The following is a 69,913-nucleotide window of genomic DNA, read 5'->3' on the forward strand; positions in this document are numbered from 1 at the left end:
TAAAATTTGTTCCGATTTAGAGTGGCCCATTTTATCAAATGTGCAGGAACAGGGGGTAAATAAATGTTGTCAGTATGCACTGGAATAGCGAATGGAGGCCGCGTGCTTTCCCGCCGGTCCGTTTTGTTGGGCTACTTTGGTTTTATAGCGGAGCATGTGCTTAATATGAGCAGCTGAGAAATAAATACAACAACCCTTATTTCACTCCACGACCCAACCCCTTTTTGAGGAGGATGCTCTCGCTGGCGCGACATGCTCAACAGTTTTATTTCACTAAACTGTTGACAGCCCGTCTGCCTGCTCTAGAAAGGAATGAATGAGAGAGAGAGGAGGAGATTGAAACGAATGGTGGTGAGGTATTCTGTAGCTAAAGGTAATGTGTCACCCAATTTAATTATAAAAACAATTCATTTTACTAGGCTATACAGCATCGCTTTGGCCTATATGTTCTACAGTTTGTTTAATTTTGGAGTATAGGCTAAACCAATTAAGTACCAAAGACATCTTGAATCAGTTTTGTTTAATATGCGCTAGGCTATTTATTGTATAACGGCACAATCATAATATTTGTGCTCAGGCTCATAAGCCTATGCATCAGCTCTAATATGGTTGAGGGTGTTTTGAATGAATCATCACCTTTAGAAAGCACTGTCCATTTCGTTGTGTTAGGCTTTGAAACAACATCCACAACAATCATGTTTTACACTGTTTCAAACTGCTGTTGAACTTCTTTCTTCAAATTGATCATCACAGTGAGGTGAGGTTTTTTTCCAAGTATGATAGGTCTACTGTTTTAATGATACATTTTACGTGTGATTTTCGATTGATGTCAGAGTGGTTAGAGGGACAGTAGAGCCCTGAGTACCAGGCCATTAGGACCTGATGGAGGGACAGTAGAGCCCTGAGTACCAGGCCATTAGGACCTGATGGAGGGACAGTAGAGCCCTGAGTACCAGGCCATAAGGACCTGATGGAGGGACAATAGAGCCCTGAGTACCAGACCATTAGGACCTGATGGAGGGACAGTAGAGCCCTGAGTACCAGGCCATTAGGACCTGATGGAGGGACAGTAGAGCCCTGAGTACCAAGCCATTAGGACCTGATGGAGGGACAGTAGAGCCCTGAGTACCAGGCCATTAGGACCTGATGGAGGGACAGTAGAGCCCTGAGTACCAGGCCATTAGGACCTGATGGTAGTTAGCAAGTTGGGTATTACCAAAGCATGTCCAGAGTGCATAAGAGGAGATTACAATGACTCGGCAGGTCATGTGTAATTTTACTGCGGTCATGATTCATGACTGCCGGTTTGGTGGTAATAGTCACCGCAACAGCCCTAGACTCAGTGTATAATGAGAACAGTATTGGTCCAAGAACAGAGCCTTGAGGAACATCGACATTTACCGTAGATTGTCAGAGGAATTTAAACAAGACTGATGACATGTTCTTTGATATAATCTTGTAGAAGACCCAGGTTAGTATCCCGATGTTATTTCAGCTCTCCCACTCTGAAATTGGACGGGGTGAAGAGGGTGTGGGGGAAGGACGGGTACCTGGCCCAGCAGCAGAGTGCAGGAGAGACCCCAACCCCCCTAGTGGAGCTGCCCAGTCCCCTGCTCTCCCCTCAGAGCCCACCCTCCCAGACACAGAAACCCTCCTCTGGACCTGAGCCTGACCAGGAGAAACGGCAGCTGGCCTCGTCGCTCTTCGTTGGCCTGGGATCCCACAACTCAGTGTGTCTGGTGAGATTACCTTCTACTGTTTGATTGTTCATTAAGCATTGCCAATCAATCAAATGTATTTAAGGCTTTATTTAAACCCTTTAAAAATGTTTAACCTTTATTTAACTAGGTAAGTCAGTTGAGAACAAATTATTATTTGTTGCCTGAGTACTTTAAGATATTAGCCGAGTGCGGTCGGATAATAGCCGAGTGCGGTCGGATATTAGCCGAGTGCGGTCGGATAATAGCCGAGTGCGGTCGGATATTAGCCGAGTGCGGTCGGATATTAGCCGAGTGCGGTCGGATATTAGCCGAGTGCGGTCGGATATTAGCCGAGTGCGGTCGGATATTAGCCGAGTGCGGTCGGATATTAGCCGAGTGCGGTCGGATAATAGCCGAGTGCGGTCGGATAATAGCCGAGTGCGGTCGGATATCAGCTTGTACTCTCCCCAACAGATGGGCCGAGCCGAGCCGGTGCCCCGACACTTCAGAAGGAAACCCAGAGGGGAGTCCTCATCAGGCGCCAGCGAAGGCTCCTCTGACTCCTCCCACTCGTCTCGCAGCGCTGCCGTTGACAACCTTCTGCTTAGCAACCTACTGGACTCGACCACTGTGGCCTCAGAGGGGGGTGCTGCTACCACCACCACACCTCAACAGACCTCCCAGAGAACACTGGACCATACCACTAGCAACGGTAGCCCCCATGTAGAGGGGATGGAGCAGAGAGTAGAGGCAGGAGGACCTCTCTCTCTGATCAGGGGAAATGGCATGGTGGCTGTTCTACCGCCCACATACGCACAGACAGACCCACAAACACAACAAGATCTACACCAAGCTCCAGCCCTAGAGAGACCCAGGGACCTCCCTCTCACCTCCCACCTGCCAGCAGAGCTCTCTGGGCTGGCCCGCTCTGAGTTCACCCCCCTGTGCTCGGACCAGGACTCCAGCCTGGTTCTGTCAGCCTGTAGAGTGTATAAAGAGGATGCCTTAGTGTTGCTGATTTTCATTTCCAACAACACTGACTCCGCACTCCACCAGATGGCACTGCAGCTCACCTGCAAAGAACTGGAGGTATATTTGTTTCAGACTGGCCTTTTAACAACAAAGTTCCCTTGTTTTTTTTTCAGAAATCCTGGTTGGAAGATCCCAGAATCAAGACAGAAATACCAGGGGATCCTCCAACTGGGATTTAGAAAAACCAGGGATCTTTGTGAAAGTTTCAGGAATTTTGCAGCCCGTAATTCATGTCAAACTGATGATTCTATCATGCTGTTTTCCCCCTCAGATCTCCTGTATCTCAGGTAGTCCGTTAAATGAGGTTAAGGGTCACAGTGTGACGGTTTGTCTGCACACTGTTGTCATGAAGAGAGCCTCAGTCCAGGTGGAGCTGGCTGGGTTACTGTCCTACCAGAGACCCCTGGGCCAGCCCCAGGCAGCACAGTTCTCACTGAGCCTCTCTCTGAAACACTTCCTCAGGTAAAACACTTCCTCAGGTAAAACTACTGCTATCTGTAACTGTCAGTACTGTCTTCCAGGTTACCCTGAATCCTAACCTCTCGTGGACAGACTGTGTGAACAGGAATGGTACTGTAGAGCTGTCATAATGCAACGACAAAGTGGGAAAACATTTTTGCACTCAGTCACTGCTCTAAGTCGTTCTGGATAAGAGCGTCTGCTAAATGACTCAAATGTAACGAAAGGATGCGTGAGGACTGGCAGCATTAGTTCCGGTGCTTTGGACAAATCACGATTTCTCAGGTGTTGGCATCTTTTGAATTTCTGAAGCGGAGGAGACAGTTAGGCCCGTAGACTTGTCCGTAACTTCCCCTACTTCACAGGCCAACTCCTTCCCCTACTTCACAGGCCAACTCCTGACCCTATTTCACAGGCCAACTCCTGACCCTACTTCACAGGCCAACTCCTGACCCTACTTCACAGGCCAACTCCTGACCCTACTTCACAGGCCAACTCCTTCCCCTACTTCACAGGCCAACTCCTTCCCCTACTTCACAGGCCAACTCCTTCCCCTACTTCACAGGCCAACTCCTTCCCCTACTTCACAGGCCAACTCCTGCTCCTGCTTCACAGGCCAACTCCCGCCCCTACTTCACAGGCACTATGGCAACAATTCCATCTGGCCTATCATAGGGCAAAATGGAGCTACCACCCTATTTCTTACATCCAATTCTCTCAGATCTACACCTAGTGCCTAGGGGGCCTCTGTTAGCCACTACTACTTCCTGTGTGTGCACACTGTTGACATTCTACTTCCTGTTTGTGTTTATGCAGGCCGTTGACTGTGTCCACAGGGGATTATGGGAAAATGTGGTTGTCTTTCTCTCATGACTTGAAGCAGAACCTTCGACTGGTAACAACAGAACACCAAGAACCTCTGACGGCCACACTGGACGCGCTGAAGGGCAAACTACACCTCCACATTGTCGACATCATAGGTCAGCATGTTGCGCGCTCTCATCTTAATGCTTTAACCCAGCCCTGACCACTTAGAAAATCTCATGCCTACCATAATACTGTGATTGTACATCTTACTGTCATACACTGTTGTTAATACCACTTCATCATGAAGTGGGTAATGGAAGTTTTATTACTTTTGACCTTTTTATCCTTTTCCTTTTAGGGTCGGAGGGCATCGTGGCGTGCCGGCTGCTCCAAGGTCAAGGTCAGGGTCAGCCATGTCTGCTGCACTGTCGTGTCCACGCTGACTCTCTGGCCGTGTGGCTGCGCTCCCCTGTCCCTGATCTGCCTGACTCCCTCCTCTACCACTGTCAGAAAGCCCTGACGGAGACCTGAGCCGGGCCGTGTCTCATTCCAGGAAGTTGTTCCCTTCCTTCTGCTTTCGTTCACCTCACTGATCATTTTTTTAAAGTTATATGGCAGCGACTAAGGATGCGTTTAGACAGGCAGCCCAATTCTGATACATTTTTTTCACTAATTGGTCTAATCCAATCAGCTCTGAAGATCTGATGCGATTGGTCAAAAGACCAATTCGTGGAGAGAAAAAAAAAAGAAGAGAATTGGCCTGCCTGTCTATTTGGTTTCCACCTGCCCAGTTGTTTGTCTCATCGGTGAAGGAGAGTCAACAAGGACGAAGGGGAGGAAACCACTTTATGGAATGAAGTGCAGCCCTGCGCTCACAGGCCCCGAGCACCACCACTGAGGGGCCAACTGAAGTACATAGAATCTCCTCATTGAAGCAGTCACACAGAGACATACAGTGGGAAGCAGCTGACGTTATGTGTCCTTGTCTTTGCAGTTCAGTGTTTACTATATATTTTTCTCAACAGTGATTTCACGTTTTTTTTTATGCTCATGTATTTATTGCGTTTTTAACGGAACAACTAATTGTTCTTATCGCTTCACATAGCTCTTTGTGAAAACGTGAGCTGTGAGCCTCAGAAGGAACTAGTGGAAAGCGTGCTCTGTATTAGACACCCTCTGGAAATAAACACTTATTAAATGAGGAGTTCAGTTGTCTTTCAGTTCTACAAGCTTTGACTTGACTTAATAAGCTTCCCTATCTGTGTGAGAAGGAAGCCCAGGAAGTCTAGAAGTCATGGGATTCTTGGCCATGTTTCCCATTTGATCTTTTACCTGATTATTGGTATTATTGGTCTCCTTGACTGTTTCCTCCTCTCTCTTCCTCCTCTCTCCCTCTCTCTTCTTCCTCCTCTCCCTCTCTTCCTCCTCTCTCCCTCTCTCTTGTAGCTATCCTCCTCTCTCCCTCTCTCTTGTAGCTATCCTCCTCTCTCCCTCTCTCTCGTAGCTTCCTCCTCTCTCCCTCTCTCTTGTAGCTTCCTCCTCTCTCCCTCTCTCTTGTAGCTTCCTCCTCTCTCCCTCTCTCTTGTAGCTTCCTCCTCTCTCTCTTGTAGCTATCCTCCTCTCTCCCTCTCTCTTGTAGCTGCTGTCGAATGGCTCACAAAAGCTTCAGTAGTTAAGTTAATTACATGATCAATATTCAGAAAGGTATTATCAAGGCAGAAATGTTTCAGTTTAACAGTACATGTTATACTGAACTGTCATTGTCATGCATGTTATGTTCTCCAGACGCTGCATCTAATAATGATCTACTAACAGTATGCGTTTGATTTCCAATTCACAGGCAAGAGCTGAAACCCAAGAGTCATTGGTGATTATATTTTTTATAACAATGCAGCATTTCAAACTTATTTATTGGATATTCTTATAGAATATATTTGGTTATCTTGTAAAATACAAGATAAAAGAGCTTTAAGTAAAAAAAATGTTTTGCTTCATGTGTTCCCCTCAGATATCAGTTAGTCTACCATTAATCTATTCCACTACACACGTCCTCCTCATGCTTGCTGTGCGCCATAGCCAGGGGACGAAGTTCATCTGTTACTTTTCAATGTGTGTTCAGATGCAAATCATTTTTTTGCCTTTTTCGTTTTGTAAAAGCTTGAGTGCTAAAAGTGGATATTTTTTTAATGGAACTGAAGAATTGTATGTAATTTGAACGCTAACACAAAGATAACCAACCAAACACCTTATGATCTGATGCCAAGGAGACATGTTCATTTGTGCCTGTAGTACAAAGAGACCAGTGTACTTTAGTGCCTGTCTGCAGTTCTGCTTACTTTAGTTAATAAACCGGACATTTAACCTTTTACTCGTCTGTTTAGGTAATCATTCATTACCTTGAACATGCAACACCAGTAACCATGTGAAAAGAAGTTTTAAGATTCAAGACTTGAGGATAACACTTGTATTAAGAATTGTTTGTATCATGTGCATAACTACTGTAAACATTTAATCAATAAAATAAGAATTGTGTATATTTTAAAACATTTTATGACATTGTTTTAAAAACTAGGAATTGTAAATGTACAATAAAATAACCGTGCATGCTTCAGCTGTGAAAGTATTTTTATTGTAGTGGAAGGACTTCAAACGTAAACACACAGACTAGTGTTAAAATGTAGTCTAGTGTTGTAGTAATGTATTACAGTTGTGGGATAGTAGCCTTTAAACAGGAGAAGTAGGGACTTTATCTCGGTCTTACCTGGTTCCATGTTTTTGTTGTTTGTGTAAAATACTACAGGTAGACCTAGTTAAGTGAGAAGTGGATCACTTAATTTCACTGTTACTATCATTACAACAGGTTTGTGATTGCTGTCATATGCTAAAAAAAATCACATTTCATGATTCCCTCAAATAGCTGGTGAATTGCTTTTAGGAGTTCTAAATGGACAGCATAGAAGCTTCTCAACAATATTTCCATGACTTGTTAAACTCGGATTTCTTAACTTCTGGATTTAGACTGAAGTCCTGTGCCTATTCTAAAACGACAACGTTCCATGTAACTTTCACGAGAAAGAGCACTAAATACATAAGGCCTCACTTTACTCTGCTTCGTCATCTTTACTTTCATAATTGTTCATACCAGTAAATGTATTTAACCTAGAAATAAACGCTACAAACCCAGGTGTTCCGACCACGCTCCCGACACATCCAACAGACTTCACACCTTAAGAAACTCAACGGATATCTGGTGCCCCCAGGTGGCCATTACAGGGAACTCCAGTTACCTTGTGGCAGCAGTGCCACCACATATATTTTATGTAAAGTAACATTTCTGACAATACAGTTATCTCCATATTTCACAGAATGTGTACTTATTTGATTAGTTATTCTTCCAATTTAGCTCTTAATCTGATTTTATTTATAATTTCCAATTGGCGGCAGGATGACCATGTGAATTTGGTCGTTTGTCACCGTCAAAAGTGGTTATTTCCACCAATGTTTTTAAAACATGAGCTTTGCTATTTGGTGGAAAGCAAACAGCATATTTTGGTGTAGGGGGCGGGAGAGGATTTTAAGGGAGATAGGTCAAGTGTTTTATTGCAAGGGTTGTGCAGGGATTTTAAACTGACTGACTGACTGACTGACTGTTTTGAAACACTGCACTCATGCGCTGCATGAGACAATGGTGGTCACACCAGATACTGACTGGTTTTCTGATCCACACCCCTACCTTTTTTTAAAGGTATCTGTGACCAACATATACATATCTGTATTCCCTGTCATGTGAAATCCATAGATTAGGGCCTAATGAATTTATTTAAACTGACTGCTTTTCTTAAATGAACTGTAAATCAGTTAAATCTTTGAAAGTTATATCTTTTTTTAAATATTTTTGTTCAGTATATATGATCCTGTTGCATTTTAGTTTTCTAATGTTGTAAACTTAATGTCCCAATTTTAAACTATATTAGCTAGCTGGAAATTGTGCATGTCCTAAAATAAAGCTCAGCCAGTTTACACACTCAGAAGACCAGCTGTCTCTCATAGCCTCTAACTGAAATCTGGACACTGACTGTAAATCCATAATCTCTCACATACTGTAGCCCAACATAATATTAACTCCTGCAAAATTAAGCATTTTTTGTAGTAAAATTATACACAAATATGAGTGGAGAAATACGATTGATTTATTTCTGCATATTGAGAGAAATTAGCGGTTATGGATCGTCTGTAATCAGCATCAAATAGTAGTATTTAAACCACATAGAATATGCATCCAAGCCCAACTGAAATCTTATCAGAAACATGTCGGGTCGTGTTCACTGATTTTAATTTCCATAAAACCGGTCAAACTGATGTCATTTGGAAATTCTGCCCGGAAAATCCTTCCAGATTTTTTTAGTTATTGCATTTTCTCCCTGGTCTTTGCTTCGTGAGAGAAGCAGAGATGAAAGCGAGAACTTTACCGATGTCAATAGATTGACTAATTAATTCTATCGATTTATGACATTCTGGTAAACAAGGCTTTATTTATTCTCCCGGGGCAACAAGTAATGACGGAAGAGAATCTGCATGTATTTAAGTATAGACAAATTGACTACCAAAATGTCAGAAATAAGCAGAAACATACAGTATGTAAATAAAACATCTTTAAACCGCTGTCAAACAAATCGTTCCGCTATCTCTGCCTCAGGCCCAGAGAGATGCATTTTTAAACGAAGACATATCATAACATTGCTTCTCATGTAATGTGTTCATCATTGCGTGACTTAACAGTTTATTGCAACTTATGCAATACAGTTACAATGCAATACCTATGCAATACAGTGAAGCTGCCACAGCATGAGGAGCACTGTGAAGACGGGAACCTGTGGGAGGATATATCAAGGGATGACGAGGAGAACATCGCCCTTCTGAGATCCAGACAGCGACTCTCCTGTTTTGCTCACTCCCTACAGCTAGTGATACCTGATGGAATTAAATAAGTAATGGATATTTCATTAGTCATCGCTAATAAATCAAGGTTCCGGCAGCAAATGCCACTCGCTGGAATAGCACGTTCGAACAACTGCAGGCCCTCACAGCTCTTGACCACAGAAATGTGCAGCATGGACTTAGAGAATGTTTTTTATTTATTTGTTTAACCACTCGTGAATGGAACCAACTGAAAGAGTTGAGTAGAGTTCTTGAACCGTTATGTGGAGTTTACAAAAGAGAAGTCTGTCACCATCAAATCAAATGTTATTTGTCACATGAGTGGAATACAACAGGTGTAGGTAGACCTTACAGAAAATCTAAAACGTTCATCTTGAGTGGACTATCCCTTTAATATGTATTCATCAGGAAGTCACTCGTTTTCAATAGTTAGACTTAGATGCTGGACCCATCTTCTGGGCTAAAAACAAAGACCGATTCCCACAGGCACACACATTGTCATTGTTGGTCTTGTCAATCCCTGCCTCCTCAGCAGAGATGTTTTTTTAGCAGAGGGGGGACTCAACATGAGACCCCACCGCGCTCGTTTAGGTCATAGAATGGTCACTGCACTTGCATTTCTAAAATGCAGTCACGCTCTCTTGTAGTTGACCTCTGGAAAGAGCCACAACCCTCCATTCACGTCACGACATAATGTGTGAGATGCAAACAGCTTGACCTGGTATGAAATGGCTTCATTGAAACTGGTGATGGGATTTGAAATGCCAGCAGTATGTATGTACAGTCCTGTGGAATGAATGAAAACATTGGCCTTATGACAAGATATGAGATCAATTGAATATTTTGAGTCGTTTGTTGAAATAACTTCATTAAATCTTTTTCCACTTGTGTGTTTTATTAATCATTAATAATAAGTCATAGTAGTTCCTTATAAATCCCTTCACTTTACAATCAGCAATGTTTTGCAGTTGTGACAATAAGTATGTCCTGTGAAAGGGACAGATTGGATTTATGATTTGAATATATTAAAAATGACATATTAGCTATTTATACCAGTACTATATACCACAAGCACTGGTTTTCACATTTTATAGCCGACATTGTAGTAGCCATTTTGGCCTGCCTGGCTATGTCATTTAATGTGTTGGGGATGTTGTCTGTCTAGGGATGTTTTAACTTGTTTTGTACACTAGAGGGCGCTGTTGAGTCACTGGTCACATGTATATAGGTCTGCGTTCGCACAGGCAGACCAATTATGATATGTATTCCACTAATTGTTCTTTTGAGCAATCACATCAGATCTTTTTCTGTGCTGATCTGATTGGTCAAAAGACCAATTAGTGGGGGGAAAAAAACAGAATTGGGCTGCCTGTCTAAATGCAGCCTAGGTAGCGCAGAAGTCTGGTGTGACTTTTAATCACACACCAGGTGCCAATGGAGTACTGATGCGGAAATTAAACGTATGTACTGACTAATCCCTGAGATGCCTCTGACACAGGTTCAGAGCAGGGCATGATACAAGTCAGTCATTTGAAATGCACTTTTTTTTATAAAAAAGGATTGGTTTCTGTCATTTAGTAAATAATCCAGATTAGGGGATTTAGTGTCTAAAGAATCAATATGTTTTTTGGAAATATTAACATAGGAATAATGTTAATTTTTAGGTCTAATTATGGTCTTATTATGGTGGCGATCTGACAATCACAATATTGTTGTGATTACAACTACAGAGGTGAAGTGGCTACTTTTAGCATACAAGTAGCAAATTTACACAAGCTACTGGGGAATGTACGCCCCGCCTACTTTCTCTTTTACTCCAGTAGCTGGACGCAGCTCTGGCCTGGTGGGAGTGTCGCCACCGTGTCGTCTCTCCACAGCTGACTGGCCAGTGCTCTGCAGGGATCTCCACGTTTTGAGATTGGATCCGGAGATACCTGTCTCCCTCTTCGGTGGCTTATACCTAGGGTTCAGATCTTTAGAGCCCCCCCCCCCATTGGACCTCGAAGGTGTCTGAGACTCCGGCCCCTTCATCAGCCACGATGGATTCTACGGCTGGCTCGGGTCCACCGTGCCCCTCCTCCAGTCGATTATCGAGGGGTCGTCTAATCCACGCCCGGACCTCCTAAGCCATTTCACAAGCTGTCATCATCGGCAGCTATATAATAAGAAACATCTTGGTTCCCAGGGCAAAACCCCTGTACTCTCTTGGAGCACGAGTACAGGATATTACAAGGCTGCTTACCTACCGTTCTACAACAGCTGCCAGGGCTGACGCTGTCGTAGTCCATGTGGGGTCAAACAACTTTAGGAGGGCTAGCTCGGAACTGCTGAAAATTGATTTTAAAGGACTGATTCTAGCTCTGAAAGATTCAAATGATTTCAGTCCCGGTACCATCGTTGGGCCGCAGCTGTGAAAGATTCAGCATTACACACCTGGCTAAAAGACTACTGTAGCTGTGTTTGCATATCTTTTATAGATAACTTTGACATCTTTTGGATACAAAATACACCTGTATTTTGGCCGTTTCTCCCATTCTACTCTGCAGATCCTCTCAAGCTCTGTCAGGTTGGATGGGGATCGTCGCTGCACAGCTATTTTCAATTGGATTCAGTGGCCCAGCTCCCAGCTCTGGCTGGGCCGCTCAAGGACATTCAGAGACTTGTCCCGAAGCCACTCCGGGGTTGTCTTGGCTGTGTGCTTCGGGTTGTTGTCCTGTTGGAAGGTGAACCTTCACCCTAGTCTGAGGTCCTGAGCGCTCTGGAGCAGGTTTTCATCAAGGATCTCGCTGTACTTTGCTCCGTTCATCTTTCCCCCGATCCTACCTAGTATCCCAGTCCCTGCCGCTGAAAAACATCCCCACAGCATGATGCTGCCACCACCATGCTTCACTGTAGGGAGGGTGGCAGGTTTAATGCAGACGTGACGCTTGGCATTCAGGCCAAAGAGTTCAATCTTGATTTCATCAGACCAGATCATCTTGTTTTCATGGTCTGAGAATTCTTTAGGTGTCTTTTGGCAAACTCCAAGCAGGCTGCTATGTGCCTTTTACTGAGGAGTGGCTTCCATCTGGCCACTATACCATGAAGGCCTGATTGCTGGAGTGCTGCAGAGATGGTTGTCCTTCTGGAAGGTTCTCCCATCGCCACAGAGGAACTTTGGCGCTCTGTCAGAGTGACCATCAGGTTCTCGGTCACCTCCCTGACCAAGGCCCTTATCCCCGATTGCTCAGTTTGGCCGGGCGGCCAGCTCTAGGAAAAGTCTTGATGGTTCCAAACTTCTTCCATTTAAAAATGATGGAAGCCACTGTGCTCTTGGAGACCTTCAATGCTGCAGACATTTTTTGGAAGCCTTCCCCAGATTTGTGACTTGACACAATCCTGCCTCGGAGCTCTACGGACAATTCCTTCGACCTCAAGGCCTGGTTTTTGCTCTGACATGCACTGTCAACTGTGGGACCTTATATAGACAGGTGTGTGCCTTTACAAATGATGTCCAATCAATTGAATTTACCACAGGTGGACTCCAATAAAGTTGTAGAAACATCTCAAGGACGATCAACAGAAACAGGATGCACTTGAGCACTTAATTTCGAGTCTCATAGTAAAAGGGTCTGAATACTTATTTATTAATACCTTATTTAAAGGTATTTCTGTTTTTATTTTTTATACATTTGCAAACATTTCTAAAAACCTGTTTTTGCTTTGTCATTATGGGTTATTGTGTGTAGATTGATGAGGAAAAAACGATGTTATCCATTTTAGAATAAGGCTGTAACGTAACAAAATGTGATAAGTGAAGGGGTCTGAGTACTTTCTGAATGCACTGTAAGTAACTTAATTTATGTCCCTCTTAACTCCTCTGTGAATCCTACAGCTATTCTATCAAATCAAATCAAATTGATTTATATAGCCCTTCTTACATCAGCTGATATCTCAAAGTGCTGTACAGAAATCCAGCCTAAAACCCCAAACAGCAAGCAATGTAGGTGTAGAAGCACGGTGGCTAGGAAAAACTCCCTAGAAAGGGCAAAACCTAGAGAGGAACCAGGCTATGAGGGGTGGCCAGTCCTCTTCTGGCTGTGCCGGGTGGAGATTATATCAGCACATGGCCTAGATGTTCATAAATGACCAGCATTGTCAAATAATAATAATCATAGTAGTTCTATGCAGTAATCATGTGCCTAACCTGAGTTATACTGTTAGCACTGAGGCGGTTTGCCTTATTAGGAAATGCACTGTGTGCAGCTCACCCTGCACTATGAGCTCAAACATAAATATCACTGTCATGTCTACTTTTTGATAAGCCTCCCAGTAAAGCAATAAAAACATTCCCAGAAAAGTGCTAAAAATAGCCCACATTAACGCATGTAGCCTAAGAAACAAGGTTCATGAAATCGATAACTTTCTGGTAACAGATAACATTCATATACTGACTATCTCTGAAAACTCCCTTACATAATACCTTTGATGATACATTGGTAGCAATATATGGTTTCAACATCTTCAGAAGAGACAGGAATGCCTTCGGTGCAGGTGTTACCGTTTATGTTCAGAGTCTCTCCAACATAATCCAGGTAGAGTCAGGCATTCCGCAGGGTAGCTGTTTAGGCCCCTTACTTTTACAAATCTTTACTAATGACCTGCGACTGGCTAGGAGTAAAGCCTGTGTGTCTATGTATGCTGATGACTCAACACTATACACGTCAGCTACCATAGCAAGTGGAATCACTGCAACACAACGAGTTACAGTCAGTTTCAGAATGGGTAGCAAGAAATAAGTTAGTCCTAAATATTTCAAAAACTACAGTAAAAACATTGTATTTGTGGCAAATCATACCCTAAACCTCAACAAAATCTTGTAATGAAGAATGTGGAAATTGAGCAAGTTGATGAGACTAACCTGCTTGGATAACCCTGGATTGTAAACTGTTGATGCAACAGTAGCTAAGATGGGGAGAGATCTATCCACAATAAAGCGCTGCTCTGCCTTCTTAACAACGTTATCAACAAGGCAGGTCCTACAGGCCCTAGTTTTGTCACACTTGGACTGAGTGATTGAATTCATCACATGTATTTGTGAGAAGTATTGACATGTTGAATGCACCAAGCTGTCTGTTTAAACTACTAGCACACAGCTCAGACACCCATTCATACCCCACAAGACAGCAGAGGTCTCTTCACAGTCTCCAATTCCAGAACAGACTATAGAGTACCACAGTATGAGCCATAATACACATAAAACCTAGTGGTCAAACAAGGAAATGGTTCCAATTGTTTTTCCACCATACATTTTTCCCATAGGGGATTTTAGAAACACTTAAATAAGGGCTGTGTTTCGTGTAGGCTTACCCTGGCGCGACGTTTTGATAACCATGTAAATCTCTCTAGGACAAGGTGACTGTTATCTATATATTCGCTTGAATTGCTGGAGCCCAGGAAGGGTAAGCCTACATGAAACAAAGCCCTTATTTTAAGTGTTTCTAAAATCCCCTATGGGAAAAATGAATGGTAGAAAAACAATTGGAACCATTTCCCTGTTTGACTGCTAGGTTTTATGGGTAATATTACACTTCCACTGTGGGGCTCTATGGGAGGCACACAGTACTACATGGAGCCATATGTAGTACTATTCTACATCAAGTAACTCATGCAAGCAGTAAAATCAGATTTTAAAAAACTGATAGACTGTTGTGAAATCTAATGTAATGTTTTTAATTGTATATAACTGCCTTCATTTTTGCCAGACCCCAGGAAGAGTAGCTGCTGCCTTGGTAGGACCTAATGGGGATCCATAATAAATACACATACAAATGTTAGCTAACTCTGGAATTGACGTTAACGTGAGCTAGCTAATGTTAGTGGGCAGTAGTAAAATTAGCTTACCTTTGTTTCCATCGTCCAGAAATGGTGTGGATTGGCAGCCTAACGTTATATAGTACAACCTTCTACTTAAGTTAGTTAACTAACGTTAGCCTAACAATATGACGTAAGTATGACGTAAGCTAACGTTAAGTTAGCATATCCTACACAATTAAATTAAACTAGCTTAAATCAGCTTAAAACTAGATAGATAACTGTTATAGCTACTATGTTAAACACTATATTAAAACAATATATATATATATACACTACAAATCCTAATATATACACTTGACAAAAAACTAAACAGACTAACATAAGGTAGCTAGCTAACAGCTAACATTAGCTAACTTAACCGAACCATAACCTAACAATACTAACAACTACTTACTTAACATACACAAACTATGCTAATTGACTATGCTAAATTAGAAAAACTAAAGCTGGTTGTAGATTACTAAAAAGGCAGTCCGAAGCTGAGGTGAAGACATTGAAGAGGTGCAGCTAGTAACTGACAAATGGCGCTACGCTGGGCCTGATACACCTAGCTAGTTAATATGCGCGTTCGCAGTGACAATTTGCATTGAATATGCACGGAAGTGTAGTGTCGTCTATATAGAATAGATAGACTGGGAAATGGTAACGTTGTTGATGGATGACATGAATATTGCCATTGTATTAATGGTGATGTCTGATCATGTATTGAGTAAACCTGAAGTTAATCACTTTAGGCATTAGAAGCCTCTATACAGGGCAACTCTCCAGAACAGGAGTTGGTGAGTCTTAGCATTAGATTACTGATCATATGTAACTGTGTTTTGTTTTGTGATTGGCAGGGACCGTGCTCCATTTGTGTTCACCTCCAGCAACACAGAGTCAATCGACCTCTTCAGTAAACAGGTCAGTGCCTGTTGGAAAAATGGTCAACATGACCGCACAGAGTACAGGCCATATGGATTTTCCAAAAGCTCTCAAAAAGAGGCAGTCCGTCAACATTAAAGGACAGCTCCAGAGTATCGAGGTCAAGATGGAGAAAGAGAGGGAGAGAGAGGTGGAGAAAGAGGGAGAAAGACATGGAGGTCAGTCACCTGTTGAACTGGGTAACGATCCAGGGTTTCGACTAACTTCTTCAGCAGGTAGTGGAGATACTCTCCGTTTTCAAGAGAGTGGATAGCCATGGCTTTGCAGCAGTTTCAGTAACTTGTCCACAGCGTTGTGCTTCACCTGGAACTCACTAATCCAAGCTGCCAGGTTTACGGCCAATGACATGACCTTAGGGATGCTGTCCAGGTCTACGGCCAATGATGTGCCCTCAGGGATGCTCTCCAGGTCTATGGCCAATGATGTGACTTCAGGGATGCTGTCCATGTCTTAGTCACTACTCATGGCTGAATCCCCTGCAATTCTGGGGGGACGGGGTGACCCACCCCAGGAACCCATCTTCCTTTTCTAGAAGTTTAACTCTTTCTTTCTCCATCTCTCTCTCTTCCTCTCTTTCTCCATCTCTTTTTCCATCTCTCTCTCTCTCCCTCTCTCCATGTCTTTCTCCCTCTTTCTCCACCTCTCTCTCCCTCTCTTTCTCCATCTCTCTCTCTCTTTCTCCATCTCTCTCTCCCTCACTTTCTCCATCTCTCTCAATTCACACTCCACTGGCTTCCAGTTGAAGCTCGCATCTGCTACAAGACCATGGTGCTTGCCTACGGAGCTGTGAGGGGAACGGCACCTCCGTACCTTCAGGCTCTGATCAGGCCCTACACCCAAACAAGGGCACTGCGTTCATCCACCTCTGCCCCCCTACCTCTGCGGAAGCACAGTTCCTGCTCTGGCACCACAATGGTGGAACAAGCTCCCTCACGACGCCAGGACAGCGGAGTCAATCACCACCTTCAGGAGACACCTGAAACCCCACCTCTTTAAGGAATACCTGGGATAGGATATAGTAATCCTTCTAACCCCCCCTATTGTAAAGTGGTTGTTCCACTGGATATCATAAGGTGAATGCACCAATTTGTAAGTCGCTCTGGATAAGAGCGTCTGCTAAATGACGTAAATGTAAATGTAAATGTCAATTCAAGGGGCTTTATTTGCATGGGAAACATGTGTTAACATTGCCAAAGCAAGTGAAGTAGATTAATATACAAAAGCGAAATAAACAATAAAAATGAACAGTAAACATTACACTCACTGAAGTTCCAAAATAATAAATATATTACAAATGTCATATTATGTATATATACAGTGTTGTAACGATGTGCAAATAGTTAAAGTACAAAAGGGAAAATAAATAAACATAAATATAGGTTGTATTTACAAAGGTGTTTGTTCTTCACTGGTTGCCCTTTTCTAGCTCTCCCTCTCTTTCTCCATCTCTCTCTCCCTCTCTTTCTCCATCTCTCTCTCCCTCTCTTTCTCCATCTCTCTCCATCTCTCTCTCCCTCTCTCCCATCCGGCCGTGATTGGGAGTACCATAGGGCGGCACACAACTGGCCCAGTGTCGTCTGGGTTTGGCCGGGGTAGGCCGTCATTGTAAAATAAGAATTTGTTCTTAACTGACTTGCCTAGTTAAATAAAGGTACAATAAAAACATGTATCTATATAAAAATAAATACAGCTGCTGATTCCAGAGATATGGCTCTGAGCAATGTCACCGTCATGAGGACTCTGAAAGAATCCCATTATCGGTTTACACTTGTGGAAATTGGCCTATATTGATAGGGTTAAATAGAAAAGTTCTAGCAGAAGGTATATGAGAAGCATTTGTATAAAAATGGTGGCAATTGTAAGGGAACACTTAGGAGAATATGGGGAAATGATCAGACCAAAGGTGAGGACACAACAGTTCACCAGATACAAGACTGAATTCAAAACATCACACTGTTGATTTGATGTGCATTCTACATTTACTTTACTTATTGCAGCATTTGTCAAAAACAACATCTGAAAAGACTCTGGATACATTCAGTAACATAAGAATATTCACAGTAAATTTGGGGTAGGTGCAACAAGACTAAAACAAAGGTTTGAGTATAAAGGTCGAACTGTTGTCTTTGCTTCTAGGACGTCAAATATTTATTATAATACTCAACATCTCATCTTTTCAGAACACATCGACTCATCTTGATTTACAGAAGTTATCTCAATCAACCAAATATTTGCAAAAGTAGCCCGATTAGCGGGAGGGACGGGTGCATCTTCTTTTCGTTAAATATATTTTTAAAGTCTGTATGTTTTATTGGATCGGAGACAGGAATTTAGGCCAATTTAGGCGCTTATCAGTGACCAAATATGCCACTTTTTCAATCTGTATTCAGGATGCGTGTAAAGGGTTAACATATCGTGGGACATCTGACCATTCTTTACACTGTGCTTTCTGCAGCTTCATAACACGTCAAGTGTTTAATTAAATGTTTTGTATATGTCTTTATAGATCTTCAGATGGGCCACTGAAGCGGCACTCGGGGATATAATGTGACAACAAATAGATGCTTTATTAATAAAAGCTCTAATCCAGAGTTGACCAAACAGTGCCATTGCCTCCCCATGTTTGTCCCGTCCCGTTTTATTTTCACATCTCGTCTTGGATTTCGTCTTGGATGGATGCCTTTTCATTGAGAAGACATTACATTCATTTTTAAGGAAATGATTTAATGGCATACATTTAAACGCATACTGTACATGCCAAACCAGTTATACATTTTAGGTATCAATTTTCACGTATGTCAAAGTCAGTAAAATAAGACTAGTCTATGTTGTACTCATGATAATTCACACACCACCGTACTTTTGAATTAAACCTATCCTTTGCATCTTGCATCGTAACCTGTTAATGTTCTGCTTTTGTGTTTTGCCGGTTCAGTAGTTATTCACAGCAATACCAACTTACAAAGGATCTGAATAGTGTTTGTTTTCATAGACTTGTCTGAAGATTAAAGATAATCAGGCGAGGGTTCCCGAGTGGCGCAGCGGTCTGAGGCACTGCATCTCAGTGCTAGAGGCGTCACTACAGACCCTGGTTCGTTTCCAGGCTGTATCACAACCGGCCGTGATTGGGAGTCCCATAGGGCGGCGTACAATTGGCCCAGCGTCGTCCGGGGTAGGCCGTCATTGTCATCCGGGTTAGTGTTTGGCCAGGGTAGGCTGTCATTGTAAATACAAATTTGTACTTAACTGACTTTCCTAGTTAAATCAAAAAATAAATGTCCTAGACATCAGTAAGAATATTCATGGCCAAAGAGAGAGAAATCTAAGACCATGGAGCTTTAAGGGTCAATCTATGGCCTGACTGAGATCTTTATCTCAGGGCTACAGAGCCTGCACCAGTGCACAGAAAGGACTAGAACATTCTGGGATCTTCAAGAATTTGTATAGTGGATCAAGCTACTATAGCAGTAACATATGGGCTATACATACTGCAGCGGTATCACGCAAGTAATACAAACATAGCTAATAACACACTAGTAATTAGGGTTGTTGCGCTCAACGAACACACTTGTAGCAACGATAACCATACTAAAACGAGATAGCATGCACGGACACACACAATGCTGGAATTAGCAGGAAGCTGGCAAACAGCTGTGTAAAAGCGTAGCTAACAAACCAATCTTACACAGTCACATTACACGGTAAAGTAACTAGCCCACACTAATATTGCACCCCATCTTATTCCCAGTAACAGTTCCCATTAAAACCTCACCACTATACCAACTAACCCTGCACCCATTGAAACTAACCCTACACCCATTAAAACCTCACCACTATACCAACTAACCTTGCACCCATTAAAACCTCACCACTATACCAACTAACCCTGCACCCATTAAAACCTCACCACTATACCAACTAACCCTACACCCATTAAAACCTCACCACTATACCAACTAACCCTACACCCATTAAAACCTCACCACTATACCAACTAACCCTACACCCATTAAAACCTCACCACTATACCAACTAACCCTACACCCATTAAAACCTCACCACTATACCAACTAACCCTACACCCATGAAAACCTCACCACTATACCAACTAACCCTACACCCATTAAAACCTCACCACTATACCAACTAACCCTACACCCATTAAAACCTCACCACTATTCCAACTAACCCTACACCCATTAAAACCTCACCACTATACCAACTAACCCTACACCCATTAAAACCTCACCACTATACCAACTAACCCTACACCCATTAAAACCTCACCACTATACCAACTAACCCTACACCCATTAAAACCTCACCACTATACCAACTAACCCTACACCCATTAAAACCTCACCACTATACCAACTAACCCTACACCCATTAAAACCTCACCACTATTCCACTACTTGGCCCTATCTGATTCTACTCCAAGCTGGAAGACTGGGAGAACGGAACACTATTGTTCAACACACCTTGTAACTCTAATGCAGTAAAATCCCGTAGACCCAAGTACTTCTATGCAGCTGCCACCACATCTATTTTCTGTGATTTACGTTCCAGTTCTGCGGTATAGTTCATAACCAACACTTCTGAACTCCAGCACCATGGGTACCCCTACAACAGTGCCTACAACAGTGGACGCTGCTGAGGTGAGGACGGCTCATAATAATGTTTTGAACGGAGCAAATGGAATGGCATCAAACACATGGTTTCCATGTATTTGATACCATTCCACTGATTCTGCTCCAGCCATTACCACGAGCCTGTTCTTCCCAATGAAGGTGCCACTACAGGTGCCACTAGGTGCCACTAAGGTGCCCTACAGTTAACACACACCATTTATTTCCACCAACACTACACATTCCTTTGTCTCATGCCCTAATGCACACTTCTCACATCTAGGAATTTCCCTCCTACACACAGCTGCAACATGACAATAAGCTTGGCACCTAAAACACCGTAATGAGTTCGGGACAAAAGCTCCACAACAACTAAAGATCTACAAATATTTATGAAATTTCTCCTTCCAGTTATTGATAGACATGACCCTATTAAGAAACGGACTGTTAGATCTGCCAAGGTGCCGTGGATTGATGAGGAACTGAAAAACTGTGTGGTTGAGAGAGATGACGCAAAAGGAGTGGCTAATAAATCTGTCTGCACATCTGATTGGCAAACCGAGAAATTATGTGGCTAAACTGAACAAAAAGAAGAAGAAACGCCGTATTATGAAACTAAGATAAATGATATAAAATATGACGAAAAAAACTTTGGAGAATTTCAAATGAAATTATGGGCATAAAGACTAATTCAACACCGTCATTTATTGAATCAGATGACTCATTCATCACCAAACCCTTTGATGGGGCCAATTATTTCAACAATGACTTTATTGACAAAGTGGGCAAACTCAGGCATGAAATGTCCAACAAATATACCTAATTATGTAAGAAAATCAATGTCAATGCACAGTAATACTGTATATAGAGCCATGATAGCATGGAACTCCCTCCCATCTCAAATCACTCAAGCAAGCAGCAACATTAGCTTCAAAAAGCTAATAAAACAGCACATCACAGCACAATGCCTCTGACCTAAATAGCTGTAGCATCTCCCTCCCTCCCTCACATCAGGTGTTTGGGTTAAAGTTCAAGATAAGATGTGCCCTTTGGCAACAGGATATCAGGGGCCTGCTCAGAGAAAAGCATTCGTAAGTAGAGTGAGGACATACTGCTCCATATGATATGGTAGTCTGGTCATTTTACTTACGCTAGTCAGTAGAGCAAACCTTTCTTGAAGTGTATGTTTGTGCGTGACTGGTGGATGCTGCTGGAGAGTGTGGTGTGGGAAATAAACACGGAAATGCAAAACAACCCCATAAGAGAACCGGAGGAAATTCCATATCAAGGTCAACTTTTTTCATGTTGTGAATAAGTCCAAAGGCAATGCCCTATACCTTAGCTAAACCATTAAACTTCACCATAGCTAAAGTAGACTTTTAAACTGTTACACTATTACCTTAGCTAATCCTTTACAGGCAGTAGACTGAAATGTTACACTAGCTAACTCTTTATGGATGGTTGACTGCAAACTGTTACACTATACCTTAGTTAACTCTTTATTTAACTAGGCAAGTCAGTTAAGAACAAATTCTTATTTTCAATGACGGCCTAGAAACAGTGGGTTAACTGCCTTGTTCAGAGGCAGAACGACAGACTTGTACCTTGTCAGCTCAGGGATTTGATCTTGCAACCATTTCAGTTACTAGGCCAATGCTCTAACCACTAGGCTAATGCTCTAACCACTAGGCTACGCTGCCACCCCTTTACGGGCGGTATACTGTAAACCATTACACTATTTCTTAGCTATGGATGGTAGACTGTAAACCGTTACACTATACCTTAGCTAAACCGTTACACTATACCTTAGCTAACCCTTTACATTATAACTTAGCTAAACCGTTACACTATACCTTAGCTAACCCTTTACACTATACCTTAGCTAACCCTTTACATTATAACTTAGCTAAACCGTTACACTATACCTTAGCTAACCCTTTACACTATACCTTAGCTAACCCTTTACATTATACCTTAGCTAAACCGTTACACTATACCTTAGCTAACCCTTTACACTATACCTTAGCTAACCCTTTACACTATACCTTAGCTAACCCTTTACACTATACCTTAGCTAACCCTTTACGGGCAATGGACTGTAAACCGTTACACTAGCTAACTCTTTATGGATGGTATACCGTAACACAGCAAATGTTTGGTTTAGTTCATTTCTATACAGTAGACAGGACAAAGGATGTAAGTGAAGCCCATCTGATGATAATGATGACTCTGTCCAATTTATGTACGTTTTGCCTAAAATCTGACGCTGGGCCCGTTCACATGCCCTTGCAGCGACCAGCAGCAAGGTGTTTCTCCATCTGTGTGTGTTTGTTATTTTGTATTTGAGATCACTGAATGCAATGATCTAGCAGAAAGGGCAGTGTTGAACTCGTCCCCCTTGTTTTCAGGAACATGGAGTTAGCAGCCTTGTTGTTATTGTGGATGGTGTTTCACCAGGCACAAAGTTTGCAAGATCATCCCCATACACAATCAACACGGATCCAGTACAGTAGGGAGTTTCTTCCCCAATGGAATAATCTCCCAAATGCCAATCCTCCCTCAGATCTAATCTACCTCGATGTGCTTGATGATAATACATTTTAAAGGATTATATGAGTGGGCTACACTGTAAGATGAGAAAGTAGAGGAAGAGGTAGCCTAGTGCTTAGAGTGTTGGGCCTCTAACTGAAAGGTTACTGGATCAAATCCTTGAGCTGACAAGGTACAAATCTGTTGTTCTACCCCTGAACAAGGTGGTTTACCCACTGTTCCCCGGTAGGCTGTCATTGTAAATAAAAATTTGCTCTTAACTGACTTGCCTAGTAAGATTTAAAGATGGGTGGAGTCTGGGAAGATGCTTCAGCATTTTCCTGCCCTCTATCATTCCCAGTCTCTTCGTAACAAAAACTGATAAAGTGCAAGCCCATGTTCATTTCCAACATGAATTCAGAGATGGCTGTATTTTTGGCTCTCAAGGAGACATGGTTTAAGAGTAGGGACTTGGAAGCTGAGCTTATGATTAACGGTTTTGAAGCACCTATACGCTTGGACTGAGATGCCTAGGTTACTGGTGGAGTATGTGTCTATGTGAATGAGTACTGGTGCAAAACTGTACCGGTTAGGGAAAGACTTTGCACATAGGATGTTGAACTGCTATCTGTGTCATTGTGCCCCCACTATCAACCGTGGAAATTTCCTCAAGTATTTGTCACTGTGTTTACATCCACTCAAAGGCAAATTAGCATAATGCCACACAGTTAATACTCCAGGAGACGCAGAAATTACATCATCCTTGGGGACTTTACGTTGCCAAACACTTCCATCAGTACAAAACAATAACTCCATAACAGAACCGGAGGAAACTCCATATCAAGGGAACTGTAGTCCACGCACTATACCTTATGCCATTCCAGACATAACAAGATCCTGAACCTGTATTACGGTTCTGTTAAAGGGAGCGTATACATCCCTCCCACTACCGGCTACAGCTGACCCATCTTATACCTGTCTATCTCACAGCCCTGCGGCGGGGTAAAGTAGTTATGAAGCAGATTAAGAACTGGACAGACTGTTCCTCTCTGACCCTACAGGGCTGTATTGACTGTACTGATTTGAACAGTCAATTTAGAGAGTAATGCGCTCATATTGATGATGTCACTGATGTTGTTAGCTCCTGGGTCTCATATTGATGATGTCACTGATGTTGTTAGCTCCTGGGTTTCCTATTGTGAAGATATAGTTATCCCAGACAAGGTTGTGAGTATATAAGCATCTTATCAGGCTCCATCTCAATGTGCTTCAAACTATAGCTACAGGACTCCTGATATCTCTCGAGTGGCGCAGCATTCTAAGACACTTAATCTCAGTACTATAGGTGTCACTACAGACACCCTGGTTCGACTCCAGGCTGTATCACAATCGGCCGTGATTGGGAGTCCCATAGGGTGGTGCACAATTGGCCCAGCATCGTCTGTATTTTGCCTGTGTAGGCCATCATTGTAAATAAGAATTTGTTCTTAACTGACTTGCCAAGTTAAATTTAAAAAAGTAACAGGGAGTACAGGAGGGGACTAAGCACACACCCCTGAGGGACCCATGTGTTGAGGATCAGCGTGACAGATGTGTTGTTAACTACCCTTATCACCTGGGGGCGGCCCATCAGGAAGTCCAGGATCCAGTTGCAGAGGGAGGTGTTAGTCCCAGGCTCCTTAGCTTAGTGATGAGCTTCATGGGCACTATGGTGTTGAACGCTGAGCTGTAGTCAATGAACAGCATTCTCACATAGGTGTTCCTTTTGTCCAGGTGGTAAAGGGCAGTGTGGAGTGCGATTGAGATTGCGTCATCTGTGCATCTGTTGGGGAGGTATGCGAATTGGAGTGGGTCTAGGGTTTTCGGGATGATGGGGTTGATGTGAGTCATGATCAGCCTTTCAAAGCACTGCATGGCTTCATGGCTACTCACTTGAGTATTTTAGCTAGTTATTTTCAGATGATCTCATTTTGCTCTTTTGTAGCTTTGGCAACTAAATGTGTGTTTTCTATCCCAGTTCGCTCCTCACCCCGTAGGCTTTACAGACGCTCCCCACCCATTGGATGCAACCCTTCTAATATAGTGTACCTTGCGTGCACAACCCATGTGGAATTCCTGGTCTCCGGCAATGTTTGGAATTTGCCGATCTGCAGTCAAGTATCCCAAGTTCAGTCCCTAGACCTTTTGGCCCTAATGGAGACATGGATCAGAGAACACTGATACTCCAGCTGCTCTCTCTTTTCATCTGACTGCATTTTCTCTCCGAGAGCATCTGGTCGTCGCGGTGGGCTAGCACAAGGCTGCTCATTTCTCTTTTCTTCGTAACTCACCTGTCCATCTCCTCATATGAAATCCATGCTGTCACATTAACATTGTTGTCATCTATCGCCCACCAGGTGCCATTAGAGAGTTCCTCAATAAGCTTGACACCTTCATAAGCTAATTTCCTGACGATGTCACACCGCTCTTCGTACTGGGCGGCTTCAACCTCCCGTCATCTGCCTTCGATTCATTTCTTTCCAACTCTTTCCCCTCCTTGCCTCTTTTGACCTTACCCTTTCCCAGTCCCCTTTCACTCAAAAGGCAGGCAATACGCTTGACCTCATCTTTCCTAGAGACTGTTCGACTACTAATCTCATGGCAAACCCGCTCCAGGTCTCTGATCACTACATTGTTTCCTTTTCTGTCTCCCTTTCCTCCAACCCTAGCCACTCAGCCCCTACCTAGATGGTCATTCGTCATTGCAATATTTGCTCTCCTCTTCTATTCTATCATCGTCTATCACACTACTATCCTCTCTTTACGCATTCTATGATTCCCAATGTCGCCTTACCTTCTGGCCGGCTCGGCCCTCCCCTCCTACCACGTGGCTGAATGACTCATTGCGAGCTTACAGAACAGGGCTGTGGGCAGCTGAGCGAAAATGGAGGACAACTACACCCAGGTGGCGACACGCATCGCTGCATGCCTGGCAGATATCTCAGCTTGGCTGTCGGGCCACCTCAAACTAAATTTCGACAAGACGAAGCTGCTCTTCCTCCCTGGAAGGCCTGCCTGCTCCAAGACTCTCCATGGTTGACAACTTCACAGTGTACCCCTCCCAGAATGCAAAGGACCTTGGCGGGACCCTGGATAACACCTTGTTGTTCTCGCAAACATCAAAGCAGTGACTCACTCCTGCAGGTTCATTTTCTACAACATCCGTAGAGGATGACCCTACCTCACACAGGAAACGGCGCAGATCCTAATCCAGGCACTACTGCTACTCTCTGCTGGACTCGGCTGGGCTCCCTGCTTGTGCCATTAAACCCCTGCAACTTATGCAGAATGTTCAACCATCCCAAATTCTTCCGCTCCTCCACACACTCCACTGGCTTCCAGTCGAAGCTCACATCTACTGCAAAACCATGGTACTTGCCTACAGAGAGGCAAGAGGAACTGCCCTTCTCTACCTTCAGGCTCTGCTCAAACCATACACCCCAACCCGAGTACTCCGTTCTGCCACCTCTGGTCTCTTGGCCCTCCCACCCCTATGGGAGGACAGCTCCCACTTAGCCAAGACCAAGCACCCCAATGGTGGAACCAGTTTCCCTCCTGTACTCCCTGTATACCCACGACTGCGTGGCCTCATACAGTTCCAACGCAATCATCAAGTTCACCGGTGACACGACAGTAGTGGGCCTGATTACCAACAATAACAAGACGGCCTACAGTGAGGAGGTAGGCAGGTGAACAACCTCGCCCTCAACGTCAGCAAAACAAAGAAGATGATTGTGGACTTCAGAAAAAAACAGGTTGGGCACGCACCTATACTCATCAACGGGGCCGCTGTGGAGATGGTTTCAAAACGTCATTCCGCGCGTACACATCTCTGATGAGCTGAAATGGTCAAATCATACAGACACCGGGGTGAAGAAGGCACAGCAGCGACTCTTCAACCTCAGGAAGCTGAAGAAATTTGTCCTGTCCCCGACTGCCCTCACAGTGTTTTACAGGAGCACCATTAAGAGCATACTGTCGGGCTGCATCACGGGCCTGGTACGGCAACTCCACCGCCGAGGACCGCAAGGCTGTACAGAGGGTGGTACGCTCAGCCGAACACACCATTGGGTGCTCACTGCCTACCCTACAGGACACCTACAACACAGAGGTGTTGCTGGAATACCAATAAGATCACCAAGAACCTCAGCCAACTGAGCCACGGCCTGTTCTCCCCACTTCCATCACTCAGACGCAGGCAGTACAGGAGTATCATCGCAAAAACTGTCAGACTAACCAATAGCTTCTACCTCCAGACCATCAGGCTTCTGAATAGCCACTAGGCAGCTACCTGGTCCCTGTGCCCCCCCCCCCCCCCACACGGATACTTACCCTGCCCCACCCCCCCACAATGGACATTTATCATGGCTACAGTTGTAAATGTGTATATATTATTATTTTGTATTATTATCTCATTAACTGCGCTGTTGGAGCTCGGAGCATAAGAATATCACTGTAACCTGCAATTTCATCTATGACCCTGTGCATGTGACTACTAAACTCATCTAATCTAATCTAAAAAAAAAATCACCACTATCATTAAGGTCCAGATGGTAGACACTGTCGACAACTCGCACGTATCTTGGCACAACGACTGATAATAAATTGAACTTTGAGTGTAACACTGACATATTGTGTAAGAAGTTACCAGCAACGCCCTTTTTTTCTTGTCTCACGAAACTGGCAAAATTCCAGGTAGACATGACCTTGATGACTCTGTTTTACATGTCGTACATAGAGTCTGTCTTAACAGTCTCTTTGATTTGTTGGTATGGTAACCTTGGTGTCGAAGCTAAAAATGTACTAGCTAGAACAGTGAACGTCGTCAGTAAAGATCACGGGAGTCCAGCAGAGTAGTCTGTCTGACCTGTACAACAGACAAGTGGGGAGGAAAGGTAGAATCCATCCTGTCTGACCTGCACAACAGACAAGTGTTGAGGAAAGGTAGAATCCATCCTGTCTGACCTGTACCACAGACAAGTGGCGAGGAAAGGTAGAATCCATCCTGTCTGACCTGTACAACAGACAAGTGTTGAGGAAAGGTAGAATCCATCCTGTCTGATTGTGCCCACCCTCTATACAAGGGATGGGCAACTTTGATAGTGGGGGTCACCTCATCATGAGGGGCCGTAGTTGCTTGTGGGTCGATAATTGCACATTGTGTATTCTACTTATCTAAAACTCGCAACAGTAAGTTGAGAACCGACTAAGTTTTTATTTTTTTGGCGGGGGGGGGGGGGGGGGGGGGGGGCTACACCATGAGTTCCAGGTCCTACCTTCTGGCTCCCGGTTTAGATTCCCCACTGTTAAGACTAACAGGCACAAGCACTCCTTCACCCCTGTGGCCATTGCCCTTTTAAATACAGGGAAGAGAAGGAGGTAGGCTGGGGGTGATGTTGAGGATGATGATAATGGTAATATGTTGTTGTTGACGATTATGACGTTGATTACGTTTCTTTGTTTTTTTGTCGGCACATTTATGATATGTTGTTTACGAGATGATGTAAGAATACACAGAGCACCTGAATTATTAAGCATCTATAGCTTGCTGTACTTTAGTGCTGCTGCTAATGTCAATCACTGGTAGGTCTACTGTATCTAGTAGTATTGATGTCTGTCAGCCCTATGACTTGGGTGTATTAGCTAGATCCTTGTATTTACTGTAACTGTGTCTCATTATGAGCCATGTGGATTTTAAATATGTTCAATGTTGTTGTTTTTTTTATGCTCCTTTGCTGCAAAACCTGAGACAATAATGTTGAAACTTGAATTTAAAAAAAAGTCCACTTATGTAGCTACAGTGAAGGATTTACATTAAAACTTGAACGGGAGAAAACTTCAACACGGTTGCTGAGGTGAAGGATTAAATTGAAGCCTTATCGTGGAGGAAACTCTACCTGCATGGCACGGGTGCTAGGGTGAAAACTGTGCTTGAAGCCTTATCGTGGAGGAAACTCTACCTGCATGGCACGGGTGCTAGGGTGAAAACTGTGCTTGAAGCCTTAGCGTGGAGGAAACTCTACCTGCATGGCACGGGTGCTAGGGTGAAAGCTGTGGTTAGCCGGAGGAATTGTTGCATTTCTATTGTCATTTTTGTTACACTTGCTACATTCAGTAGCATCTATGAATCACATTATTATTATTATGAACAGTATTGACGTCAAACGGGAGAACCAAGGACGCGGGTGGTTCCTAATGTTGTGAGATTCTCACCAGTGTAAACAGAACAACTGGTTGTGAGAGATTAGCATCAGTTCTGTATTGTCATTTGATGTAGTTCTGTCCTTCAAACTGGACCGTGTTATCTCAATCTCTTCATTCAAAGACTCAATCATGGACACTCTTACTGACAGTTGTGTCTGCTTCGTGTGATGTATTGTTGTCTCTACCTTCTTGCCCTTTGTGCTTTTGTCTGTGCCCAATAATGTTTGTACCATGTTTTGTGCTGCTATGCTGCCATGTTGTTGTTGCCATGTTGTGTTTCTACCATGTTGTGCTGCTGCCATGTTGTGCTTCTGCCATGTTGTTCTCCTACCATGTTGTGTTGCTGCCATGTTGTGTTGCTGCCATGTTGTGTTGCTACCATGTTGTGCTCCTGCCATGTTGTGCTGCTGCCATGTTGTGCTGTTGCCATGTTGTGTTGCTACCATGTTGTGCTGTTGCCATGTTGTGTTGCTGCCATGTTGTGTTGCTGCCATGTTGTGCTCCTGCCATGTTGTGTTTCTACCATGTTGTGTTGCTACCATGTTGTACTGCTACCATGTTGTGCTGTTGTCATGTTGTGTTTCTACCATGCTGTTGTCATGTTGTGTTGCTACCATGCTGTTGTCATGTTGTGTCGCTACCATACTGTGTTTTCATGTGTTGCTACCATGTTGTGTTTCTACCATGTTGTGTTGCTACCATGTTGTGCTCCTGCCATGTTGTGCTGCTGCCATGTTGTGTTGCTACCCTGTTGTGCTCCTGCCATGTTGTGCCACTGCCATGTTGTGTTTCTACCATGTTGTGTTTCTACCATGTTGTGTTTCTACCATGTTGTGTTTCTACCATGTTGTGTTGCTGCCATGTTGTGTTGCTGCCATGTTGTGCTGTTGTCATGTTGTGTCGCTACCATGCTGTGTTTTCATGTGTTGCTGCCATGCTATGTTGTTGTCTTTATGTAGTGTTGTGGTGTCTCTCTTTTCGTGATTTATGTTTTGTCCTATATTTTTATTTAATTATTTATGTTTCAATCCTAGCCCTCATACCCACAGGAGGCCTTTTGGTAGGCCATCATTGTAAATAAGAATTTGTTCTTAACTGACTTGCCTAGTTAAATAAAGATCAAAATCTGTATTATGTCATGTTTTATGTTTTGTACAAACCCCAGGAAGACCCCTAATAAAATACTACACACTAAAGCATCAAGGGGGCTGTCCTTTCTTCTTCTTGAGACAACGTGTAGACACGCACTAAGCTGATGTGTCAGGGGCGGGGCCCTGGAGTGCGTCCAAGCGTTTTGATTGGTTGAAATATGTGGATAATTGACAGACCAAGGGCTTTTTTGAACCAATTGCAGATATGCCAGGGGTCTATTGAAATAACCCCATTGGACTAGAGACCCTCGAATGATCTGCTTGGTATTGTATAGTGAACGAGCGGGTGAATGACTGATTGAGCTATAGGGCGTTATGGAACGAGAGATAGGCCTACCTTTAGTAGCCGACTGATGATTTGATTGGATAAATGACGAGACTGGTGATCAGAATGAAGTTCATGTATTTTTATGAATAAGAGAAGGAGCGAGAAGTAAAGAACGCGAGGATTGGACATCTGGGAATATTGGTGAGTGCATCTATTCTATTCATTCTGTATTCGAATCGTCATTGTATAATTGCGTTATATTGTTGATAGTAATATAGCCTTATTTAATGTAATGTAATGTAGCCTAGGTATTTATTTTAGGGCTGACACACCAATGGACTACTTGATTTTATAATTTGATAGTCTACATGTCTATCATTATATACAGACATTAAAATTAAACACTCAAAGGTTTGTACTGTGTGTCATATAAAACTCGGTAAACATATGCGGAACGGAAGAGGAGTCCATGCCTGAACAATGGCGCATCTCTGTTTTCTTTGTAATTTATTGATGAGAACATTTCAATGCTCTTTGTCTCTATTCTAATATAGTGTTACAAATAAACGTCGTGGTAAATTGCATCGATGCTCAACATATTAGAATATAAACTCTACACAGAATGCTCAGATATTAGTCATTCGATATTTTAACCAAATTTTATTGAGAAAACATCTTCCCTCTGGCAGAAGAATCGGAGGTTAGCGATTTTTTTTGTCATGAATCTTGTTCTGGAGGCAGCTCTGCAGGATGGTCGCTAGCTGGCACAGCACAAAGTCATCAAATATAGCCCTAACCTTAACCACATTGAGAATCCTAACCTTAAATTAAGACCAAAAAGTGAATTTTTATTTTCATGTATTTTTACAATATAGCCCATTTTCACTTACTTTGCAGCTGGCCCATCTAGCAGAAATCTCCCAGTTCTGCCTCCAGGACAAGACTCATCCCAATAAACATCAACCTGCAGAAGAATCACACCATTTCATCACGTAGGTGTGACTTGGCTCAGACAGCATCATCTGATTCTGATTCCATTCCCTGACTTCCTCTCTGTACGTTGCATTTGACTGGTCCTCAGTGTGCTTCAGGTGGACAGACTGGACAGAGCGTAGCCAACACAGCGACGGTGTGAGTGGAGCAGAGAGAACCGAGGATGGGGGGCGGAGGCCAGCAGACTGATTCAGGCGAGCCGGCTAAGGGTGGCGTGGTTGGGCCCGTTGGAGGGCGAGGTGGCAGTGCAGTCTACACCTGGGAAGAGGTCCAGAGGCACTCCCACAGAGGCGACCAGTGGTTGGTCATCGACAGGAAGGTCTATAATATTACCCAGTGGGTGAAGAGACACCCGGGGGGCATCAGGGTCATCAGTCACTTTGCTGGAGAAGATGCCACGGTTAGTAGCCTAACTATGGAAGTTGTTGGTGAAATATTCTCAAGCTATTCCAGTATGACTGTTGATCTTCATCCAGGCCTATGCACATGTTTGTAATGTTGTAAGTTTAGACACGTTTAGTAGCCTATCATTGTATGACATGTCCAGGGCCGGATTAAGAAATCATAGCTCTGACAGACAAACTGAGATCAATCTGGTCTTGAATGAAAACAAACAATAGCCCAGGCCAATGAAGAGACACACAGATTGTACAATATTAGGAGGACATTTGTGTGTGTGTGTTTTATTTTTTTATTTATATATATATATATATATATATATATATATATATATATATACACACACACACACACACACACACACACACACACACACACACACAGTTGAAGTCGGAAGTTTGCATACACCTTAGCCAAATACATTTAAACACATTTTTTCACAATTCCTGACATTTAATCAGATTACAAATTCCCTGTTTTAGGTCAGTTAGGATCACCACTTTATTTTAAGAATGTGAAATGTCAGAATAATAGTAGAGAGAATGATTTTATTTCAGCTTTTATTTCTTTCATCACATTCCCAGTGGGTCAGAAGTTTACATACACTCAATTAGTATTTGGTAGCATTGCCTTTAAATTGTTTAACTTGGGTCAAACGTTTCAGGTAGCCTTCCACAAGCTTCCCACAATAAGTTGGGTGAATTTTGGCCCATTCCTCCTGGCAGAGCTGGTGTAACTGAGTTAGGTTTGTAGGCCTCCTTGCTCGCACACGCTTTTTCAGTTCTGCCCACAAATGTTCTATAGGATTGAGATCAGGGCTTTGTGATGGCCACTCCAATACCTTGACTTTATTGTCCTTAAGCCATTTTGCCACAACTTTGGAAGAATGCTTGGGGTCATTGTCCATTTGGAAGACCCATTTGCGAACAAGCTTTAACTTCCTGACTAATGTCTTGAGATGTTGCTTCAATATATCCACATAATTTCCGTTCCTGATGATGCCATCTATTTTGTGAAGTGCACCAGTCCCTCCTGCAGCAAAGCACCCCCACAACATGATGCTGCCACCCCCGTGCTTCATGGTTGGGATGGTGTTCTTCGGCTTGCAATCCTCCCCCTTTTTCCTCCAAACATAATGATGGTCATTATGGCCAAACAGTTCTATTTTTGTTTCATCAGACCAGAGGACATTTCTCCAAAAAGTACAATCTTTGTCCCCATGTGCAGTTACAAACCATAGTCTGGCTTTTTTATAGCGGTTTTGGAGCACGGGCTTCTTCCTTGCTGAGCAGCCTTTCAGGTTATGCTGATATAGGATTCGTTTTACTGTGGATATAGATACTTTTGTGCCTGTTTCCTCCAACATCTTCACAAGGTCCTTTGCTGTTGTTCTGGGATTGCTTTGCACTTTTCGCACCAAAGTACATTCATCTCCAGGAGACAGAGCGCGTCTCCTTCCTGAGTGGTATGATAGCTGCGTGGTCCCATGGTGTTTATACTTGCGTACTATTGTTTGTACAGATGAAGGTGGTACCTTCAGGCGTTTGGAAATTGCTACCAAGGATGAACCAGACTTGTGGAGATCTACAATTGTTTTTCTGAGGTCTTGGCTGATTTCTTTTGATTTTCCCATGATGTCAAGCAAAGAGGCACTGAGTTTGAAGGTAGGCCTTGAAATACATCCACAGGTACACCTCCAATTGACTCAAATGATGTCAATTAGCCTATCAGAAGCTTCTAAAGACATGACATCGTTTTCTGAAATGTTCCAAGCTGTTTAAAGGTCACAGTCAATTTAGTGTATGTAAACTTCTGACCCACTGGAATTATGATACAGTGAATTATAAGTGAAATAATCTGTCTGTAAACAATTGTTGGAAAAATGACTTGTGTCATGCACAAAGTAGATGTCCTAACCAACTTGCCAAAACTATGGTGTCTTTACAAGAAATTTGTGGAGTGGTTGAAAAACGAGTTTTAATGACTCCAACCTAAGTGTAGGTAAACTTCCGACTTCAACTGTACATATATATATATATCATAAGCTACAGTAGGCAACCAAATAAAATGTCCAGTGGCACACTGACTCACCTAATGATGAAGATGAAGCCATAGGTTACTCACAGTGATGGCTGATGCGCTCGTTGGCGCAGTAGCCTATCTCAAGATGAGCTATGAAAAACAGTGTTGATGTTAACAAAAAAAACATTGTTTTTAATTGGTTCTACAGACTGTCTAGTCTTCTGTTTTCAGTAGTAGCCATTTGCTTTCCAAACTACATTTTTCCCGCGATTGTATTTTGAAATTGGCAAAACGCAAACTGACAGCTGCAACCAACCATAGAAATATAATCCATAGATGGCAGTTTCCAGTCGAGTCAGGACTGGCATCCATTGCTAGTGTATCCATGAGTTTAACAGTCAAATTGCCAGGGTAAGAGGTTCCAAGACCACTTCTATGAATTATATGTCTGTGGCCACAACACAACAAGCTGTATATTTGGTGCACATGCTGCCCAAACTGTGGCCAAACCAGACTGTAGGCATACCAGTAACTGCCAGAATAAAGGAAACACTTGTGTTTAACGAGGGATGCAAAGTACATGTTATGTTGTGGGGTGCATTTTCCTGGCATGATTTAGGTCCACTTGTAGAATCTATGCCAAGGCGCATTGAAACTGTTCTGGCAGCTCGTGGTAGTCCAACTCACTAGTCTTTATGTTGGTGTTTCCTTTATTTGGCAGTTACCTTTATGTGCTTGTGATAAAACTTAATCCAGTTATTTTTAATAAACTGTTGATCCCCTGTGGCTAAATTATGCTCTCTGGTGTATTTCTAAATTTGAGAGATTGATTGGATAAAAAATTATATAAAGTTTTTTTTGCCTCTTGAATTCCCTATGGGCTTGGGCCCCTGACTCAATACAATTGACCAGCCACATTTATTATGCTGTTTTATTTGTATTTTTTTATTAATCAATTACCCAATCAAGGCAGGGCCTCACAAGTTACTCACGTGGGCCCTCTACCTTCTCTCCTTCCACCATCTGACAATTAACAGAGTAGCAGCAGGCAGCAGCAGGCTGTCTACACTCAAATCCTCCTGTGGTTGGCGGTAGAAGTCAAGAAAAGACTACATATATAATATACACTGTGTGTGTGTGTATATATATATATATATATATAAAGGAAATATATATATAATAAGGAAATATATATATATAAAGACTACATATATAATATACACTATATATATATATATATATGTGTATATTTTATATATATATATATATAGTGTATATTATATATATATATATATATATATAATATACACTATATATATATATATATATGTGTATATTTTATATATATATATATGTGTATATTATATATATATATATATATATATATATATATATATATATATATATATATATATATATATAGTGTATATTATATATGTAGTCTTTATATATATATATTTCCTTATTTATTTATTTTGCTTCCTCTTGGGTCCCCCATGTCTGGCCTGGGCACAGGGGCTTCAGCCCCGGTAAACCCCTGTTAGTAGATCGTACATTGTGACTGTATGACATATTACATTTGTTGTTAGGGGATTGTACATTGCTGAATCCTAATATCATGATCACTTCTTAACTAATCTCACGGTGATTGTTTTAAATATTTGTTTTATTAACTGAGAGACATAAGAAGGACATTTGAATGTATTTATATTATGCAACATAGATTAATCTATATCTCTGATTTGTAGGACGCATTTGTCGCATTCCATCCCAATCCTAATTTTGTCAGGAAGTTTCTGAAGCCGTTGCTGATTGGAGAGCTGGCACCGACAGAGCCCAGCCAGGACCATGGGAAAAATGTGAGGAGGCCCATCTTTCTCTCTCTCTCTCCCTCTGCATAACATACATCGTTGTAGGCTACATAATGAAACATAGAATGTGAAGCCTACAGCATCTCTCCCTCTGACATAGCCCCACGCCCACTCTAACATACTGTAGGTTTAGGTAGGGACCCGGGGACCAATGTGAGGCCTGTCTTTCTCTGGCTGATAGGGAATTCCATGCTTCTCAGACAGAATGCTGTGCAGAATGTTACTTTCTATAATGTGTCAGAGTGTGGTAAGAGCAGGTGTAATGTGGATGGAGATATTTCAAGACAAGATTTACCTCCTAGAAAAGTAGTGTGTCATCTACTATAACTAGGGCATATTATACCAGCCTGTCTATGTGCCCAGATGCCCCTCTAACTAGGGCACATTATACCAGCCTGTCTATGTGCCCAGATGCCCCTAGAACTAGGGCACATTATACCAGCCTGTCTATGTGCCCAGATGCCCCTATAACTAGGGCACATTATACCAGCCTGTCTATGTGCCCAGATGCCCCTATAACTAGATCACATTATACCAGCCTGTCTATGTGCCCAGATGCCCCTCTAACTAGGGCACATTATACCAGCCTGTCTATGTGCCCAGATGCCCCTAGAACTAGGGCACATTATACCAGCCTGTCTATGTGCCCAGATGCCCCTATAACTAGGGCACATTATACCAGCCTGTCTATGTGCCCAGATGCCCCTATAACTAGATCACATTATACCAGCCTGTCTATGTGCCCAGATGCCCCTATAACTAGGGCACATTATACCAGCCTGTCTATGTGCCCAGATGCCCCTATAACTAGGGCACATTATACCAGCCTGTCTATGTGCCCAGATGCCCCTATAACTAGGGCACATTATACCAGCCTGTCTATGTGCCCAGATGCCCCTATAACTAGATCACATTATACCAGCCTGTCTATGTGCCCAGATGCCCTGCTGCCCGCTCGGTCTGTTTACCTATTCAGGAGTCTTACATCTTTCTGTTACTCTTATTTCCTTACCCATCATCACTTCTTCTTCTTCTTCAGGTTTCTCTTCTCAATTTACACTGTCCTCATCCCCCTCCTGTCCTCCTCCTCCACCCCCCTCAATTCTCATCTTTCTTTCATCATCCACCTTCCTCTTGGTTCATCTACTGGCTCTATCACAGTTTGTCTTTCTGCTATCTCCTCGCCTCCTGAAATCAAGGACAGATTCATTGGGATAGACTTCATACGTCTGTATTGATTATTGATGACCTCTAACCCATACAGGCAGTACTGGTGCAGGATTTCCAAGCCTTGCGTAACCGTGTGGAGAGGGAGGGTTTGCTCTGTGCCCGACCCCTGTTCTTCAGCCTCTACCTGGGCCACATCCTGCTACTAGAGGCCCTGGCTTTGGGCCTGCTCTGGGTCTGGGGGACCAGCTGGAGCCTCACACTGCTCTGTTCCCTCATGCTGGCCACGTCTCAGGTACCATTACACTATTATTAGGGAGTACAAGAAGATATTTGACAGGCATAGGGATCTAAGGTTAGGGTTAGGTTTAGGATTAAGGTTAGAATTAGAGGATTAGGTTCGGGTTAGGATTAAGTTTAGGGGTGGTGAGGTTAGGTTACGGTGAGGGTTTAGGTTAGCCATAGGGTTACCGAACCACCTTTCAGTCACTGTTCAAAATCTGCCTTTCTTTTTCCCTCTCAGTCCCAGGCTGGCTGGCTGCAGCATGACTTCGGCCACCTGTCAGTCTGCAAGAAATCCAGCTGGAATCACGTACTGCACAAGTTTGTCATTGGACACCTAAAGGTAGGCTACTGGACAGTGGTTGGACATTTGACATTACTGTTTCTTTAGGCTGATCTTCTGCTACTCTTTGGATAAGTTAACCCGGACATAGTTTAAACCTAGTTCTAGACTGAAAACCATTCTCAATGGATGATCTCCTTTGAAATTACATTTTACTCCAGGACTATGTTAAATCTTTGTTCAGGAAACTTTTCCCTTTCACTTTCCCACATTCACCAGTGTTACATTTTCAAGTTCACTGCTATACATTAGCCTTATTTCGTGTAGTGTCCAACAGTTGTAAGTTACAGTAAGTGTAATTGTGTGTCCCATTAATAAGTAACATTAGCTGTGTGTTTCCAGGGTGCCTCTGCTAACTGGTGGAACCATCGTCACTTCCAGCACCACGCTAAGCCCAACGTGTTGAGTAAAGATCCTGATGTTAATATGCTGCATGTCTTCGTCCTGGGAGACAAGCAGCCTGTAGAGGTAGTTATCACTATATTATATTTGTGTATGTGATCCTTGCTGGAATTGAAACAACAACCTTAGTGCTTTATGACCCATCTGACTCCATGTCATATTTGAATAATAATCTAAATATTCATGTGATAATATTCATGTAATATTCAAATATCCATGTAATAGTTCATTAATTTAATGTAATATTCATGAAATAACCATGTAATAATATCAATGTAATATTCAAATATCCATGTAATAGTTCATTAAATGAATGTAATATTCATGAAATAACCATGTAATAATATCAATGTAATATTCAAATATCCATATAATAGTTCATTAATTTAATGTAATATTCATGAAATAACCATGTAATAATATCAATGTAATATTCAAATATCCATGTAATAGTTCATTAATTTAATGTAATATTCATGAAATAACCATGTAATAATATCAATGTAATATTCAAATATCCATGTAATAGTTCATTAATTTAATGTAATATTCATGAAATAACCATGTAATAATATCAATGTAATATTCAAATATCCATGTAATAGTTCATTAATTTAATGTAATATTCATGAAATAACCATGTAATAATATCAATGTAATATTCAAATATCCATGTAATAGTTCATTAGATTAATGTAATATTCATGAAATAACCATGTAATGATATCCATGTAATAGTTCATTAAATGAATGTAATATTCATGAAATAACCATGTAATGATATCCATGTAACAGTTTGGCTCAGTAGTGTTAAAACGGTATTAGTGTTTCTGTGTAAGATCCATCTGACTCCTTGTCTCTGTCTATTGCAGTATGGTATAAAGAAGTTGAAGTACATGCCCTACCATCACCAACACCAGTACTTCTTCCTCAGTAAGTTTCTGAACACGTTTCATGGATTTCTGTATATAAATCACATCAACTTCCATTGAACACATACAAGTAAAATATAGACCACTGATGTATGTATGTAATACCAATATTTTCCTTCTGTCTCTCAGTTGGACCTCCACTACTTATTCCAGTGTTTTTCACCATCCAGATATTCCAGACCATGTTTTCACAACGTAACTGGGTGGTGAGATATCATACCAATTAAATGTAGACTTAATCCTCTTCCTTCCTATGTGGAACATAAGGCTTCCATGAGAGAGAGAGAGAGACACCTGTAATTATATGACTATGCTAACACCTGGGGGCACTAAATCCTTGTTTGTCGCTCACTAAAGCTAGCAAGAAATAATATTGCACCACCAACAACACATTGACTACTATCAGAAATTACCAACTTCCTAATCAACAGTGATAATTTTTGCTTTGCTAGGAACCCCAGATGTGATGATTGTTGCTTTGGTAGGAACCCCAGGTGTGATGATTGTTGCTTTGGTAGGAACCCCAGGTGTGATGATTGTTGCTTTGGTAGGAACCCCAGGTTTGAAAATGTCTGGCCTAATACCAATCTTTGTCTCCTGTAAAGGATCTGGCGTGGTCGATGACTTTCTACCTTCGCTTCTTCTGCTGTTACTATCCCTTCTTTGGTCTCTTTGGCTCAGTAGCATTGATCACCTTCGTCAGGTAAAGTATGAACTGAGAGGGAGCTCAAAGATTAACTCATTCATTCACTGTATTCAAACTATCTACAGTATTAGAAAACAGCACAATGCTGTGCTTGATGTAATAATGTAACATAATATTGTGGCTGAATAATTGTATTGTGAATATTGTACTGTATATGTAGGTTTTTGGAAAGCCACTGGTTTGTATGGGTGACCCAGATGAATCACCTTCCTATGGAGATAGATCATGAGAGACACCAGGACTGGCTCACCATGCAGGTAACATGTCATCATTACGAGACAACTGGGTCCATATACACAGTGTCTTGGAGTAGGAGGGCTGATCTAGGATCAGGTCCCCCCTGTCCTTACATTCCTATTCATTATCATCTTAAAATGCTAAACTGATCCTGTAACAGCACTCCTACACTGAAGCTTAGTGAATACAGGCCCTGGAGTGTTTTCCGGGGTTGTGCAATCTGCATTTGTATTTATTATGGATCCCCATTAGTTCCTGCCAAGGAAGCAGATACTCTTCCTGGGGTTTATTATGGCTCCCCATTAGTTCCTGCCAAGGAAGCAGATACTCTTCCTGGGGTTTATTATGGATCCCCATTAGTTCCTGCCAAGGCAGCAGCTACTCTTCCTGGGGTTTATTATGGATCCCCATTAGTTCCTGCCAAGGAAGCAGATACTCTTCCTGGGGTTTATTATGGCTCCCCATTAGTTCCTGCCAAGGAAGCAGATACTCTTCCTGGGGTTTATTATGGATGCCCATTAGTTCCTGCCAAGGAAGCAGATACTCTTCCTGGGGTTTATTATGGCTCCCCATTAGTTCCTGCCAAGGAAGCAGATACTCTTCCTGGGGTTTATTATGGCTCCCCATTAGTTCCTGCCAAGGAAGCAGCTACTCTTCCTGGGGTTTATTATGGCTCCCCATTAGTTCCTGCCAAGGCAGCAGCTACTCTTCCTGGGGTTTATTATGGATCCCCATTAGTTCCTGCCAAGGCAGCAGCTACTCTTCCTGGGGTTTATTATGGATCCCCATTAGTTCCTGCCAAGGCAGCAGCTACTCTTCCTGGGGTTTATTATGGATCCCCATTAGTTCCTGCCAAGGCAGCAGCTACTCTTCCTGGGGTTTATTATGGATTCCCATTAGTTCCTGCCAAGGCAGCGGCTACTCTTCCTGGGGTTTATTATGGATCCCCATTAGTTCCTGCCAAGGCAGCAGCTACTCTTCCTGGGGTCCAGCAACATTAATACAGTTATGTACAGTTTAAAATATTACATGACATTACATTTCATAACACTTTACCCAATACATTTAGTGTGTTCCCTCATGCCACATCTATAGTTCTCCAGCAGAGGGTGCTGTAACGTGTCTCTTTCTGTGGTCTTAGTTGAGTGGTACTTGCAACATTGAACAGTCGACCTTCAACGACTGGTTCAGTGGACACCTCAACTTTCAGATTGAACACCAGTAAGTGGAACAAATATCCCACCTTACTGTTGTCTGTCAACAGTATATACTGTATTTATATGGTCATTTATAAAGACATTCAGATACTAAAGTAGGTTATAGTTTAGGCAGTATTCAGCTTTATTTGATCTTAAATATAACTTAAGTTGTTTGTACTAATTACTGCACTAATTACTTGAATTATGAATAGTGTTGAGATACAACATTGATACAATCCTACTCAGAAACTGAGGTTTCTCTGAGAAACTCTGATACCCTTTGCTCTCTCTCTCCTCTTCTCTTCTCTCCCTCTCCCCTCCCTCCTCCCCCCCCCCCCTCTTTCTGCTGCTTTCTTTCTCTCCCCCCCACTCTCTCTCTGCCTCTCTTTCTCTGTCTCCCCCTCTGTCTCCCAGTCTGTTTCCTACCATGCCCCGTCATAACTACCACCTGGTGGCTCCTCTGGTGCGTACTTTGTGTGAGAAACATGGAATTCCCTATCAGGTCAAGACTTTGAAGAAAGCCATCATTGATGTTGTCAGGTAAGTGGTAACGTCACATATACCACTACTTATCCAGGGGTATGAAATAGTTGCAGACAAATAGCTACTCAGTTTAAAAATAAAACATAAATATGTTTTAATGAATACTTGTAAGTGCTATCCTCTGGGAATAGATTGTACATCATAAGGTGATACCTGCTGCTCTCAGTTTCCTATGTGATTTACCTGGTTTGTTATCCACCTCTGTTCTTCTCCAGGTCACTGAAGAAGTCAGGGGATCTGTGGCTGGATGCATATCTCCATAAATAAATCCCTTCCTGACTCTGAACGGGATTTTAAATCCATCGCATATTAACTACCTGTGAACAGAGATAGTTTCCCCAGACGTTTGTGTCGGATGCTGAATTTTGTTGTGACGTAATTGTTTTAATCATTTTTTGGACCCCAGGAAGAGTAGCTGCTGCCTTGGCAGGAACTAATGGGGGATCCAAGGCAACAATCCAGGGTTTATATTAGGGCTGTCAGAGTTAATCAGTTAACTTCAGTTAACTTTTTTAATTTTACTGCATACATATATTTTTTTTTATCGCGATTAATCGCATTGTCTGAAAGAGTTGAATACACTGAAAACATCCAAAAGACATCATGTATACAACTAAAATCTATAATGCCATGTAAAAATAAGTTGAGGTTAAATAAAGTTTGCTTTCTCAGTTGACCTAATTTTGCTAACTGTTACTTTAGAAAAAGGTATGAAAAATCTTAAATTACAGCTCACTTTGAGCAAATTAGGAATTTGCAATTAATCGCAGCAAATCATGCTAGTTAACTCTATTGAAAAAAAATGTAATTGTTTGACAGCCTTAGTTCATGTACGTCATTGGTAGGGCGTCTTTTTTTGTGTGGGGGTTTTCTTTTATGGTATTTCAAGCATTATCCACTGGGCTTGCTGCAGGCAGAAAATCCTAGGAAATGCTCTTTAATTGACACAAGCTGTCTCCAATCAGTCATCCAATGTCTGGGTGTATGTGAGTGTTTTGGTGGTGGGTGGGGGGGGTCTCTTAAACCAGGGGAGGCGCAGCATACGAAACGTAATCGCACTAAACCTATTATTTAGCAGGGAATGCTATTTGTAGATTAGTGATTCTACGCCTCACTTTGCCGAAGCTGATCCTCTCTAACAGACTATACCTGATCATCGGAGGTTATAAAACATTTGGCAATTAGAACAGTTAGAGGGGAGAGACTATGAATCCAACAAGAAAATATAAAAAAAAAAATCTAAACCATAATATAGTTTGAAAAAAGAGCGAACCAATACACCGATGGGACGCTTTGGAGATTACAACAATATATTCTGCAAAATCTGCAATTTAGCATTTAGATTATAAACGGTAAGACAAGATACACAGCCTTCTGAAAGAAAATAAACACCTTACGCTTTCTCAGAAGAATGCTTCTAGGCAAGACAGTTTAGCTAGGCAGCAGGTGGTGAAGGATATAGTGAAACAGTCTCATCCTTACAGAACCAGAACTTCAACAACATTTCACAAAGTATTCGTTGTCTGTTCTTAACATCTGGGTATGATAGTCTACATTTTCTGATATAAAAATGTCTATTTTCATTTGCTACAGAAATAACCCAACTTCGCTAACTCAATGACCTCAGGATTTGGAGAGATATGCTTCTCACAGCTTAATAAAGCGCTCATAAAAGCGCAGGTAGGGTACTAGGGGGTAACTAAAACAATGTATAATTGCTGACACACAAAATAAATGTTTGAAAAACAAATTGGTACGTGGATGAAGGTCATGCTTAGGTGAATAAGCTATAAAGGGAAATAAATGGCTACAATTTACCCTTTTTTTGTTATTTCGTGAAATGTTGTATTTAGAAAAGGGCTGTTTTTTTTTACCTGGGTAACTCCCCCCCCAGGGGTGCCAGTTACCCCGATAGAAGACTATGGGACATAGGGTTTCACACAAATGTGTTCAAATGAATGTAATCAGTTTTATTTAGAAATGATTTAGTAAGTAATACTTAAAAGCTAAGTCTAGTTGTCTTATTTTAATTATTTAAATAAAATATGGGGTGGACATTGTTGCACATGTCAGCATTAATATCCACACTATGAGGAAATTTGATGCAAAGTCCCTCTTTCTAACTCACCTGCTCATTAATGTTCTTTGTTTTTTCTTTGCTGTTCCTTTTCCTTACAATCCATTATGTACAATTGTACTAAATATGATTTGAATATTGCAAGATTTTAAATCCCAGCAGCCTTTAAAATGACATTCAGGAGCAAAAGGTTTTCAATAGTTGTTTTTAATTCATTAAGAAAATATATTAATTGAAATATAATATTGGAATGGAAAATAACATTAACATTGGAATTGAATATTTAATAACAATAACTCAAGTCATTAATTCAGTGTAACATTGATGTGGCAATTCTCTTATGCTCTGTTATTGCACGATTCTAATATGTACATAGGTCACAAATAAAGCTATCCCCAGTCAAATTGGAGCACAACTTATGAGCCCACCTCCTTCACTGCTCACACGTAAATCCATGTCCCCACCTATGACTGAAAACAGGGGGAGAGATGCCAATTAAAAGCTCTCTCTTAAAAATGTTGCTAGCGATCTAGCTATATGACGTAAAATATCTAAAAGGCTATAAAGTAACATTAACTGTAAAGCTATCAGTCACTAGTGGAAACATTTACATCTGCAATTTAGTTACGTTATCTTTTTTTATGTAATTTACATCAGACAATATGTTAGTAAGTTTGAAAGTTAGCACTCCTATTAGCTTATGCTAACTAGCTAGATGGCTAGTATTTACTGCTAGTGAAGTTGCTAGCTAGTAAGTTAGCATAAACTAGCGCTAACTGGGCTAGTCATTGTCTAAATGACTGGTAGAGACACATTCATAACCATAAAGGGGTAACTAGCCCCGCCTTCCTGCTGATAGGCACCAATGCTATAGCAGCTGGCTCTGGTCTGCTTAGTTCATTGACTGTATAATACTGTGCCTTCATAAAGTATTCATACCCCTTGACTTATTCCACATTTTGTTCTGTTACAGCCTGAATTCAAAATGTATTCATATATTTTTTTTCTCTCACCCATCTACAAACAATACCCCATAATGAGATATTGAAAACATGTTTTTAGAAATTTTTGCTAATTTATAGAAAATGAAATACAGAAATATTACAGTGTATTCAGACCCCTTGACTTGTTCCACATTTTGTTACCTTACAGCCTTACCTTCCCTTTCCCTTTCTATAATTGATTAAATTCATTTTTTTCCTCATCAATCTACACACAATAACCCATAATGACTAAGAAAAAACAGGTTTTTATACATTTTTGCAAATGTATAAAATATTAAACTGAAATATCATATTTAAATACAGTACCAGTCAAAAGTTTGGACACACTTACACATTCAAGGGTGCATTATAGAATAATAGTGAAGACATCAAAACTATGAAATAGCACATATGAATCATGTGTTAAGCAAATCAAAATATATTTTATATTTAAGATTCTTCAAAGTAGCCACCCTTTGCCTTGATGACAGCTTTGCACACTCTTTGAATTCTCTCAACCAGCTTCATGAGGTAGTCACCTGGAATGCATTTCAATTAGCAGATGTGCCTTGTTAAAAGTTTATTTGTGGAATTTATTTCCTTCTTAATGCGTTTGAGCCAATCAGTTGTGTTGAGCCAATCAGTTGGTATACAAAAGGTAGCCCTATTTGGTAAACTACCAAGTCCATATTATGGCAAGAACAGCTCAAATAAGCAAAGAGAAACAACAGTCCATCCTTACTTTAAGACATGAAGGTCAGTCAATACGGAACATTTCAAGAACTTTGAAAGTTTCTTCAAGTGCAGTCGCAAAAACCATCAAGCGCTATGATGAAACTGGCTCTCATGAGAACCGCCACAGGAAAGGAAGACCCAGAGTTACCACTACTGCAGAGGATAAGTTCATTGAGGCATGAGACCCAGTATGAGACAAAAGGGTGGCTACTTTGTAAAATCTGAAATGTAAAATATATTTTGAGTTGTTTATCACTTTTTTGGGGTTCCTACATGATTCCATATGTGTTATTTCATAGTTTTGATATCTTCACTATTATCCTACAATGTAGAAAATAGTCAAAATAAAGAAAAACCCTTGAATGAGTAGGTGTGTACAAACTTTTGACTGGTACTGAATGTAGTGCCCTAGTATAGGTATTCGGACACAGACAGTATTTCCCATTTCTGCTACCACCATTAACCATATCAAACCATATCAATTAACCATATCAAAAGAACTTTAAGATTCAAGACCTGAGGATAACAATTGTTTTATAAAGATATTTATTACACAATTGTAATTTTATTGAGTAAATGTTTACAGTAGTTATGCACATGATACAAACAATTGTTTATACATTTTAATGACATGGTTTTAAAAACAACTAGAAATTGTAGTTTTACAACAAGAAAGTAAGTAAAAAAATGCACAGACTAGTGTTAAAAAATGTAGTCTAGCCTTTAAACAGAAAAAGTATCGACTATTCCAGCAGTAGTAGTACCTGGTCCCATATCGGTTTGTACTGTCTTGGTAACTCATGTATTTACATTTAAATGGTCAGTGCTAGGTGTGTCTCAGCGGTTGTGACCAAGTGGCCAGAGAAATGTGTGACCATTCTGGGCATGGTCAGGCTGTGTTCGTCCTCCACCAGTTAGGTCAGTGCGGTTGGTGTTGGTTGTGGTCAGGTCAGTTTGGTCAGTGTTGGTTGTGGTCAGGTTATTGAACCAGCAACCAGCCACTGGTTATGGTCAGAGTTAAAAGTCAGTGTTGGTTGTGGTCATTCTCCTCCACCGACCAGGTCAGTGGATATGGTCAGTGGTGGCCGGTTGCGGTCAGTGGAGGCTGGTTGTGGCCAACGGAGGCTGGTTGTAGTCAGTGGTGGCTGGTTGTGGTCAGTGGAGGCTGGTGGCTGGTTGTGGTCAGTGGAGACTGGTTGTGGTCAGTGGAGGCTGGTGGCTGGTTGTGGTCAGTGGAGGCTGGTGGCTGGTTGTGGTCAGTGGAGGCTAGTGGCTGGTTGTGGTCAGTGGTGGCTGGTTGTGGTCAGTGGAGGCTGGTGACTGGTTGTGGTCAGTGGTGGCTGGTTGTGGTCAGTGGAGGCTGGTTGTGGTCAGTGGAGGCTGGTTGTGGTCAGTGGAGGCTGGTTGTAGTCAGTGGAGGCTGGTGGCTGGTTGTGGTCAGTGGAGGCTGGTTGTGGTCAGTGGAGGCTGGTTGTGGTCAGTGGAGTCTGGTTGTGGTCAGTGGTGGCTGGTGACCGGTTGGGGTTAGTGGTGGCTGGTTGGGGTCAGTAGAGGCTGGTTGTAGTCAGTGGTGGCTAGTTGTGGTCAGTGGTGGCTAGTTGTGGTCAGTGGAGGCTGGTTGTGGTCAGTGGAGGCTGGTGGCCGGTTGTGGTCAGTGGTGGCTCGTGGCTGGTTGTGGTCAGTGGAGGCTGGTGGCTGGTTGTGGTCAGTGGAGGCTGGTTGTGGTCAGTGGAGGCTGGTTGTGGTCAGTGGAGGCTGGTTGTGGTCAGTGGTGGCTTGTTGTGGTCAGTGGCAGCAGGTTGTGGTCAGTGGAGGCTGCTTGTGTCATTCTGGGTGTGAGCCTCATGGTCAGGCTGTGTTCATGTTTATTCTCAACAGGTTGCTGTGACCTGGTTGTTGATCAGGACAGGTTATATTGGTTGTAGGGGTCAGTAGTGATTGTGGTGGTGGTCAGTAGTGGTTGTTGTCAGTAGTGATTGTGGTGGTGGTCAGTAGTGGTTGTTGTCAGTAGTGATTGTGGTCAGTAGTGGTTGTGGTCAGTAGTGATTGTGCTCAGTGGTGGTTGTTGTCAGTAGTGGTTGTTGTCAGTAGTGGTTGTGGTCAGTAGTGGTTGTGGTCAGTAGTGGTTGTGGTCAGTAGTGATTGTGGTCAGTAGTGATTGTGCTCAGTAGTGGTTGTGGTCAGTAGTGGTTGTGGTCAGTAGTGGTTGTGGTCAGTAGTGGTTGTGGTTGTGGTCAGTAGTGGTTGTGGTCAGTAGTGGTTGTGGTCAGTAGTGGTTGTGGTCAGTAGTGGTTGTGGTTAGGTTGTGGTCATCTGTCTTGGTATGAACCTCATTGCCAGACTGTGTTCATCCTCCACGGGTTGCTGTGACAGGTTGTTTGTCTGCCTGATGCTGCTCAGTGTGTTGCCATGACGAGGACACACCGTGTACCGTGACAACAGCGTCACCAGGACGGCCTTCATCATCATCATGGCGATGTGTTTACCCACACAGGAGCGGGGGCCACAGCCGAACGGCTGGAAAAAACGACTGGGCACCTGATGGAAAGAGGAGAGGTCAACCATAGCCTGGTACCAGATCGGTTTGTACTGTCTTGTCAACTCCTACAGTCGTTATAATGTTCGGCATGAATCAAAGGAGTTGGCAAGACGACGCAAACAGATCTGGAACCAGGTAAACCACACGCTACTTCTGAATAATTTCACAGACTTGTCCATCAATTATGACAACACATCAGTTTGCAATACAATGCTTTTAAGCAATTAGGACCACCCCAACTCCCACTTACAGTTTTATCAAAGTTTTCCAAGCTGAATTCGTTGGGTTTGGGGAAGAACTCAGTTTTGTGCATGAGCCCTATGTTGAGGATGATGTTGGTTCCCTTGGAAACCTTAGTCCCATCAATGATGTCATCTTCCAGCGCCTTCCTCATGGTGAAGTCTACCACAGGATGGAACCTCATGGACTCATTGATAAAACTCTGCAGCACTCTGAAGTTCTGGAAGTCAACTGTCATTACATCCTTCTCTCCTGTGGATAGAAGTGAACAGGAGATTGTCAGCATGTTGTGCCTAAAGGTTTGTCATCTGTGAGATATTTGTCTCAATTATTAGTCAAGGGTGGCTCAGTGAGTAAGAGTATGGTGCCAGCAAGATTGTTCAAGTCCCGCAGAGATCATTAACACATACTAAAAACAGATGCACTCACGGTACTGTAAGTTGCTGTCGCTTTGGATAAAATCGTCTGCTATGTGGCATATATCATATATTATTAGAAATTCCACCTAATCGTTGAAACCCCCTTTATTTGAAAGGTGTGATCATAGTCACCTATGAGAGTGCTGATCTCCTCTACAATCCTCATCTCCACCTCAGGGTTCTGCTTCAGCAGCATGAGCATGAAGAACAGACTGATGGACAGAGTGTCTGGGGCTGCTATCACCATCTCCAACACACACTGTCTCACGTCGTCCGCCGACAGCTCTCCATGGTTCTGGTCAACACACACACACACACACACACACACACACAGAGAGTATAAGATCGACAGGTTTCTCTTAGTGACACCCTATACAATGATATGATTGATGTATGATCAGCAGAACAGACCTGGGCAAAGATGAGTTCTGAGGTGAAGTCAATATCATCATCCAGTTTTTCAGATTCACTGATAATTCTTCTTTTGGTTTCAATAAGGCTTTCCATCACGTCCTGTAGATCCTTGCTAGAAACACTTGATTAAAACTATACACCTTCATTTACGCAAACCCCCCGAAGAGTGACCACCACCAATGTAAACATTAGAGACATTGGAGACTTTAAGTGCATGTGTGAACTTACGCTGCTTGTTGGTGCCTCTTGTACATCCATCCACATTTGAAGAAGATATCAGGCTTGATCAGAACCGTTTGCCAGGTGTCAAAGTAGTGTTGAATCTTCAATAGCAGCTCTTTCTCTGAGTTACATAAAGTACAAGGCACACAGTCAAAGCTTGGCATAATCCAATGTGTTAAGGATGTCCATTTACAATACATTGAAAGTAGTGTCATTTAGCAGACTCTCTTATCCAGAGCCACTTACAGTAGTGAGTCATTTAGCAGACGATCTTATCCAGAGCCACTTACAGTAGTGAGTCATTTAGCAGACGCTCTTAGCCAGAGCCACTTACAGTAGTGAGTCATTTAGCAGATGCTCTTATCCAGAACCACTTACAGTTAATGTATTCATCTTAAGATAGCCAGGTGGGACAACCACATATCACAGTCATTGTATGTACACTTTTCCTCAATAAAGTAGCTATCAGCAAATTCAGAGCTAGTAAAGGGGTGGGGGGGATTGATGTGAGAAGGGGGTGGGATGGTGTGGTATTATTTAAGATACTCTGTGAAGAAGTAGGGTTTCAGATGTTTCCGGAAGATGGGAAGGGACTCTGCTGTCCTAGCTTCAGGGGGAAGCTGGTTCCACCATTGGGGTGCCAGGACAGAGAAGAGACGTCCCCACATGCATATAGGCACATCCACACAGACAAACCCCTCCCCCCGCACACACACCCAGCCACTGACCGTTGAGAGGCACCCTGAGGAACAGTTTGTTAGAAATGTCCACTACGATGCATCTCAGCAGGTTGAGAACATCTACGTGTCCAGAGGGGTCAGTCATCTCCTGCAGACGCTCCAGGTGCCTGTCTGTAGCACTCACACAGATCCCTACTGTCCGCTGCAGACCAGGCCCTGTCAGAGCTGACACACACCACACCAAGGATGGGCTCAATTCCATTTCAATTCAGACAATTCAGGAACAATTCCATTGACTGAATTGAAATCACCCTGAACAATTAATAAAATGGCCACCGGACTATTTATATTAAATAGTAACTGCAAAACACCAGTCTGAATGTCAACAGTGAAGAGGCGTCTCCGGGATGCTGGCCTTCTAGGCAGAGTTGCAAAGAAAAAGCCATATCTCAGACTGGCCAATAAAAATAAAAGATTAAGATGGGCAAAAGAACACAGACACTAGACAGAGGAACTCTGCCTAGAAGGACAGCATCCCGGAGTCGCCTCTTCACTGTTGACGTTGAGGCTGATATTTTACGGGTACTATTTAATGAAGCTGCCAGTTGAGGACTTGTGAGGCATCTGTTTCTCAAACTAGACTCTAATGTACTTGTCCTCTTGCTCAGTTGTGCACCGGGGCCTCCCACTCCTCTTTCTATTCTGGTTAGAGCCAGTTTGCGCTGTTCTGTGAAGGGAGTAGTATACAGTGTTGTACGAGATCTTCAGTTTCTTGGCAATTTCTCGCATGGAATAGCCTTCATTTCTCAGAACAAGAATAGACTTGTGAGTTTCAGAAGAAAGCTCTTTGTTTCTGGACATTTTGAGCCTGTAATCAAACCCACAAATGCTGATGCTCCAGATACTCAACTACACAGTCTAAAGAAGGCCAGTTTCATTGCTTCTTTAATCAGTAAAATAGTTTTCAGCTGTGCTAACATAATTGCAAAAGGGTTTTTTAATGATCAATTAGCTTTTTAAAATGATAAACTTGGATTAACACAACGTGCCATTGGAACACAGGAGTGATGGTTGCTGATAATGGGCTTCTGTATGCCTATGTAGATATTCCATAAAAATCAGCCGTTTCCAGCTACATTAGTCATTTACAACATTAACAATGTCTAAACTGTATTTCTGATCAATTTGATGTTATTTTAATGGACAAAAAATGTGCTTTTCTTTCAAAAACAAGGACATTTCTAAGTGACCCCAAACTTTTGAACGGTAGTGTATATACCAACACTTAGGTTGGAGTCATTAAAACTAGTTTTTCAACCACTCCACTCATTTCTTTTTAACAACCACTCCACTTTTGTGGATATATGGAAGCAATATCTCAACATCAGTCAGGAAGTTAACTTCACTAGGGTTGGGGGCAGCATTCGGAATTTTGGATGAAAAGCGTGCCCATAGTAAACTGCCTGCTACTCAGGCCTAGAAGCTAGGATATGCATATAATTGGTAGATTTGGATAGAAAACACTCAAGTTTCCAAAACTGTTAAAATAATGTCTGTGAGTACAGTGAGGGAAAAAAGTATTTGATCCCCTGCTGATTTTGTACGTTTGCCCACTGACAAAGAAATGATCAGTCTATAATTTTAATGGTAGGTTTATTTGAACAGTGAGAGACAGAATAACAACCAAAAAATCCAGAAAAACGCATGTCAAAAATTTTATAAAATGATTTGCATTTTGAATTCTCAGCTGCAAGATAAGGTCAGTTATCTTTATTCATTAGTTTGGGGTTAAATTCTAAACTTACTAAAAATTTACTTAGAATGGACTGAATTAAATTCCTATAAAGCATTGGTCAAGATAAATGTGAGGGAGGATTTTAACTGTTAACCTGTTGGGGCTAGGGGGCAGTATTTGCACAGCTGGATAAAAAAACGTACCCGATTTAAACTGGTTACTACTCTTGCCCAGAAACGAGAATATGCATATAATTAGTAGATTTGGATAGAAAACATTCTAAAGTTTCTAAAACTGTTTGAATGGTGTCTGTGAGTATAACAGAACTCATATGGCAGGCCAAAACCTGAGAAGATTCCATACTGGAAGTGCCCTGTCTGACAATTTGTTGTCCTTCTGTTGCATCTCTATCAACATTACAGCATCTGTGCTGTAACGTGACACTTTCTAAGGCTTCCATTGGCTCTCTAAAGGCGCCAGAAAGTGTAATGGGGTGTCTGCAGTCTCTGGGCTAAATACAGCAGCTCTGTTTGTGAGTGGTCAGGCTGGGAACAGTGACACTGGAGATGCGCGTTCATGAGAATGAAACATTTTTTTATTTCAGCCTTTGAATGAATACAATGTCGCCCGGTTGGAATATTATCGCTATTTTATGAGAAAAATCGCAAAAAAAAGATTTTAAACAGCGTTTGACATGCTTCGAAGTACGGTAATGGAATATTTTGAATTTATTTGTCACGAAATGCACTCGCGCTCGCGCGTCACCCTTCGGATACTGACCTGAACGCACGAACAAAACTGAGGTATTTTAATATAACTATGGATTATTTGGAACCAAAACAACATTTGTTGTTGAAGTAGAAGTCCTGGGAGTGCATTCTGACGAAGAACAGCAAAGGTAATCCAATTTTTCTTATAGTAAATCTGAGTTTGGTGAGGGCCAAACTTGATGAGTGTCAAATTAGCTAGCCGTGATGGCCGGGCTATGTACTCAGAATATTGCAAAATGTGCTTTCGCCGAAAAGCTATTTTAAAATCTGACACCGCGATTTCATAAAGGAGTTCTGGCCTGCCATATGAGTTCTGTTATACACACAGACACCATTCAAACAGTTTTAGAAACTTTAGGGTGTTTTCTATCCAAATAAAATAGTTATATGCATATTCTAGTTTCTGGAAAAGAGTAGTAACCAGTTTAAATCGGGTACGTTTTTTATCCGGCCGTGTGTAAAAAGCTGTTTTTTGATATAAATATGAACTTGATTGAATAAAACATGCATGTATTGTATAACATAATGTCCTAGGAGTGTCATCTGATGAAGATCATCAAAGGTTAGTGCTGCATTTAGCTGTGGTTTTGGTTTTTGTGACATATATGCTTGCTTTGAAAATGGCTGTGTGATTATTTTTGGCAGGGTACTCTCCTGACATAATCTAATGTTTTGCTTTCGCTGTAAAGCCTTTCTGAAATCGGACAATGTGGTTAGATTAACGAGAGTCTTGTCTTTAAAATGGTGTAAAATAGTCATATGTTTGAGAAATTGAAGTTATAGCATTTTTGAGGTATTTGTATTTCGCGCCACACGATTCCACTGGCTGTTGACTAGGTGGGACGCAAACGTCCTACCTTGCCCAGGGAGGTTAAAAGGGGAATGAATGCTTAGTTGGTTTCAGGACCTAAGGTGTTAGACACTGAACCATTGCCCAGAAATTATTCGGCAGAGCAGGCCAAAATAGTAGCATTAACTAGAGCCGGCATAATAAGAAAGGAGAGAAAAGTTACTATTTACACAGACAAGCACATAGGCATTTAAAACCATACAGCACCGATAAATCTTAAAGAAGATAAGACACTTGACAGAGAATTGTTACAGGATAGCCAAGAAAGAATGCCTCAGTGAGAATTTTACATGTGGAAAATGAAAGGGGCAATCCTACAAGAGAAGGTCTGATATTAGGATAATTTACTAATCTTGCCAGACACTGTTTAGATATGCAGCAATATTGACACATGGGCGGAGCCAGGTGTCAACAGGGAGGAAGAATGGTAGAGCAGGTAAGGAAACACTGCAGGTTAGGAAAGACTTAGTGGCCTAGAGGATAATTACTTTAAAAAAAAAATTGTAGAATATCCATTCCAACATTTGGAAATGGCTCCGTTTCTTTTAACCATGAGGAGCCAATGTTTAATGAGACCGTTTTCAATGTTTAGATTGACTGTTCCTTTCATGATAATTATGATGAAAATCCTGAAACGAAGTGTCATAATTGGAGATAGGCCCAGGACAGTCATTGATGATTTGGTTAATCCTTGTATCACAATTATGTTTCCATATAGCATTTGATAATCAATGTGAATTATTTAGTCATTTAAGGGTGGAATGATAAGGAAATTATATAATAAAGGTAAATGAATAAAGACTCCCTCCCTGAAACGTAATGGATTAGTAATTAGTAGATATGTAGTGTGTGTGATGAATAATTAAAGTACTGAACGTAAGTCCCATAAGGTCTAGTAGAAGAGAAATGTGTGTGTGTTAGTGGGCCTAAGGGAACTGTAGACATGTGTGTGTGACCCGACCTGAAGAGGCTTGGAAGAAACAGAGAGTAACCTTCAAGGTCCCCCTAATCTTGGGGGAAAGGAACAGGCAGCGCTGGATAGTGATTAACAGTGGTGAGAAGTCCGAGGAGGGATACTATTCACCTACTGTTCGTGTGTATGGATGTGCGTAGGATATCTACTGTTTGTGTGGAGGTATGTGCGTAAGCGGGGAGGGAGCATAAAATGAACTTCTTTGTGTAATGTACTTCAGAACGTTCTCTGAATAAACTGTACAGACCTTTTGCAGAAAGCTGAGTCCTTGCCTAATTATTCTTTACCCAGTGTCTTACAAACCTTGGGGATTAGTCAAGGCTTATTGATTGTTAATTATTATCATTGGGATTCAAAAATTCCCGTGACAATATGGCAGGCGAAAACCTTAGAAAAATCCATCCAGAAAGTACTATTATTTTGAAAGGCTGTTTTTCCATTGAAAGCCTATCCACCATACAAAGACTTAGGACCCAGTTCACAATCTTTATGGCTTCTTCTACATGTGGCCAGTCTTTAGGCATTGTTTCAGGCTTTTACTCTGAAAATGAGGGAGATACAGCACTTTCAATGAGTGGACAGTGGAAATTTCCAGACATGACTCCAGCGCGCCATCGGGAGTGCGCCTTTCTTGTTTCTCCTTTTCTATTGACGAAGCTTTTGTCCGGTTGAAATATTATTGATTATTTATGACAAAAACAACCTGAGGATTGATTTTAAACATCGTTTGACATGTTTCTACAAACTTTTATTGTACTTTTTAGATTTTTCGTCTGTCTGTTGTGACCGCGCTTTGTTCCAATGGATAGTTGAACAAAACGCACCAACAAAACGGAGGTTTTTGGACATAAAGAGGGACTTATCGAACAAAACTAACATTTATTGTGTAACATGGAGTCTTCAGAGTGCAACCATATGAAGATCCTCAAAGGTAAGTGATACATTTTATCGCTATTTCTGACTTACTCCTCTTCTTGGCTGCTAACTGTTTGCAATGATTTGTCTGCTGGGCGCTGTTCTCAGATAATCACATGGTTTGCTTTAGCCGTAAAGCCTTTTTGAAATATGACACCAGCTTAAAGTTTATCTTTAAGCTGGTGTATAACATTTGTATCTTTTATGTATGTTTATTATGAGAATTCCTGTTTTGTTGAGTTTCACGCTCTGCAATTTCACCGGATGTTGTTTGAGACAGCGGATTATTGAACAAAACGTGCTAACAAAACGGAGGTTTTTGGATATAAACATGGACTTTATCGAACAAAACAAACATTTATTGAGTAAATGGGATTCTTGTGAGTGCAAACATATGAAGCTCATCAAAGGTAAGTGATTAATTTGATCACTATTTCTGACTTGTGTAACTCCTCTACTTGGCTGGTTACTGTTTGTAATGATTTGTCTGCTGGGCGCTGTTCTAAGATAATCACATGGTATGCTTTCACCGTAAAGCCTTTTTGAAATCTGACACTGTGGTTGGATTAACAAGAAGTTTATCTTTAAACCCATGTATAACACTTGTATATTTCATGAATTTTTATAATGAGTATTTCTGTTTTTGAATTTGGCGCTCTGCAATTTCACTGGATGCTAGCGTCCCAAACCCCCTAGTGAGGTTAAAGCTTGGTCGCAAATGGGTCTTCCAAATGAACAATAACCCCATGCATTCTTCCAAAGTTGTGGCAAAATGGCTTAAGAACAACAAAGTCAAGGTATTCAAATGGCCATCACAAAGCTCTGACCTCAATCCCATAGAACATTTGTGGGCAAAACTGAAAAAGCGTGTGCGCAAGGAGGCCTACAAACCTGACTCAGTTACACCAGCTTTGTCAAGAGGAATGGGCCAAAATTCATCCAACTTATTGTGGGAAGCTTGTGGAAGGCTACCCGAAACTTTTGACCCAAGCTAAACAATTTAAAGGCAATGCTACCAAATACTAATCGAGTGTATGTAAACTTCTGACCCACTAGGAATGTGATGAAAGAAATAAAATCTGAAATAAATCATTCTCTCTACTATTATTCTGACATTTCACATTCTCAAAATAAAGTGGTGATCCTAACTGACCTAAGACAGGGAATTTTTACTAGGATTAAATGTCAGGAATTGTGAAAAACTAAGTTTAACTTTATTTGGCTAAGGTGTATGTAAACTTCCGACTTCAACTGTATACAGTGCATGTACAAATTACCTCGACTAACCTGTACCCCCTGTATATAGCCTCATTATTGTTATTTTATTGTGTTACTTTGTATTATTTTTTACTTTACTTTATTTGGTAAATAATTTCTTAACTCTTTCTTTAACTGCATTGTTGGTTAAGGGCTTGTAAGTAAGCATTTCACGGTAAGGTCTACACCTGTTGTATTCGGCGCATGTGATTAATAAAGTTTGATTTGATTTGAAATGGAATTGATCCCAACCCTGCACCAGACCAGAACATAAATTAATTTGACATCTAGTAAGAGTGGGTTAGTGTTAGTGAGTTAGATAATCATGTTAAATAAACTTAAAGTCTGTTGTATACCTTTCACAAAATATGTCCTCACGTTTTTCCAGAGTGGGATGTCGCTGTTGAAGATGATACCTCTCCCATCCATCCCGATACACTGCAGTCCCTGTTTACTGGCAAACCGGGCTGTGTAGTGGGCACTCTTCAGGACATGGTAGACAGCAGAGGACCTGCAGCAAGAGTAAGAGACCAAGAGTATAATAAATAGAGAGTCTCAAAGGAGTAGTGCTGATCTTGGATCAGTTTTTACTTTTCAATTATAATAAATGGACATGGGAGGTAGCTGATCTTAGAATCTCTTCCCGTTGATCCAGAAATTACTTGCTAAGAATGAGAGTCTCTTCTCCGTTGATCCAGACCCGAACCATACTCCCATATCTCTTGTTGTAGTAGTTACAGGCTGTTCCTATCCCGCTCCAGATGAACCTAGAGTAGGACAGGATTGGACCCAGACCAGCCCAGAAGAAAGGACCTGCCATAGAGGTACGTACAGTAGAGACGCAGGTTAGTACAGGATTGCTACTTGCCACCTTCTTACAGTAATAACCGTTATATTAGATGAATAGCCAATGTCTTTCTAGTTAACTATTAACTAACTTTTATGAGATATTAGAGATACAATTCCAAAATGTATTAAACCTCAAAAGGTTTAATCTTCAAATGATCAAACAAAAAGACATTATGACATTTCATATTACACGGTAGTGATAGTTGTTAGACGGAGAGAGAGTGGCTGTATTTTCCCCGTAGACACATTCACACATCATTCATACATCATTGGTCTTACCTGGTATGTGTGAGGTATTAGTGAGGCACCAGGTCGTGATGAGCAGGAGACAGAGCAGCAGCAGCAGCAGCAGCAGGGCTTCAGACATGCTAGTGTCGTCCACTATACTGGTAGCCGTTACAGTGAGGAGGTCTGGAGGCTGCTGTGTTATGATGACAGCTGGAGCACTCTGCTATTAATTAGTCTCCTTCCAAGTATTATCTCCCCAGGGAAAAGGTCTTCTGACTTACTTCAAGGAGACTACCTGGTTAAATATTTTAAAAAGTAAAACATGTCCCACTGGTTTGCACCTCACCGAAGTAGGTGTCGCTTATCTATTGGGACAGCCGAAGAAAAAAGGCTTCTAAGAGACTACTGTATATGTATTGAATCACCCTGAATTTCCAGAACCAAATTACACCCTATTCCCTATGTAGTGTACACTTTTTTAAATACCAGAGCCCTATAGGTCCTGGTTAAAAGTAGTGCACTAAATAGGGAATAGGGTGCCATTTGGGAGGTAGACAGGGTGATTCAAATTGTCAAAACAAAATAGGGGAGCCTTAAACTCCGTGACAACCCTTGCTCTCTTTTCATCCCCTTTTTAATATTTCTCCTGTCCTTGTCCTATGGGGTTGGTACAACATGTGAACACGGTAACAAGGTAACCATAACACACCCACGGAAAGCTTTTCAAGTTGACCAGTTGTACTATTGCATGTACAGTTCCAGATGTCTTACCAAGGCTAGATTTATTAAATTAGACATCAAAGATATTGTATTAGAACCTTCTGAAACCAGAGGGAAGGCTGAGGTGTTTGTCATTTTATCAGAATGTACTAATGCTGTTGTTTCTTTATATATTGGAGAAACTTGGTCAGCTTTGTTCTCGTCATCGTCCCCTCTAGAAGACAAGTTTTTTTTTGCTGTAACATTGTATAATACAGATTTTTATATTTTTTTATGTTTAAAATTGTACAAATTTCAATGATATTTCTTATTCTGTTATAGGCCTCTTTTCAAGAATATCCCTCTTGACACTTCTTCTTCCACAGAGAGAAAACAATTCCCTCCAGTTAATTAGACATACAGACAAAAAGTTCCCCCTATTTATAGAATTGTCATTATGTAGGAAAAGGATAATACTCACCGCTCTCATCCTGGACTGCCCAGAGTAGTCTGCCTCTAGCCTGGCTACAGTTTGTGTCCGTCTCCTGTATAGCCACTGCTGTGCCTCTGTTTCTTCTCCTGGTTGGTTTTAAAGATGATCAGCGTTCTTTTATCTGATAAATCCCAGGCATCCAAGCTTTTGAATATCAACTTACCGGTTGCTTGGTTACACTACCAATTTAGGCCCTCAAGGCCCTCTCACCAAAACACTGCCAAAGCAAAACAATAGAGCTATAGTGAAGGGCCTGGCTACCTTTTAACTGGAAAAGTATACCCCAAAAGGAACAAAAAAAGACTTAATGTTGGAGATTATAGAGTAGACCTGGTCTCTCAAGTATGACCGTAGGTCTTTCATTTTGATTGAAACAGGCTCACTTAACCTTCAACAGAAAGCAAACCACCGTATAATTCATCATCTGAAGAAAGAAATAAATTAAACAGGTCAGACTGACCCAGCTAATTTGAGGATAAGAATAGGGCTTTTATCCAGCAAACTTACAACAGAAGAAATCTTAAGAATACATTTGCCCCTGTCTGTCAATAAGTTGGAGAAGGGAAAGCCCTAGTCAGTTGTACAACTGAATGCATCTTGTGCATTTAACCCAAAACCTGTCGGTCAGAAAGGTGCCAGGGGCTGTCTTTCAGCACCCAGAGAACAGTGGGTTAACTGCCTTGCTCATTGGCAGAACTACAGATTTTTACCTTGTCAGCTCAGGGATTTGATCCAGCAACCTTTCAGTTACAGGCCCAGTGCTCTAACCACTAGGCTACCTAGTGGTTATATGTTGATAGTTACTCAGCGGTGATATACAAGCTATATACAGCAGGGCACAGAGACACTCAATTGAAAGTAAAACACAGTTAAACAGAGAGCGAGAGAGACAGAGAGAGAGCCATGTAGTCTAACCTGCAGGGTCATTCCAGTTCACACCCTCTGAATGCCTGATTCTGTCACTGATTAAGACATGGTCTTAATGATGCTGGAGGCTTTTGTGTCATGGCCAGACATGGCACAATGGTGGAGAGGAAAAGGGTATTTGGCATCTTCCTGGTTGCCATAGAGACTAGGCATCAACTTAGAAAGGGAGAGGGCTTCTTGAGAGAATACACTTAAGAATGTTCCTATAATTCTTGGCCCGTATTCCCAAAGCGTCTCAAAGGTAGGAGTGCTGATATAATCGTATTTAATATAATCTGAGGCTAAATTGATCATATCACATATCATATTTTGTGATATAGCAAAATAGAACTTTTACAATCCAGACAGGATAACCAAATTGCTTCAGAAGATAGTAATTTTTTCCCAACTTGTTTCTATTACTTTCTAGTATGTCAAGCTAACTTACAGAGTAGCTATAGCTAACTAGCCAGCTAGCTTTGTAGCCGTGGATTGTGCACCTTCCATTGTTTAGCTAAGTAGCTAGCTGGTTGATGTTTTCCTTTGGTAACCAGAGTAGATGAAAGCAACATTCACCTCCACAAATGCTGTTTACATTGATATCCATACTGAATGAAGAAGTTAAGGGACCTCATTGGCACCCTTAACTTTTTCACTTAATTTAAGAGGGAAATTCACATAAAAATGCTTTGTGCAACTGACTTAAAGTTAAGGAAACTTTAAGGGAAAAGATAAGAGGAAAATTAACTTAAGTTGTTTTATGCAACCGGGCCATGATCCTGTATTGATGTCACTTGTTAAATCCACTTCAATCAGTGTAAATGAAGGCGAGGAGACAGGTTAAAGAAGGATTTTTAAGCCTTGAGAAAGTTGAGACATGGATTGTGGTGGGGGGCATTCAGAGGGTGAATAGACAAGACAAAAGATGTAATTGCTTTTGAACGGGGTATGGTTGTAGGTGCCAGGTGCATTGTTTTTTCACAGTCAACAGTTTCCTGTGTGTATCAAGAATGGTCAACCACCCAAAGGACATCCAGACAACTTGACACAACTGTGGGGAAGCATTAGAGTCAACATGGAACAGTATTCCTATGGAACGCTTTCGACACCAGAGTTATATATACAGAAATATATATATACAGTAACAATCAAAAGTTTGGACACACCTACTCATTCAAGGTGTTTTCTTTATTCTATAATATGTTCTACATTGTAGAATAATAGTGAAGACATCAAAACTATGAAATAACACATAAGGAATCATGTAGTAACCCCAAAAAAGTGTTAAAGAAATCATAATAGATTTTATATTTGAGATTCTTCAAAGAAGCTACCCTTTGCCTTGATGACAGCTTTGCACACTCTTGGCATTCTCTCAACCAGCTTCATGAGGTAGTCACCTGGAATGCATTTATATTAACAGGTGTGCCTTGTTAAAAATTAAATAGTGGAATTCCTTCCCTTCTTGATGAGTAAATCAGTTGTGACCAGGTAGGGGTGGTATACAGAAGATAGCCCTATTTGGTAAAAGACCAAGTCCTTATTATGGCAAGAACAGCTCAAATAAGCAAAGAGATACAACAGTCAATCATTACTTTAAGACATGAAGGTCAGTCAATACGGAACATTTCAAGAACTTTCAAAGTTTCTTCAAGTGCAGTTGCAAAAACCATCAAGTGCTATGATGAAATTGGCTCTCATGAGAACCGCCACAGGAAAGGAAGACCCAGAGTTACCTCTGCTGCAGAAGATACGTTACCAGCCTCAGAAATTGCAGCCCAAATAAATGCTTCACAGAGTTCAAGTAACAGACACATCTCAACATCAACTGTTCAGAGGAGACTGTGTGAATCAGGCCTTCATGGTCGAATTGCTGCAAAGAAACCATTACTAAAGGACACCAATAATAAGAAGAGACTTGCTTCGGCCAAGAAACACGAGCAATGGACATTAGACCGGTGTGTGCTTCGCTGGTGACACTGTCTGTGATTTATTTAGAATTCAAAGCACACTTAACCAGCATGGCTACCATAGCATTCTCCAGCAATACGCCATCCCATCTGGTTTGCGCTTAGTGGGACTATTATTTGTTTTTCAACAGGACAATGATCCAACACACCTCCAGGATGTGTAAGGGCTATTTGACCAAGAAGGAGAGTGTTGGAGTGCTGCATCAGATGACTTGGCCTCTAAAATCACCCGACCTCAACCCAATTGAGATGGTTTGGGATGAGTTGGACCACAGAGAGAACAAAAATCCGCCAACAAGTGCTCAGCATATTTGGGAACTCCTTCAAGACTGTTGGAAAAGTATTCCAGGTAAAGTTGGTTGAGAGAATGCAATGAGTGTGCAAAGCTGTCATCAAGGCAAAGGGTGGCTGCTTTCAAGAATCTAAAATATAAATATATATTTTTGGTTACTACATGATTCCATGTGTGTTATTTCACAGTTTTGATGTCTTCACTATTATTCTACAATGTAGAACATAGTAAAAATTAAGAAAAACCCTTGAATGAGTAGGTCTGTCCAAACGTTTGACTGGTACTGTATATACAGTATCTTTGGAAAGTATTCAAGACCCCTTGAGGTTTTTCACATTTTATTAGGTTACAGCCTTTTTCTAAAATTGATTCAATCGTTTTTTTCCCTCATCAATCTACACACAATACTCTATAGTGACAAAGCAAAAACAGAATTTTTGAAATCTTTGCTGATTTATTACCAAAAAACCCTGGAAATATCACATTTACATAAGTATTCAGACCCTTTACTCAGTACTTTGTTGAAGCACCTTTGGCAGCGATTACAGCCTGAAGTCTTCTTGGGTATGACGCTACAAGCTTGGCACACCTGTATTTGGGGATTTTCTCCCATTCTTCTCTGCAGATCCTCTCAAGCTCTGTCAGGCTGGATGGGGAGTGTTGCTGCAATGCTATTTTCAGGTCTCTCCAGAGATTATCGATCGGGTTCAAGTCCAGACTCTGGCTGGGCCACTCATGGACATTTAGAGACTTGTCCCGAAGCCACTCCTGCATTGTCTTGGCTGTGTGCTTAAATTAATTGTCCTGTTGGAAGGTGAATCTTCACCCCAGTCTGAGGTCCTGAGCACTCTGGAACAGGTTTTCATCAAATATTTCTCTGTACTTTGCTCAGTCTTGGTTTCATCAGATCAGAGAATCTTGTTTCTCATGGTCTGAAACTCTAAGAGCGCTGTCATGTGCTTTTACTGAGAAGTGGCTTCCGTCTGGCCACTCTACCATAAAGGCCTGATTGGTGGAGTGCTACAGACATGGTTGTCCTTCTGGAAGGTTCTCCCATCTCCACAGAGGAACCCTGAAGCTCTGTCAGTTACCAGTGGGTTCTTGGTTACCTCCCTGACAAAGGCCCTTCTCCCCCGAAAAATTCTAAAAACCAGTTTTTGCTTTGTTATTATGGGGTATTGTGTGTAGATTGATGAGAATAAAGCTGTAGCATAACAAAATGTGCAAAAAGTCAAGGGGTCTGAATACTTCCTGAATGCACTGTATATATATAATGGTGTGTATGGACAGTATATGAACAGAAAAGGTGTATACAGAAGTATTTATATAGGATGAGCCTTGACTAGAATACAGTAAATATGAAGTGGGTAAACCAGTTTGTAAACATTATTAAAGTGACTAGTGTTCAATGACTCTATGTACATAGGGCAGCAGTCTCTAAGGTGCAGGGTAGAGTACCGTGTGATAGCCTGCTAGTAACAGTGACTAAGATTCAGGGCAGGGTACTGGGTGATAGCAGGCTAGTAACAGTAACTAAGGTGCAGGGTTGAGTACCAAATCAAATCAAATCAAATGTATTTATATAGCCCTTCTTAGATAAGCTGATATCTGAAAATGCTGTACAGAAACCCATCCTAAAACCCCAAACAGCAAGCAATGCAGGTGTAGAAGCACAGTGGCTAGGAAAAACCTCCCTAGAAATGCCAAAACCTAGGAAGAAACCTAGAGAGGAACCAGGCTATGAGGGGTGGCCAGTCCTCTTCTGGCTGTGCCGGGTGAAGATTATAACAGAACATGGCCAAGATGTTCAAATGTTCATAAATGACCAACATGGTCAAATAATAATAATCACAGTAGTTGTCGAGGGTGCAACAGGTCAGCACCTCAGGAGTAAATGTCTGTTGGCTTTTCATAGCCGATCATTGAGAGTATCTCTACAACTCCTGCTGTCTCTAGAGAGTTGAAAACAGCAGGTCTGGGACAGGTAGCACATCCGGTGAACAGGTCAGGGTTCCATAGCTGCAGGCAGAGCAGTTGAAACTGGAGCAGCAGCACAGCCAGGTGGACTGGGGACAGCAAGGAGTCATCATGCCAGGTAGTCCTGAGGCATGGTCCTAGGGCTCAGGTCCTCTGAGAGAGAGAAAGAAAGAAAGAAAGAAAGAAAGAGAGAAAGAAAGAAAGAAAGAAAGAAAGAAAGAGAGAATTAGAGAGAGTATACTTAAATTCACACAGGACACCGGATAAGACAGGAGAAATACTCCAGATAAAACAGACTGACCCTAGCCCCCCGACACATAAACTACTGCAGCATAAATACTGGAGGCTGAGACAGGAGGGGTCAGGAGACACTGTGGCCCCATCCCATGATACCCCCGGACACGGCCAAACAGGCAGGATATAACCCCACCCACTTTGCCAAAGCACAGCCCCCACACCACTGGAGGGATATCTTCAGCCACCAACTTACCATCCTGAGACAAGGCCGAGTATAGCCCACAAAGATCTCCGCCACGGCACAACCCAAGGGGGGGGCGTCAACCCAGACAGGAAGACCACGGCAGTGACTCAACCCACTCAAGTGACGCACCCCTGCCCTTACGTTGATTACTTTTTGCAAATCCAATCAGTTTTCCACATTGATTCAATGTCATCACATAGATTTTTGGAATGACGTGGAAACAACGTTGATTCAACCAGTTTTTGCCCAGTGGGAACTGATTACCCGTAGAAAGTAAACTGGAGCTAATGGTTAAGTTGTTATTATAATTTGATCCCGCTTTTCCTCTTTTCTTTCTGTCTTTTAGATCAAGGTCCTGTTGGATCAGCAGTATGTAACAGAACAAAAGGAATTGGGTCCTGTTGGAGCAACATTATGTAACAGAACAAAATTAATTGGGTCTTGTTGGATCTACAGTATGGAACAGGACAAAATGAATCGGATCCTGTTGGATCTACAGTATGTAACAGAACAAAAGGAATTGGGTCCTGTTGGATCTACAGTATGTAACAGAACAAAAGGAATTGGATCCTGTTGGATCTACAGTGTGTAACAGAACAAAAGGAATTGGATCCTGTTGGATGTACAGTATGTAACAGAACAAAAGGAATTGGATCCTGTTGGATCTACAGTATGGAACAGGACAAAATTAATTGGGTCCTGTTAAATCTACAGTATGTATCAGAACAAAATTAATTGGATCCTGTTGGATCTATGGTATGTAACAGAACAAAATTAATTGGATCCTGTTGGATCTATAGTATGTAACAGAACAAAAGGAAATGGGTCCTGTTTCAAATGTGGTCAATCCACCTATACCCATAGTGCCTCTAATCCATTCAACATTAAGTCCTGACGTTGTGTTCCTGGAATAGGACTCTGGATGTAAACTGCAGCTCCATCACCATATCTATTTCTGTCCCTCCTGAACAAATTGTATCCATGTATAGAGATCTCAGCATCCTCAAAAGAAAAGTCAAAGTGAGTCTCTGATGTGTGTGTGTGTGTGTGTGTGTTTGTGTGTGTGTGTGTGTGTGTGTGTGTGTGTGTGTGTGGGGGGGGGGGGGGGGGGGGGGTTGGAATGACTTGTGTCTGTCACTCCTCCTAACTCCTTTTAGAGGGAAAGTGAACAATCCGTTTTTCATACCTCAGATATGCTATGCCACCTCGTTCTCTTGCAGCCTTCATAGCTGGTTCCTTTCTTCTTTGACGGACTGCATCTGAGAAATCCTCATTGATGAAGATGAAGGACCCTTTTAAGGCGTTTGGCTTTTTCAAGGACTGCAAGCTTATCCTTGAACCTGAGGAATTTCACTACAATTGGCCTGGGTCTGGTTCCATTGGCACCACCATTGGCACCGCCAGTGTCCCCTGGTTTCCCAGACCGGTGAGCACGTTCCAGCTCAACCTGTCAATCCAATTGTAGCTCCTCAGAAAACAGTTTTCGAACTTTGTCCTCTGATTCAACACATGTCTCACTTTGTCTCTCCTGGATATCATCTATTACAAAATTATTTCTCCTGGATTCTCCATCCAGGTAATCAGCCTTCCCAGACATGTTCTGGAGGCCCTCCCTGACTGTGGTGATTTTATTCCGCATAGAGGAATTTATTCCGCATCTTTAGTCAGGTCGTCCAGCTGTTTGTTGGTAGACTCCATGATCATTTGTATGAAGCTTTTAAAGTTATTTTCCTGCTGTAGTATCATTTCCTTATAGAAAACGTTCTGCTTCTCCAAGAGTTCATGTACCTGCCCAGCAGAGATGTGATCCTCGTCTTTTTTCGGAGGAATGACAGTACTATTAGTAGGACGAGCCCGCTATTCATTCCATGAAATGAGAGACGCTGGCAGTAGAAAACTCTGGAAATCGGTAGTCCTAAAATCGAGACAAATAGAAGTGTGGACCTAGCCACAAAGGGCTAACCGCTTAGCGTGCTAGGTATCCGGCAATAGTAGACCAGTTTGCCTCGCTTGATAGCTAGCAGCTAGGCTAGCTGCTTTGCCACTGTAGTACCACCTTGTTTGAGCACGGATCCCGGGACATATATCAGCGGTCCCAGCGTTAACGCTAACTGCGTCCCAGGATCCAGATATGAATAGGAAAAATATTGTAAACTTTTATTATCTAACTAGGTAGTTTGATAAAAGATTGTATCATGAAGGAGAGGCAATGTATCTTTGAATTTAATCAAGTAGAAAGGGAAGAGGTAGGACGGATGCTGTTGTCTCTTTCGGATGACAAGTCACCTGGTACAGATAATCTTGAGGCCAAATTGCTTACAGTTACAGCTAACCAAATATCTACCCCAAGTGCTTGATGTATGGGGTGTGCCCAGAAGTCTGGAAAGAGTCAAAGGTTATTCCACTACCTAAGGATAAAAAAATCTGCATTCACTGGTCCTAATAGTCATCCTATAAGCTTGCTGCCTGTGTTAAATAAATTATTGGAAAAAATTGTATCTGTACAAATCAAGGATTATTTCTCATGTAATGGTCTGATAACGGGATTCCAGCATACAAAGAAGGGCATTCTATGAGTACGGCCTTAGCACAAATGACAGATGATTGGTTAAAGATTATGGATGACAGGAAGTTAGTTGGTGCAGTGTTGCTAGATTTCAGTGCTGCTTTTTTTTTATCATGAACTGTTACTAGGTAAACTCAAATGTTATGTCTTTAAGTCTGCAGCTCTATTCTGGATGGAAAGCTATCTATCCAGGAGAAGGCAAAAAGTGTTATTTAATGGTAGCTTTTCAAACAGTAAAGATATACACTGTGGTGTTCCTTAAGGAAGTTGCCTAGGCCCACTTCTCTAATCTATCTTTACTAATAATTTACCTTCAGTAATGAACAAATCAAGAGTGGTCATGTATGCTGATGACTCTACAATGTATAGCGCAGCATCAGAATGTAATGACCTAACAGATGTACTGAGCAATGAACTAAGAATGGTGTCTGAGTGGGTTGATATGAACAAATTGCTGTTGAACATTTCTAAAACTAAATGTATTGTATTTGGTTCTAGATATATGCTTGTTGATGATCCCCAGTTGAATTTGTCGATGAATAGAACACATGTAGAGCAAGTGAAAGAAACTAACTACTAGGCGTCATATTGGAAACAGCTTTATCATGGTCAGAACACATAGATAATATTGTTATTAAGATGGGTAAAGGGAATTGCTGGTACAAGAACATGTTCAGAGTACTGTATGTAACATCTAGCACACTGAATCAGGTGATTCAAACCCTGGTCCTATCACACTTAGAGTACTGTCCAATTATATGATCATCTGCAGCAAAGAAAGATATAAAAAAAGCTCCAAATGGCTCAAAACAGGGCTGCTAGATTAGCTCTTCATTGATCTATTCATATGAATATTATCCAAATGCATCAGAATATCTCATGGCTTCACGTTAAAAACAAATTACTATCCAGTCTTCTAATTTTCTTTAGGAATATTATATTTTTCAAATAACCACAGTATTTTTCAGGCCAGTTAGTACATACTAGCAACATACATAACCACCAAACCAGACAGGCATATTCAGGGCAGCTAAGACAACCCAAGCCAAGGACGAATCGCCTCAAATCTAGAATTTTATATAGAGCCATAGCTGAATGGAACTCTTTACCAATCCATATTTCTCAGGCAAAAAGGTGTGTGTGTGTGACAGGTGTGTGTAATGATGGGCAGCCTGGCACCCTTGCAGGCGTGACAGCACCACCCCGCTTTCCCCCATAGGGGCGCCACTCGGCGTCCCACCTGGGCGAGCCTGACGGGCCGGCAGAGGCATGGGCGCTGGACAAGCCGATTGGGGTGTAGCAGCCTAACGAACTGGCACAGGTGTGGGAGCCTGGCGAGCCAGCTAAGGCGTGGAAACTCGACTAGCTAGCTGAGGCACCCCCGGTTCCCTCGGCGACGGCACCCGGAACCGACATCACCAACCAAAACTCACTGATGCTTCTTTTAGTGGTGTCAGCATTCTGTAAGGATCGAGACGAGAAGCAAGTACAGGGAGTGAACATTTTATTTAGCAGACAGTCATAGACAGGTGTGTGTATTGAAGGGCAGCCTGGCGCCCTCGAGCAGTAAGCAGGCGTGACAGTATGAAACTATTCACATCTATAAGGGGGATTTTTGGGATGTGGAAAGTAGTGAAAATTGTCCTCATAATTGGTTGCATTTTGTGTTTATTTTCAACAGAAGTCCGTGACTTCTTCTCTCTTCCCTTCAATGGAACCACAGCATGCAATAGTTTGTGTTTACCTTGAAACTTTTGCTCACGAGCGCCCCCCCCAGCAGAAAATATTGAAGTGTATATTTAAATGTGTTTCATGCCATTTAAAACATTGCATTTAAATTGTAGTTCTATTCTATCTATATTTTAATTTCATACCCATAGAATGCATTATCAAAAACATAACATGCTCTAGAAATGTAACTAAAATGGAAACTACATTTGGGTGTTTGGATGCAAGATGCAGTCCAGGTGAATGATTACCATATTTGGATGGCTGAACACTTTTCAGGTACCTTTGGCAAATCTTAATTTAGATTTTTGGGGGGGGGAATATAGTGATATAAATGTGTTATTTAGTGCCATATATCCATTTGCATTTGTGCTTCAGGTCGGGTTGTCCAAGAGTACAAGAGCATTACATCCTTACCGAGCAGCAAGACAATTCACATCAGGAAATTCTACCAGGGCTGTGGACATACCGTTTACAATATGGATCAATGTATTACCACAATGCAAGGAACTCAAAAGTTGTGAAATGTAAGTGTTTTTTTTTTTTTAGATATGTCAATGTTAACATAAGATATGGGTAACATTTTACTTAAAGCTTACAGGTATAATGCATTATAACTGGACCTATATTGTATTCATTTTCTTTAGCAGATGTAAGTTGAAAACTAAGATCTTACAGACACTGGCCATTGAGAATGCCCTCTAACACAATCTGACCCATCTCTTTCAATAACTATATTTCAAGTGTGCCGCAGACGAGAATTTAGTGTGGGTCAAAATGTCTTCGGATATCGATGAAACCATTATGGTTGCCAAGTTAGACCATAACAGATGATCTGTGTTTGTTATTAACACATCCTATCTTATACTAAAAGCTGGGACCTCGTCTTGAATCCATCAATAACCTAGGCCTAGGTGTCTGGAGAAGACGCACATATTGTACGATATGAGGAGGAAATTACAGTCCTAAAAAAGCTTTAAAGTTCCAATGACTCACCCAATGATGGCCGATGCGATCGTGCCAAAAGCCTATTTCTCTGGTTCGCTCAACAGGCCTATTTGGAAGTTTATAAAATATTTTCATAGCCTACAGACAGATAAGTATTTTTAATTTCAGCTGGAGCCATTTGCTTTCCAACCTGTGCTATCCCAAGATTGTATTAGAAATATCGCGAAAGGCCTGTTTTGGCTGCATGCTGTTCACTGACAGATTTGCCAAGCGTTCCCATCTGTAGGCAATGCCTTGTGATTAGGTTACACACAATCCACAGCTAGGCTATTTAAA

At 41.8% G+C, this 69,913-nt stretch overlaps 3 protein-coding genes and 1 long non-coding RNA gene across 12 annotated transcripts in view; 3 read left to right on the plus strand and 1 right to left on the minus strand.

The window, feature by feature from the left end:
- Positions 1 to 5,202, plus strand: part of ap4e1 (adaptor related protein complex 4 subunit epsilon 1) — an 18,607-nt gene extending 13,405 nt beyond the window's left edge. The window contains exons 18-22 of the mRNA XM_029751826.1: positions 1,496 to 1,739; positions 2,175 to 2,789; positions 3,004 to 3,194; positions 4,008 to 4,171; positions 4,357 to 5,202. Of these exons, the coding sequence (XP_029607686.1) occupies positions 1,496 to 1,739; positions 2,175 to 2,789; positions 3,004 to 3,194; positions 4,008 to 4,171; positions 4,357 to 4,529 (1,387 nt within the window). The 3' untranslated portion in view covers positions 4,530 to 5,202. The remainder of the gene's footprint in view (positions 1 to 1,495; positions 1,740 to 2,174; positions 2,790 to 3,003; positions 3,195 to 4,007; positions 4,172 to 4,356) is intronic.
- Positions 5,203 to 5,571: 369 nt separating this feature from the next.
- LOC115192895 (uncharacterized) lies at positions 5,572 to 6,609 on the plus strand. Its single transcript, XR_003878007.1, has 2 exons — positions 5,572 to 5,865; positions 6,007 to 6,609. It is a non-coding gene; the product is annotated as an uncharacterized LOC115192895 (long non-coding RNA).
- Positions 6,610 to 30,614: 24,005 nt separating this feature from the next.
- LOC115192896 (fatty acid desaturase 2) lies at positions 30,615 to 44,117 on the plus strand. 6 transcript variants are annotated; one of them, XM_029751829.1, is made up of 13 exons: positions 30,615 to 30,736; positions 31,617 to 31,928; positions 35,698 to 35,808; positions 37,085 to 37,282; positions 37,511 to 37,612; positions 37,955 to 38,080; positions 38,887 to 38,947; positions 39,076 to 39,152; positions 39,552 to 39,649; positions 39,813 to 39,909; positions 41,031 to 41,110; positions 41,503 to 41,628; positions 41,847 to 44,117. In XM_029751829.1, the coding sequence occupies exons 2-13, from the start codon at positions 31,692 to 31,694 to the stop codon at positions 41,896 to 41,898; spliced, it is 1,365 nt and encodes a 454-aa protein (XP_029607689.1). In that variant the 5' UTR covers positions 30,615 to 30,736; positions 31,617 to 31,691; the 3' UTR covers positions 41,899 to 44,117. The 6 variants fall into 6 exon arrangements, with proteins under 6 accessions (XP_029607689.1, XP_029607688.1, XP_029607691.1 ...); XM_029751828.1 differs by lacking the exon at positions 30,615 to 30,736 and adding an exon at positions 31,432 to 31,531; XM_029751831.1 differs by lacking the exon at positions 30,615 to 30,736 and adding an exon at positions 31,432 to 31,531 and having other exon boundaries at positions 31,627 to 31,928.
- A 1,826-nt stretch (positions 44,118 to 45,943) lies between these two features.
- Positions 45,944 to 58,799, minus strand: cyp19a1b (cytochrome P450, family 19, subfamily A, polypeptide 1b). 4 transcript variants are annotated; one of them, XM_029751836.1, is made up of 10 exons: positions 58,698 to 58,799; positions 57,569 to 57,727; positions 57,103 to 57,253; positions 56,797 to 56,951; positions 49,989 to 50,165; positions 49,267 to 49,381; positions 49,036 to 49,159; positions 48,757 to 48,919; positions 48,216 to 48,457; positions 45,944 to 47,964 (listed from the first exon to the last, which is right to left on the minus strand). In XM_029751836.1, the coding sequence occupies exons 2-10, from the start codon at positions 57,654 to 57,656 to the stop codon at positions 47,725 to 47,727; spliced, it is 1,455 nt and encodes a 484-aa protein (XP_029607696.1). In that variant the 5' UTR covers positions 57,657 to 57,727; positions 58,698 to 58,799; the 3' UTR covers positions 45,944 to 47,724. The 4 variants fall into 4 exon arrangements, with proteins under 4 accessions (XP_029607696.1, XP_029607693.1, XP_029607694.1 ...); XM_029751833.1 differs by having other exon boundaries at positions 57,569 to 57,812; XM_029751834.1 differs by having other exon boundaries at positions 57,569 to 57,808; positions 58,698 to 58,791.
- Positions 58,800 to 69,913: the final 11,114 nt, after the last annotated feature.

The sequence above is a fragment of the Salmo trutta genome, chromosome 4, assembly GCF_901001165.1.
Source record: "Salmo trutta chromosome 4, fSalTru1.1, whole genome shotgun sequence".
Taxonomy (NCBI): domain Eukaryota; kingdom Metazoa; phylum Chordata; class Actinopteri; order Salmoniformes; family Salmonidae; genus Salmo; species Salmo trutta.

Coding starts and splice junctions, on each gene's coding strand:
- LOC115192896 (XM_029751829.1), top strand. CDS start 31,692: ATGGGGGGCGGAGGCCAGCAGACTGATTCAGGCGAGCCGGCTAAGGGT. Junction 39,153..39,551: donor TTTCACAACGTAACTGGGTG/GTGAGATATCAT, acceptor TCTCCTGTAAAG/GATCTGGCGTGGTCGATGAC. Junction 41,111..41,502: donor AACTTTCAGATTGAACACCA/GTAAGTGGAACA, acceptor TCTGTCTCCCAG/TCTGTTTCCTACCATGCCCC.
- cyp19a1b (XM_029751836.1), bottom strand. CDS start 57,656: ATGTCTGAAGCCCTGCTGCTGCTGCTGCTGCTGCTCTGTCTCCTGCTC. Junction 57,254..57,568: donor TAATACCTCACACATACCAG/GTAAGACCAATG, acceptor CCTCTATGGCAG/GTCCTTTCTTCTGGGCTGGT. Junction 49,382..49,988: donor CCTCAGGGTGCCTCTCAACG/GTCAGTGGCTGG, acceptor TATGTAACTCAG/AGAAAGAGCTGCTATTGAAG.